The following is a 72,089-nucleotide window of genomic DNA, read 5'->3' as shown; positions in this document are numbered from 1 at the left end:
ACTTGCCGAGCGGTTTGGCCATCTTGAAATCGTCCAAGGGCTTTGTGTCGCTGATTTCGTGTCAATCTTGGCATGTGGTAGCAATTCAATAACGAATGAATGTTATCCGATCTGGGTGGATATCAATTTGCAGGGAAACCACGTGCATCGGGTTACCATGGCCGTTGTCGTTGATGCGTTTGGGCGATCGGTTTTATTGCCATTTGCTTTGTTTTTTTATCATAAAATTTCATTTTTCCGGACAAGGTAATGTTAAATTTTAGAAACTTACCCACATATTAACTGACAACTTTTCATGCAATGTTACTTTGGGTGGCGTTTCTTTTGCGGCTCAGTATATTATGAAGACCGCTTACACGGACAAAGAGATATTTCAGATTTATGTTTTGACAATGTGAATCCCTTGTGCGTACACACAATCAAGCAACATATGCTTGGCGGTGAACCTTTCATCACAAGGGATACACTTAGGAGGTTCGTCCTAATGTGTTTTAAGCAGATATTCGTGGGTAAGCCGACTGTGACCAATGCATCGTAAAACGGCCTTATCATGTCTTGACTGACAACCCAAGTAGGTATTACCGATTTTTGGTTTAAAGTCATGAAGTGTATTGATTTCTACCTGGGTGGCTCCTTTTGGGGATTAGATCCCGAATATAACTTTTTATAGTTGATTTGAAATCGCTGCACGGGATAAGGAAACAACAGTTTGTCAAGAGCTGCTTTAGCTGCACCAGCGGATTTTGACTTACCTTTTATGCCTATATGACTTGGTATCCAGCAAACGACGATGTGACATTGGCCAGTAGAAAGTTCATTGAAAAGTTCTAAAATGTCAAGGAATTTAGTCTCGAAAGGCAAGTAAATGAATCTGAGATGAGGAAACTTTTGAATTGGTTTTGTTGTTTTATATAGGTCAGAGATGTTATGGTAGCTTTGGCCTCAGCAATGAATATTGACCTATTATCTGGGATTCTTGAGGAGACAGTTCCGGATCCAGTGATGGTGACACTTGCAACTTTGCCACCATCCTTGGATTCGTCTGCGAAATGGTTCTGTGAGAATTATATTTTGGTCGCACTTGCTTATATGCCTGTTGATAAACCAAAGGATTTGTTTCAGACTTTTGGAACTGGGTTAAAGTGAGGTCTACCTCTGGCTTCATCATCTGCCAGGAAGGAGAAGACAGAGGACGGTATGGTGATATGATATTTAGATCTAATTTAGCTGCAGTGATGTGTGGTTGAATTCTGATTCCAAGTGGTGGAACCAGGTTTGACAAATTTGAGGGCTGAAAACACAATTGTATGCTGAGTTTGATTTATTTGAATGCAATTTAGTGATGTATTGCAGTGACAGTTTAACGACGTGTTGTTAGAAAGACGGTTCGTCAGCTTCCACATACAAACTGACCTGGAAGAGGTCCTAAAGCTCAAATACAGAGACTTAGGCCTTAGGCAAATGTTCCCCCGTGCAACTGTCCAATTCAGTCTTTTGCGGTATCCATGTGTGACTTGTCAGTCAACAATTTCATGTAGGAGCTGATATTTAATAGAGCATTTGCGATGGATACAATAAAAGCAACAAAACCATTTCAATAATCATAAGAAATCTCAAGTAATGTTTGCGTTATCTAGAGTGCCGATCACGCAACTGGGAAACAGAAAACGATTGTCATCGTATTAGTGTATCAAACTACAAGTCTATCTTTCTATATCAGGACATTAATTTTATTTTCCACGAGGGAAGTAATATATATGTGTATCCTGATCCTGTCGGTAGGGTGTAAAGAATCAAGTATGGACTAGACAATCCAGTGAATGATTTAATGAGCATCGACCCTCGCCATCGATGTTCTAATGTACACAAGAAGTCATGTAGCTGGAATATTACTGAGGGCGGCGTTAACAACGAACGGTTCAGTCGGCCCTGAGGTGCGGAGGACCTTTTCTGTCCATGAATCCCTACAGGGGCGGTACGAAAGGATACACATAACATGACGGTAATAGGACATTCTGGACCAACCTTTCATAATCGGGGAGGGGCTGGTATTTTTTTTAAGACACGGGGGTATTTGCTAGTTCACTGCTCAAAAACGGGCAAAGTTCTGCTATGAAATGAACCACTAAATGTTCGGGCGGCTGGAATAAATTACACACACACACACACACACACACACACACACACACTAAATAGGTAAGTCAGTTCGATAAATATAGCCATAACGCTTTTTAACCGCTTGGACACATATCATACACAGGTCAGTTGTAAGATATACTGTCAGACATATTAGCCATGTTCAATAGTCAACATCTATTTTTCTCCGAGGTTTGATTTAAGAAGGAAGATAATGTACTGTGTGTTGCGGCTACATTGGACTGCACGTTAAAGTCCAATTTGCAACTGTACATGCCCAATAAATCTACTTTTAAAATAGAATGTATTTCTCTTTGTTAGGAACCATGTCTACGTCCCACCCAAAGCATGGGTCGTCGACCCGCTATCTCAAATTCCCGTTTACGTAGCTGTACCCAGCTCGTGTACACACTATCTTCCGCAAATCCGATGTATGGAATTTTCCTTTGGTGAATCCGTATTGTTTTTCACCGCAATTTTGCCTTTTATGGCCGAAGGAATCTATTTCAGCATATAATCGACACCAGATACTCTCTAGCATTGAGGTTTTGTGTATTCTCTTATCGATATGTTAATAATGTATTATCATTGATGGACATCGATTCCAATGGGATGAAGATTACTCCACAGACAATAATCGTGATAATGGCAGCGTGTTGATTTCCTAGATATCCTTCACCCAAAGAAAGTTCATTCAAGAATGTTTTTAAATGGTTTGATTGTAGATGAAGAAACATGTACAAGACACATCTCCTATTTGATGTGCTAATAGTGACCCTTAAGTACTCCTCTCCTGCAGGGATGGACGAGAAAGATGCCCGAGTACCGTTCGGTCCTAAAATGTATGTCGAGTTGTGTCACAGCCTCCGGAAGTGTCACTCTCCCATCTATGTGATGCGTGACTTGTCGTGTCACGCTGGCAAATACAATCATCGACTACTGAATTCTACCGGAACTTACACGCTCAGCGTCAGTAAGGTAAATCTGTGTAGAAAATCACCTGCTTTATTATTGTCACAACGAAAACCTTGATGTGAGGTACCAAAACTGCGCCCAAAATGTTGTATGTTCATTGTTTGATTACGACTGAATCATAAGCATGTGTTTATGAATCACTATCAAATAGTGATGATACCAGGTGTTCACACGTGGGTGTTTTACAAAGCAATTCGGGGGCATAGGATCATAGTTGGCTCAGGTGCCGCAATTCACTGTGTGAACTTGCTTCCCTCTGTCCTGTCAGAAACCTATGATCGAGGATTCGAATTCCGGTTCGCCCTGATCATGTTTCTAGGTTTGTCATCACCATACCCGTGCTCTTTGGTTCCATGAAAATGGAAAAACGTGTAAGACCTGCATCAGTTCCGGCGTTCCTCCCACATGAAGCTAACACGTCGTGACATAATTGGGATACTTTGCAAAGCGGCGTTAAAACGAGCTCACTCACTCAGAAAGCTTACAGAGCAGACAAGGGCGCTGTTCAACAAAGCGACCTCAGCGCTAAGACGATCGTAACTCCATAACTCTAACGACAATCGTAGCGCTAAGATCGCTTTGTGGAACAGCTCCCTGCAATACTTGTTCTTGAGTATTAGAGAGTGAGTATGGTTTTACGCCGCTTTTAGCAATATTCCAGCAATATCACGGCGGGGGACACCAGAAATGGGCTTCACACGATGTACCCATGTCGGGAATCGAACCCGGGTCTTCGGCGTGACGAGCGAACGCTTTAACCATTAGGCTACCCGACCGCCCCTTCTTGAGTATTAACTTCGAGTAGGTATGTATATGATAATGCACCAGACCCCTGAAGCTGAAGACCATACCCATGTACAGAAACAGGCAGGTACGTCACTCGCCATCTTGACCGAAGTTGAAGCTGCTGAATGGTATAAATTACATACCATGTGTTCGATGTCTCGCATAAGCATTATCTACCTGACTGAAAGCCCAGTGAGCATGTCACGGGGTGTTTGAAACCAATGGACCAGTGAAACTGAAACATACTTTATCCCAGGGTGAAACCACAATTAGTTCAAGAGGTGCAAATCCACTCTTCAATATTGCCGCCACGTATCACATATTAATAACTATAACTCAACCATATTTGCTCAGTTGTTTGTTTGTTGGTTCTTTAAATCCACAGACAGGTGTATGACGGTGTTACTAAAATGTACAATGCAATTTGGTACATGTGTTCTTGGAAGTGGGGCTTAACAAATATGTTCCGATTTTTGCAATATTTTAAAATTTGACGCTTATTTGACTATTCTCTCAAAACTATATTCCCTCGCACTCAGAACATCTCAGAAAGAACTTGACCAATGAAACGGAAACTTTCCAGTCTTTGATCCAACATTTGATAACACCCGAATACGTTTCCATGTTTTTTTTCAGATGAACAATTGACTTGCTTTTGCGTGTGTTTTGTTTGTGTTTAATTCGTTGTTGGATTCAACACGCATATTACGTTATTTTGCAAAAAAATATTTTTTGACACTGTTTCGAACATGCTCGAATTATCTCAAAATACATATTTGGCTCTGTGAACTTCTTTTCTCAAATTGCCAGCCTCGGGTAGCTGATTTCTGGCATATATGTGTCTCTTTATAATGTTTTCTTTTTGAGTTTAACAGCTTGATAAATGCCAAATGGAGCATTGACATAGTACTATTAGTTGCCTATTGCCTGTTTGCATCTCAGTTTTTCTTTCTCAGCCATTTCTCGGTATCTGCAGTCGGCAAGTGAAAACAATTAAAACCCGACGTTCAAGATTCGTTACGGTGCCTGGTAAGTGAACTTAACTGCTATAAGCGCTTATGTTACAACCATAAAATATACAATTATTACGACTGACCCAGAATGCCTTACTCCTTTCCAAGATGAAGACGGCTTTGCTTTGTCGATAGTTTTTGACGTTGTATTCTCTATTAGATCTCCTTGATGCAATATGCGTATGTGCAATTGTGTGTGCGTGCGCGTGCTCGCGTGTTTGTGTGTAGAAGGGGATGGGGTGAGAACTGCCAGGCAACAAACAAACAGTTGTCTGTTTATGCAAACTGTGTAAATGGCGTATGATACTGGTAGGTATGTGTGAGTGAGTGTATATGGTTTGACGCCGCTTTTAGCAATATTCCAGCAATATCACGGCGGGGGACACCAGAAAAGGGCTTCACACATTGTACCCATGTCAGGAATCGAACCCAGGTCTTCGGCGTGACGAGCGAACGCCTTTACCACTAGGCTACCCGACCGCCCCCGTTACTGATTTTTAGTGTTCCACACACTATTTCACCGCTGTTTGGGCCTGTTTCGACGGTTGATCAAGACTGATTGGTCTTGGTGTCTGACCTGTTCTACATTTATTTGAACTGGGTCGATGCTTCTGCTGATGGATTGATCATGACGACCCAGAGTTTAATCATACGCTGACCCGTTAAGATTTCGGAGTAGAATATGTCTTCAGCAACCCATGCTTGTCGTAAAAGGCGACTAACGGGATCGGGTTGTCAGGCTCGCTGACTTGGTTGATGCATGTCATCGATCCCAATTGCGTGGCTCGATGCTCATGACATGAATCACTGGATTGTCTGGTCCAGACTCGATTATTTACAGAACGCCGTCATATAGCTGGAATATTGCTGAGTGCGGCGTTAAACAACAAACAAACCAAATCTTAAGCTGGGTAGCGTTTATCATTTTTGTTGAGTGCAAAAAGTATTGCCTGGGCCGAGACATTAAAACTCTCACGACAAGAATGGGGTGCTGGGGACATATTCTTCCGCGGTTCCCACGAGGGAATGAGTCAAAGTTCATTACCAGAATAACATGGCGATGTAGTAGACCAGATAATCAAGGTTGCTGTTTTTGTCAAAAATGAAAGGAAATGCCATCAGAAAACTACCGAGAAAATGATGTGAAATGCTGGACTTCGTCAAATCATCCCCATGAGCTCTAATTGTGCTCCCCTTCTAACGGATCTCTTTCTTTGTGCATATTAATCGGAATGTCTGCTTTGAATGGCAGAGCGAAAACAAGGTAATATGACCAGGACGTTTAACTTAAGCTACAGGTATATCGATGATCTGATATCGTTCAATAACCATCAAAAAGCCCATTCCCTTCCACTGATTTTCCCTCCTGAACTAGACATAAAATAGGCCTGTGAGTCCGCCTCGTCTGCTTCATATTTAAATCTATGCATAAAGATTCAGAGTGATAAAACACTCTCCACAACACTGTTTGATAAGAGGGATGACTTCAACTTTCCAATTGTAAACTTTTCCTTCATGTCGAGCAATATTCCAGCAGCTCTAACCTTTGGAGTTTACGTTTAATAATTCTCTCAAAAATTGCATTACATACAATAGAGCATGCTCTTTTTACCAAGTTTTCACAGAACGTCATACCACTCTTGCTCAGTTGTTTGGTCATTTGAACAGTCAGGGCCTTAGAAAGGCTTTCAAAAGCTTTATGGTAGACATATGGAGGGAATTCCAAATGTGACGCATCAGTTAAAAAGGATGTCTGATGCAATTTCCTATTTTGACTTGTACGATATGTTTCCGTGGTTGTTTTCAGGTGACAAATGACTTTCCCTTGCGTGTGTTTGTGACGGGTGCCACCGGTGGGGCAGGATATGCTCACCTTTTCCCGAACACCTGCCATCATCACTATTTGATAGTGATTCATAAACACATGCTCATTATATAGTCGGATCGACTCTGCTTCTAGCAGAGATTTCTTATGAATATGGAAAGGGTTTTGTCGCTTTTATTTACGATACAAAACCGCCAGAATGCAACACATGCCCACACCCCCACACACTACCCGAAACACATCCATATGATTAACGACGTTTCTCTAATCCAATAATATACCCAAAGGTATTCGATAAGAAGAACCTTTCAATTAAATGAATTAGTATTGTTTGTACCTTTCAGATGGGACCAAGAGTAACACGAAGACGTCCATAATTCTGTTGAACAATGGTAAACTAAATGTGTATGAACAAAGGGTCCATTCATGGAGGCCTATAGGACCTAAGAGACGTTTCCACCAGATAACAGGTGGTGGTACCCAGATGAGAGTCTACTGCCTGTCTACCGATGGTCAGCGCTACAACATTAGCTATTGCAATGTCAACAATCCTAAAGAGGCACCAACGGTCCTCGCTGAAGGAATAATGGGTAATTTAATTGATTATTGTACTTCAAACTGCAAGAAACGAGATATACTGACGATGTCGTGTTTCTGCCTTTTAACACATTTACGGCGATTTCGTATTTTATGAATCAATTTTGCAGTTATGTATGTTTACATAGAGAGAACTGATATGGCATCGGTCTTATTTTATCAGATCAGATACGATACCTCCCTTGATGTCAGCATTGGTATTAAACTATTTTCTGTATAATTACCTAATATTATATGGGAAACAACAGTTCAGCTCCCCCAGTCTGGCAATTACGGAGGAAAAGGAGTATGCAGAGACAAATTTAAGACCATGGTAAAAGCAAAATTTCAAATATCACTACAACAAAAAGGGAACTTGTGTGTCGAGTCCCACACTCTAACTTAATAAGTACCAGTTTGTAGAAAAATGGCCAAGTAAAAAGCTTTTACAATACCACTTCCTTGACAGTCATTAATCGGACTCAAACCTTTTAAAATAAAACATTTCAATTCAGCGTGGTTAAATGTACGGGTAACCTAGCACTACATTGAAAACACAGCATGTTTATCTCCTAAATGATTTCGTAATAGCCATAAATAGGTTTTTAAATATGGCTGCCGTGGCGTAACATAAATAAAACTCAAAAAACATAAATAACAATCCCGAATTATTTATCCACAGCCAGAAAAGACATAACTGCCATTGGCCCATTGGCTATATGACATTGCTCGTTATTGATCCCCGTTAGAATAGCTTAGTGTGGTGTTAAACAACAACAGACAAATTATGCTTTGACGCATCAAAACCAACATGCAGGATCTATATAGCTGAACTGATGTATGAGCCACGATGGCTACTGTGAATGAATTGTAGCTAAATATCTTAAAGATACTTGGTCATACAAACAACATGTTATTTGTCTGGTACGCATCATCAAGTATTATATCTCCATTCTAATATGATAAATAGCATATCGCCTTTCGGATTTTGAATTTTATAGGTATGGAATCTACAAAACTTCTAAATTGAACAGTAGGTTCATCTCGAAGTGAGGTCATCTTATTTGCTGAATTTCTAAAAATTATATTTTAAAAACTGTAGTAATTATTTGTATCCGGTTTGGGGGTTTCTGAAAAGATAGTGGTTGTCCTTGCCTACCTTTGTCTTTTACATAATTATACTACTAAGAAGTTAAAGAACGCCCAATTTTTCATATGACTCTAGTTCTTTAACTTCTTTCGAGTAGTATATATTAAAAACGCTATTATAGTTATGTTTTTATTGGCACTTCTAAGTCAGTTATTACAACATATTCACCCAGAAGCGACAGTGGTCAAGCTTCCGAGATGGCCTGGGTGGGTAATCCAGGGTTAAAAGTAATCTCCAGACTGAAGCTGGTCTCTATCTGATGTCAGATGAAATGTGTGAGATCAGATAGGCACGCGCCCACTTATATAGTCTAACAAACTTCCAGAACTTTCCACACAGTGCGATACCCGACTAGTGACACGAGAACATTACAGAAGATTACACATGTTTATATTACGCTCTATCTTGTCCACGGTATTCCGAATGATTACACATCACACTCGTGTCTAAACATAGTACCTTTCCTGCTTTCATAGTACTGCTGTCGTTAAATAGTTCTACATTCCTGACAACTAATCTCTGTCCAAATACAATGCAAAGAGCGTCTACCGAATCTCAACAGAAACAATGTAATGCAGTTACAATCATCGTTTGACAATAACATACACTGTCATACAACACGAGGCAAAAACAAGTCTTGAAATCACGAGATGTGCTTGTACATAAGACCAGTGTTGATATTTTCTAGGAAGTTGTATATCCCATACAACTATGGCACAAGTACATACGTGGGAGAAGTGGATTACAAAGGACGGGTGTGCAACAAGATAGCCATGCTTGGACAGGAACCGATGGCACTTGCATACGACGATCGAGGTATGTTCAGCTGTAGCACGTCAAGACATTCAGACATCAGTTTTCACTGCAATGTCATGCTCAGTACGTTTGTGGTTTGCAACACCGCGTTTCGCCATCATCCGTAAATACATGCGGCAGCTGTGTAAAGAAATGTGTGCAACTCGAGTCAGCGACAATGGGACATGTTGCACGAGAAATGTAAATGTCGATGTAATCTGACTGTTCATTGGTCCGAATACGCGTTAGTTTCCCTCTCGATGGAACAAGGCCGGTGCTTGATTCTTTGACTGCAGAGCGTCCGTATATATTCACGGGTGATGGATGAACAGGAATATTGGTGATGATGTGACTCTACTCCCTACACATGCGTTCTGATAGCTGAGAAGCTACAGGCTGCGCAAAGTTAAAGTTTATTGTGCATCAACATAAACATTATAATTTAGAATATGGCACTTATACGCTTCCATAGTTGAAGGAGGAACGTTTGTTATTTCTTGTACCATGACTACAAACAAACAAAACAAGACACACACTGAACCTGGCTCTTTGTTTCAATGTCAGTGTCATTTGTGTTTGTATTTTTGGCGGGCGGTTGGGTAGCCTAGTGGTTTAAGTGTTCACTCGTCACACCCAAGACCCCGGTTTGAATCCTCACATGGGTACAATGTGTAAAGCCCATTTGTGGTATCTACCGCCGTGATATTTCTGGAATATTGTTAAAAGCAGCGCAAAACCATACTCACCAACTAGAATTTCCACCATTTTGATAACTTAAAAAATCAATTTAAATTAAGATTTAAATATGTCGCACGAATACATCCAAATGTATTCGGTGACAAAGAGCAGAAACAATTGACAATATTTTATGAAATTCGTGGCTACGTAGAACGAAATGCCACGTTTAACCGTTATACAGAAGAGAGAGCTGTGGGTAGGACGCAAGAAAGAGACGCGCACGCTGCAATTGCAAGGACGTTTCTAGTCACCCGTGTCACCATTACGTATACTAGATTGATGCAACGTTTACAACAGACAAGACAGACACCAGATAGGCGAAGAAGTGGGAGACCACGCCCTCTGAAGAGGACAATTCATCTCCGAAACCACTTTATTGCAGCGACGGCAACGGCAGCGACGGCACGGGTACACAAGCTGAGTCGAGATACAGGGTAAAGGAGATTAAGAGAACGTGGTATCGGAGCACGTCGACCTTACCACGGAGTGATGTTAAGACGTCAACACCGACGTAACTGGTTGACATTGGCCAGACGAGTTCGACGTTGACAAATGCGAGACTGGGTATGCGTCATCTTCCCCGATGTGCGTAGATATGGCTATTACAGAAATGATGGTCGGCAGGGAGTATGTGGGCGATAGGTGAACGTTTAGCATATTTTATATGAGTGACCAGCGGCTCACATCAATCGCCAGGAATTGGAACAATGTCTCCTGTGGAATGGCAGCGTACCCCAAACGTCATCCGATGTTTGACGTCATCGGGTACAATGTGTGAAGCCCATTTCCGGTGTTCCCCGTCTCATCTCACTCACCTTACCTCACCCAGCAAGATATGCCGCTTGAGAGAATGACATACAGCTAAATGACCGCGGCCTGTAAATAATCGAGTCTGCACATGACAAACCAGATTGATATTATGAGCATCGGTCCACATCGACGGGTACGATGTCATCCTCGGGTGATCCTTTCAGTCTCCTCGTGTTGTCCTACCAGGTTGACTCTCTGGTTGCTGGAGACCTGTACTCCTACGGCCTTTTCTGCATCACTATCGTAAACTTTCATTGTGAGTTGAATGGCCGAATGGGTTCATAACGTAGTACACCGATCAGAGTTGCGTCCCTTAGGGGCCGACCATTTGCTATTCTGTGGCGGCCTGGGATTTTACAGAAAAAATACATTGTCCCCGAAAATGCTTGAAAAAGATGATAGTGGTTCAGAGTTATACATTATGAATTATAACTTATAGTCATGTCATTTCTTATTAGGACAATACAAAGTAACACTTATATTTTATATGAGATACTATCGACAACGGCACTGAAATAAGAGTAAAATATCACGAATCTGACTTTTGATCTTCAGAAGCACAATACTGTGTTCATTCGAATTACCAAATTGGAAGCGCTACTTATCTATCACCTGCGTCACATTTTGTGATACTAAGTTGACTCATATTTTTTACTTCACCTTTACTCGGATTTGACCATCTGGGATTCTCGGGCTAGCACACTCAGATGCCAAGGTGCAGTTTACCATGAATTTGGCACTCAGACACAGTATGCTGACTCCGAGCCGACCAGTCCTTGTTTTATCTTCTTAATGCCAACTACCAAGCAGGGTAAAAGTACAGTAAAAATAAGACATTACAGAAATAGAAAAACAAATACAATATTTATATGTATTGAAACCTAGAGTAACGGATCATGTGCATAAAATAGACATACATTGCGTGTGGTTGTCCCCGGATGGCGTGTGGTTGAACCCTGATGGCGTGTCGTCGTAACGCGTCTCGTCGTATCCTGACGGCGTGTCGCTGTACCCTGATTGCGTGTCGATGTACCCTGACGGCGTGTCGCTGTACCCTGATTGCGTGTCGTTGTACCCTGATCGTGTGTCGATGTACCCTGATCGCGTGTCGTTGTACCCTGATCGTGTGTCGTGGTACCTTGATTGCGTGTCCTTGTACCCTGACGGCGTGTGGTTGTACCCTGACGGTGTGTCGTCATAACCTGATTGCTTGGCGTCGTAACCTGATTGCGTGTCGTCGTAACCTGACGGCGTGTCGTCATAACCTGATTGCGTGTCGTCGTAACCTGACGGCGTGTCGCCATAACCTGATTGCGTGTCGTCGTAACCTGACGGCGTGTCGTCATAACCTGATTGCGTGTCGTCGTAACCTGACGGCGTGTCGTCATAACCTGATTGCGTGTCGTCGTAACCTGACGGCGTGTCGCCATAACCAGATTGCGTGTCGTCGTAACCTGACGGCGTGTCGTCATAACCTGATTGCGTGTCGTCGTAACCTGACGGCGTGTCGTCATAACCTGATTGCGTGTCGTCGTACCCTGATTGCGTGTCGTTGTACCTTGACGGCGTATCGTCGTAACCTGATTGCGTATCATCGTAACCTGATTGCGTGTAGTCGTAGCCTGATTGAGTGTCGTCGTAGCCTGATTGCGTGTCGTCGTAACCTGATTGCGTGTCGTCGTAACCTGATTGCGTGTCGTTGTACCCTAATTGCGTATCGTTGTATCCTTATTGCGTGGTACATTTACAGGTCGCATTGGTATAGCTTGTAGATTGCAGAACGTGGTGCAATCCAAGCTTGTCGTAAGAGGCGACTAACGGGATTGGGTGGTCAGGCTCGCTGACGTGGATGATGCATGTTATGTTATCCCAATTGCTTAAAACGCTGCTCATGATATCAATCACTGGATTGTCTGGTCGAGACTCGGTTATTCACACACCACCGTAATACTAAACAGTCATCCCTGGTAGAATGAGATGCGCATGCATTTAGGGATGCTGTCCTTGAGTTGACATCCCAGTATTATTCATTTGACACATTTGTTTCCAATTTACTGTCCAGAAATACGGGAACACAGTTTTATTTTAATTTAAACCTCAGTACGCTGGAGTCATACATCATCATCTGAAACGTCCTACCCATAGTCATAACAGTGTGTTGCTTTGTCCCTTTTCTGGCATAAGGAAATTGTCTTTTGGAGGAATAATATTAAACCTTTAATAATCTGACTTTTACAGATGACGCAGTATACGTGATGGTAACTGACCTCGGCATCAAGGATGTATACACCCTCAACTTTACGGAAGGGTCAAAACGCAAGGAGATGACGATCCCGAGTACATACCAACCCCAAATCATCTTGATCAGTTGCAACACGCTTGTTCTGATTGGACGAACAAAGTAAGATACACAGAGAGAACGTCTTAATGCTTTTATCTTTGCTTGCAGAAATGAAAAACTTATTGAAAATGTTTAAGGCTACAAATAATGCCCCGCCCAAGCGAAGTTTTGCGGGGATATAGAAACGACCCTCATCCGACCGTCACGCTTCGTTTCCCATGCTTAACTGAATAACCGTCCAAAACACCTTCGAGAGACGTTGTATGCAGATCAGGCAATTGCTGATCTGGTGTCTTTAGCTATTCAGACATTTGTGAAATTCATATCTTTCGTATCAAAGGCAACGATTTGGACTTTAGTTTCAAATGCGGGTAGGCTTCGGTCCCGAAACATAACGCAAAAACGTTCAACATTTCTTCGTAAAATTGTGTATACACTTCAAACATGCCCTGCCGTTTACTATTGAGGAGTTTGTGATATTATTACTTTGTATTTCCAAGGTAACAAGTGGGTACAAATGAGGGTTCAAGGTCGTCTCAACTGTTCAATGTGGGGATTTTGCTTTAGAAAAGGTTCCCAGCAACCTATGCTAGTTGTGAGAGTCAACTAAGTGGATTGGATGATCAGGCTCGATGACGTGGGTGATTGCATGATGTCATCGTACCCCGACGGGATGACACACAATCGCGCTGAACACTGAGCCAGACCACCCGATCTATTTCACTCGCTTCTTACAAGTATGGTGCCCAGCCACCTACATATCTCGCACAGAGATTATATTAGTCACAGTTGTGAGAGGGGAGTGGCTTTTAGGACTTGTGAATTTCTTGTTTCTCCTGACACGCGCAGCTCCTGATATTATTTTTTATAGAAACGGGCTCCGTCCGTCCGTACGTCCGTCCGTCACGTTTCGTTTCCGGAGCATAACTCAGAAACCATTCAATATTTTTTCATGAAACTTTGCAGGTTTGTCAGGTACGTGCTGAACGGATGCCTTTTGCTATTTAGAAATTTTAGAAAATTTATTTTTTACGTTTCCATGGCAACAAGATGGATTTAGGTACCAAACTCTTCTTTTTTTTACAATTTTTCCATGACAAGTTCCACCTCGGCTAAAAAAGGTTAGGGCTTGTTTAGATTTAATTATGTCATAAATTCTGCAACAGGGGCGGTGGATATAGCCACGTTAGTGGCAAACTCTTGTTATATTTTTGAACACTGTGAATACTTATGCACACACCATGTCACTTAGAGTGCGTCATATTCGGGTGAGATAAAGCCGTGGTCACCACTGTCTCTTCCCACCATAGGCCATAGGTGGCGTCAGCGAAAAAGGTCGGTAGAATATAAATACACAAGTGTGCTTCTAACCTACTAGAAATAATAAAAGTCCTCCCTCCCTACCCAGTCAGTTTTGAAACAAGTCACGAGACACAACAATGCTTTTTAACAATTATTTCTCAGGTCGTGAACACGGCAAGGTATCGATGATAAAAATGATAATAATAAACCGATATCACGTCCACAGGGGTGAGATACACGACAGAAACAGCCGAGGAAAGGTTACAGAAATCGACGGAAGTAAAGCTGTGTCTGGTGTCATCATTGAACATACTTGACATTCTACACCGACACTGGAATACGGTCACCTCAGACTGCCACCAGCCTCTGTGTTCTGCAACTGTTTATTCCAGAAGGCTATGTTGAAGCTTGTAATGCTTATGAATTTCACCCTACACGCCCCGCTCTAGATATAATATATAGGCCATATATTGGTCACTATTGTGTTTGCGTGGGGGTGGGGGGGGTAGGGGGGAGGGGACGGGTGGCCCAGTCGTCTAAGGCGGCGCGATTCGCTGTGCAGAGTTGCGTCCCTTAGGCACGCCACAAACCTATGATTGTGGGTTCGGATCCCGGTTCGCCCGGATTATATTTCTAGGTTTGTCAGCACCATACCCGTGCTCGTGGGTTTCATCGAGGTGGTAAACGTCTGAGACCTGCATCACTTCGGGCTTTCCTCCCATTCATGTTAAACTGTGACATGGTATCTCAGTGAGCTAGCACTATAAAATCGGCATCAGTCCGGACTAGTACAAGCAACCACACACACGTCGCTATATCAGTGGAATTATCTTGAATGCGACGTTAAAACCCATTTAACTCACTTCACCTACCAGTTGGCGATTGTCGGCAGGTATTCTGATTAAAACCCTGGCAAGAATATAGATCCCCAACAACCTACGGTTGTCGACTTTGTGTCATCGTACCCCGAACTCGTGGGGGATTCTTGGTACAAACATAGCCCCTCAATAACCTATCCTGGCCGTAAGGTAAGGTTCGACGACATGGTTGAATGCGTATCATCGTACCCAGACGGCGTGGATCGTTACTCACAATATCAATCACTTGATTGTCTGGTTCAGACTCGATTATTTACAGGCTGCCGTCATATAGCTAGAATATTGGTGCGAACACACAAATCGACTGATGTATATATTTGAAGAACGCCTCAACATGAAATCCACTGTAAGAAATCTGTGAAGGTGCTAGACGTGCCTTTCATGTGCTTATATCTAAATACTACAGGTGACATGGCTCACAAGCTAATCGCACAAAAATCAAGTCTGGATCAGACAGTCCGGTGATTAACATCATGATCATCGATTCACGCAATTGGGATACGATGACAGGCATCAACCAAGTTGGCGAGCCTGACCCCCCGATTCCGTTAGTCGCCTCTTACGGCAAGCATGGGTTGCTGAAGACCTATGCACTTCAGAATGTCTTTTTCAAGCACCCTGCGCCATCAACAGATATTTTACGCCCGTTTCCTAAGGGTCAAGGAAAGTATGTATGAAACATAAAAATGTTGATAAGTGTTGTTTTAAGTTTATTTTTTTCCAATTTTATGAGTTAGATAAAACATTTACCCTCGAGGTTTTATGAGATTTAAACACTCATTCTCGGTTTTATCCTTTGGATTCGAGTTTTAAATCTTATGAAAAACCCTCTGACGTGTTTAATCCTACACATATCCCCGGGATGTTTAGATCAAAGGATGTTTAGGAATGTGTTAAACTTCAAAATATGACTCCATAATTCCAGCCTAGTTCGGCAAGGGTGAACATTAGACTTTTATAGTTAGTTAACGCCCTTGCCTCGGGAAGGTGATAGTGACTGTAACGAAACTATTTTTATATTAAGATATAATTTTCAACAGTACTACTCAGACAAGTAATGATAGACCTAACTGACTTTGTAGTACCCTTACACAACTCTCAAGCCTAACCACTGAACGCCCAAGTGGTAAACAGTTGGCACCTGGGATGTAAATAGCCAGTGAAGCTTACATCCGCCGAAACCCGACAGATGAAGAGCCAATCCACGTCATCATTTTTTTGTCCAACTCATCGCTAATTAATATAAACGCAGTCTTCAACCCCTAAACGGTATCCCAGACATTATCAAGTAGCGCCCTACATATCTCCAGGGCTCGCATGTCGGTAAACCTACACACACCTGGATCTATTCCGGTGCTTCTCGCCATCTCAAATTACCTGCCCTTGATTTTCATTAGCCAATCAACTTCGGAATGGCCAATAGTCCGAACATGACCATTGAGAATAGATCGAACTACAAGAATATACTTCATATCATTGGAAAGGTTTGGATGAGGTGAATTGATCTTGTTTATCTCCCAAGATGTATGCATTAAACGGTATCATTTTAAATTGTCAAACTATCAGAGCTGAAATAAAAACACAAATTGCAGAATTGTACCTTCAGTGCTTTATAGGACGATGACGAGCTTTGGTTTGATATAGTTTTTATAGTTTGAGTGATTCTCACCCCTTCATTTTTAGCTTTTACCGCTTAACCTAATTTCCGTAATGGAGAAATCATTAGAATGAGTAATTTCACTGGTATTAATCGAGTTATGTTTGATATATAATTTCGCTGAAATATTGTATGATGACCTATAGTTCTTTGTTTGTTTGTAGTTTGGAGAACATTTTGTGCTCTTCTCTTTATTACGGTTGGAAGCGAGTATGCCGAGTGTCATTCTCCAGTAACTTCGACACATTGAAATGAAGATTTACTTAATGAACTGCTTCGATAATACCCCTATAAAGACATGTCAAGGTAGAAAGTCAAACTAATCGGTCATTAAAAAGGTTATATATAACTGACCCTGATTACTCGATAAAATATTGTTACTTCAGTCGATACTTTGATAATATATGATACTTCCTTCTCCGTAGATTATTATGTTATGTACGTAGATGAACGTATCTTCTATTTTCTACGTATATGTGGTCAGTATCATTAACGTAGATGATACTTTTTTTAGACTGTGGCACTAATACGCTTTCATATGATAGTATGACACATTGACAAAATAAACGCGATACCATGACACATTGACAAAACAAACGCGATACTATGACACACTGACAAAACGGGATAGCATGTCACATGGACAACACAAACGCGATACCATGACACATTGACAAAACAAACGCGATACTATGACTCATTGACAAAACAAGCGTGATACCATGATTCATTGACAAAACAAACGTGATACCATGATCAATTGACAAAACAAACGCGATACCATGACACATTGACAAAACAAACGCGATACCATCTATTACATTGACAAAACAAACGTGATACTATGACACATTGACAAAACAAACGTGATACCATGTCACATTGACAACACAAACGCGATACCATGTCACATTGACAAAACAAACGTGATACTATGCCACATTGACAAAACAAACGTGATACCATGTCACATTGACAAATCAAACGTGATACCATGACACATTGACAAAACAAACGTGATACTATGACACATTGACAAAACAAACGTGATACCATGTCACATTGACAAATCAAACGTGATACCATGACACATTGACAAATCAAAGCGATACCATGACTCACTGACAAAACAAACGCGAAGACCCTTTGGTTATTGCGGATGTGAATAGTAATGTGGCATCGGTGGAGCCTAATATTGCAGTAGGTTGAAAGGGCGAATTCAGTGATCAGTGAGGATCACTTTTAATCTGCATGTATGTTTCCTTTACTTTTCAACAAACGACTTAACCACTTTAGTTACCATGCAAGCAATACTTAAACTGACGTCCCTAGCTAGAATGATACGACCTTTGTGATATATTTTTGTAAAGTACGCACCACACTTACGTCATAAAATTCTACATAAAAGTCTAAACATTGTTACGCGGTAGACATGACGTCACAGTGCGTGATGGAGCGTGATGGGTGAGAATAATTACTTCTGAATAAATAATTTCTTTCCCGGTAATACACTGTACAGATTAGCGCTTGTTTTTGACAAGTATTTACACACATTTACGTATAGAGCATAGAGCAATAGAGTCTTATCCCAACATACAATTATTTTTCTAAATGTAGCCATACTTTTATTGCAATATTTAGACAAATTTTAGCTCGTACAAAGATAATTCATTCTATATACATTTGGATCTTAAGTATTTGTGAACAACACATTTCCTATCTTTTTCAAATGATTGACATACAAATAGCTGGTGCACTTCATCTCCGACCTCACTGAGATTGATTGCATTAGTTACATTTCCGATCAATTGGGGGAATATTTTTCCATCTCTCTGTCTCAACCGGCTTAATGTGATTTAATATCTTAAATTTTAGAAGACTTCGCCTGTTTGATTCTTGCAAATAAAATAAATACTACTCAAATTATAAATCTAGAGATTTCACAATATTGAATCTTACCCCTTTCGAAGAATTTTCTGTGTTTGCTCACCATGACTGTTTACATATCTTCCAATATAGAATAAACAAGCATTGTCACCAGATAAATACTTTGAAAGTTCTGTAATGTCCATATATAACTTAATCCTGGCTGGTTCAAAATGCCTTTAATGCAAGTTATCCATTTGTGATTACCATATACAAAAGCTTAAACACTTAGAGAGATAATTTTGAGGATTTTCCAGTTAAGAATTTATTTATCCAAAACGCAAATATTTCTGCTTTAATCCAGATTGACAAGTGGGTATCTACTCAGCGTTCCACAAATCATAAATTTTGAGTGCCTTTCCTAAGTGAACATAAATATTTAAGGGATCGGAAATGTATATTTTCAGCATAAATTACGTTTTCAAAACCCCGTCGCAACCAAAAGAAGAATATCAGCAACTAAAATTATCAAAAAATCAACAGACATTTAGTTTTCTACCTTGGCTTAAAGCGAAAAAGATAACTTTGGCTGCCTTTGCTTTTAGAAATTGCCATGTCTTTGTAATATTGTTAGTATTTATGAAGCTAAGGTATTAAAAAGAATCAACATTATCTATGATAAGAAGAGATCGGCATAATGACTGACAAAGAGAAATAGTCAATGTAGTACATGTAAATTGTTTGAGTAGTTCATCGCAAGTGTATTTGGCCTGTTGAGGCCGTTTGTATATTAGTGACAGCCAGTTGAGCGTGATAGGGGTCCAAATGGACAAACAAATGGAAAAGAACAAGTACCGAATAGTCATCAAGTTTTTAACTTTAGAGAAAAGGATTCCATAAGAAATTCATGTCACAAGTGTATATGGATAAGTGCCCTAGCTATTCCACTTCGAAACGTTGGGCATCCATGCTTATGGCCTTCATGATAACCCTAGAGCTGGACGTCCCTCAACTTCTATCAATAAAGATTCAATCAAGGAGATAGAAAAACTTATACTGTCAGACAGACGAATTACCATTGCTGAACTTGATGAGACACAGGTCTAAGTCATCGATCAACTGAAACTATTATTCATGAACATTTACAGATGAATAAGAAATCTGCTCGTTGGGTGCCAAATTTCTAAATTCTGATTTTAAGGAAAAAAGAACTGACATTACCAGAGAAAATTCAGCTAATTGAGGAGGATTTCGCCAAATTAAAAAAGAGATTAGTAACGGGTGATGAAACATGGGTCTACTTCTATGATTCGGAGTCAAAACGTCAATCCATGGAATGGCACCATTCCACTTCCCCGGTACCAACGAAATTCACGTCTTCAAGATCAGTAAAGAAAGTTATGGCCACTGTATTCTAGGATGCAAAGGGTGTGATCCTTGTTGATTACTTAGAAAGTCAAAGCGCGATTACCGGTGCCTACTATGCTGCTTTGCTTTGTCGCCTGGGAGATTCTATCAAAGAAAAGAGGCGAGGATTGCTGACTGCTGGAGTGCTACTACTTCATGACAATGCTTCTTCTCACACCACTCGACTTGCAAAGGCTGTTGTGCGACAATATGGGTTAGAAGAGCTTCCTAATCCCTCCAAACTCCCTCTTTGATCTGCTGATTAAACAACACAGACATAGAACCTTGATGGTTGGAGGTCTGGATGTTCAAAAGTATTTTTTTCATTTGGCTTCAGGATAAATATAGTATTGAACATATTAAGATTATTCTAGCCCAAGGTAAACACACAAATTGTAGGTCAGTGTCATTTGTATCGCGTTCTCGCATTGCGCCTGTTTTGAATATGTATAACAACAATTGGCAGAAAAACGCAAAAACGCGATATTGAACAAGTGCCTAGATCTCGTGTTATCTAATTCTCACTTTTCCGTAATATATATAAACATATAGACAATTGTCACAAAACGTCGAGATTGCCACATAAGTCAATTGTCGCATTCTCTCGCCTGTTTTGAATATTTAGATATTAATTTACACAGTTACTTAGGAACATGGTAGAAAAACTCATTCTGTTTCAAGTGTCGCCTTCTCGCATTCTAATTCTCACCTTCTTAATATCTACATATAAATGTATGGTCTAAGTTTTATTGGACGATTTCAATATTCAAAGTTCGTAGAATGTAAGGTATTCAGAACGGGCAAATTACATCACCTGATGTTATAACATGAAACTGCGTGCTATCTCTGTGTTGCTCGTTCTACGAAGAAAAGCGTCATCCGACTCTATCTCAAAAGTTGTTTGATCAGAATTACAACGTTCAAGACCTCAGTAAAGCTTAAAAACATTATGGTAGACATGTGGAGGAAATTTTCCAATTTGGCACATTTGACCAAAATGATGTCCGATGCAATTCCTTATTTTGACTTGTACCATATGTTGTATTTGGTCAGATGAACGCTTGTATTTCCTTTGCATGTGTTTGTGGCGGGTGTCACATGTTAGGCAGGATACGCTCACCTTTTCGCGAACACCTGATATCATCACTGTTTGATAATCATTCATGGTCATGATATATAGTTACATGATATGATACAGTCATGATATAGCTACATATGATACGGATCCGTGAAGATCCAGGTTAGAAATGGTCTTCAGCAACCCATGCTTGCCGTAACAGGCGACTATGCTTGTCGTAAGAGACGACTAAAGGGATCGTGTGGTTAGGCTCGCTTATTTGGATGATGCATGTCATCGTATCCCAACTGCGTAGATCGATGCTCATGATATCAATCACTGGATTGTCTGGTCCAGATCCGATTATTTAGAGGTCGCCGTCTTATAGCTGAAATATTACTGAATGTGGCGTTAAACAACAAACAAAAAAACAAAACAAAAATCAAAATGGGATTTCCTGTGGAAGTGCGAATAATGTGGGGGCGTGTGTTCCTGTGCACATCACACGAATCACAAACCAGGCCGAGTTGTCGCATGGGAGTTCGTCACCCGAGGCGTTACTCGCCTGTTGCGGCAAGCATGGGTTGCTGAAGACCCATTCTATCTCGGATCTTCACTGGAGACAAGCATGGGTTGCTGAAGACCCATTCTATCTCGAATGTTCACGGGTCCCACTATGAACAACTAGTTGATCGATCATAGATGACTTATTCATCATGTGTGTACCGTCCTCAACATCTCTCCTGAGAAATTCAACATGGTCAAATACTTGCTCATGTTCACAAACACTTGTTCGTTTTTTCTTCTATACACACTGATATAAGTTCAAGAGGTGCCGGCACTGATAAGAACAAAAACTTATTCTCCTTAATATAAACTGGTTAACGGGAACACGGATCTCATGCGGACACACCTACAGACATAATAGTGAGTGACACATTGTACCCATGTCGGGAATCGAACCCGGGTCTTCGGCGTAACAAGTGAACGCTTAAACCGCTAGGCTACCCGACCGCCCCCAAACATAATAAGGGCGAAGCTGAATTCGGACCCACAATCTTAGGTTTCTGGCATGCATAAGGGACGCAACTCTGCACGGGATACCATGGAAATGATGATTATGCATATTACAACATTATGACAATAATAATACACTTACATGTGCTGTAATCATTCATCAAAAATATAATTCCTGTCTAAAGTGTTCTTTATTATACAAGGTAATAATTCACAGTACACCGTCTACAACATAAACTGCCGGACAAAGAAAGGATACACCATGTTTCACGGTAGCTGGAACGGACACAAGGATGGTTATTCGATGGTGATGTGTTGCAGTGTTTCGGCGAGTGCTTTCAGCCTAGTAACGTTTAGATAACGTTTGTCATTATTGGTCCCCCCTAAAAGGGTATCATAAGACCACATCATTCAAAGCTTGTTATTCCTACCTAGTTTTTAGTCGTAGACTATTTGTGAATTTTAATTGATGGCTAAAATTGACTACACTCACCAGCAGCTGAAGCGATGGTGTAAATCCTGCTGGGGAACCGTGCAGGTAGCTGAAGTATTGTAAGTCCCCACGGCCCCTGGTATGGTGGCCTAACTTTGGTTGCTGGTGATCTACAGCCCGTTTTTATAATGTGTCGTCTGTTGTAATCTGATCATTGTATTGTTCTAAAACTAGTTTTATAATCATAGTCTGTGATATATTGCTAGTTGTTGTACTGTCCTTCGACGACATTTTTTAATTATTTTTTTTATAAATATAATGTATATGTATGACTTGCCCAAGTCACGATATGGCTGAAATATTGCCGATGTGACTTTAAATAATAACTCACTCACTCATTATTTGGTCAAATCCAAGTTTCAAAAGTATACTTTATAGTGCCCGGCAGTATATATCAAGTACATCCTGTCAGATAACAAAATAAATAATTTCATTTATCAGGTAATATTTGTAATAATATTTGTCATTTAATGACCCCATAGTCCAAGAGAAATGTTTTAATATCGAAAAACTCTGTTTATTCCTGTGGCTGGTAAAATGTCCATGGCTATTATCCACATGGGCCTGAAGCCACAATTCTATGTGGACGACCTATCGGAACTGGAAGAATTTCATCACTGATTCAAAGAACAGATGGCATAGTCTGTAGCGCCTCTCAGAGCCACGAAATGACTGCCGGTGGAATCGTGTGGGTGTGTGCTGTTGCCACTCGCTCCACGCATCGCATGCTGGAGAACAAAAATGTCATGATCACCACTGATATTAAGTCGATGTCAGGGGGGAAACACTGATGAGTCACGTTGAGCAACACACCAAGTATCAAAACATCTGACATATGTTATATTGTACTTTTGAAAAATTCTGAAACAAATGGGAAAACAGGTTTTTGGAAAAGGTGGAATGTTTTTTTGTGATTTGACACCGATAACCTGTTAATCTTCCTGGATGTTGAATGTTTATTAGAAGCTTCAGGCAGCTATCGAACTGCAAGCTTCATGTTCTCATGTTGTATCCCCACTCGTCACTATCCCAAACCCACCCGACCTCCTCCACCCCACACTACCCTTACCTACCCCAGCCCAGCCCATACTACCCTTACCTACCCACCCAACACCACTCTTACCTCCTCCACCCCACACTACTCTTACCTCCTCCACCCCACACTACTCTTACCCACCCCACCCAACACTACCCTTACCTACCCACCCAACACCACTCTTACCTCCTCCACCCCACACCACTCTTACCTCCTCGACCCCACACTACCCTTACCTCCTCCACCCCACACTACCCTTACCTACCCACCCAACACCACTCTTACCTCCTCCACCCCACACCACTCTTACCTCCTCGACCCCACACTACCCTTACCTCCTCCACCCCATACTACCCTTACCTACCCACCCAACACCACTCTTACCTCCTCCACCCCACACCACTCTTACCTCCTCGACCCCACACTACCCTTACCTACCCACCCAACACTACCCTTACCTACCCCACCCAACACTACTCTTACCTCCTCCACCCCACACTACCCTTACCTACCCACCCAACACTACTCTTACCTACCCACCCAACACTACCCTTACCTACCCCACCCAACACTACTCTTACCTCCTCCACCCCACACTACCCTTACCTACCCACCCAACACTACTCTTACCTACCCACCCAACACTACCCTTACCTACCCCACCCAACACTACTCTTACCTCCTCCACCCAACACTACCCTTACCTACCCACCCAACACTACTCTTACCTCCTCTACCCAACACTACCCTTACCTACCCCACCCAACACTACTCTTACCTCCTCCACCCCACACTACTCTTACCCACCCCACCCAACACTACTCTTACCTACCCACCCAACACTACCCTTACCTACCCCACCCAACACTACTCTTACCTCCTCCACCCAACACTACCCTTACCTACCCACCCAACACTACTCTTACCTCCTCCACCCAACACTACCCTTACCTACCCCACCCAACACTACTCTTACCTCCTCCACCCCACACTACTCTTACCCACCCCACCCAACACTACTCTTACCTCCTCCACCCCACACTACTCTTACCCACCCCACCCAACACTACTCTTACCTCCTCCACCCCACACTACTCTTACCCACCCCACCCCACACTACTCTTACCTACCCCACCCAACACTACCCTTACATACCCCACCCAACACTACTCTTACCTACCCCACCCAACACTACTCTTACATACCCCACCCCACACTACCCTTACCTACCCCACCAAACACTACTCTTACCTACCCCACACCACACTACACTTACCTACCCCACCACACAATTCCCTTACCTACCCCACCCAACACTACACTTACCTACCCCACCACACAATTCCCTTACCTACCCCACCAAACACTACCCTTACCTACCCCACCCAACACTACAATTACCCACCCACCCCACACTACACTTACCTACCCCACCACACAATTCCCTTACCTAACCCACCCAACACTACAATTACCCACCCACCCCACACTACACTTACCTACCCCACCACACAATTCCCTTACCTAACCCACCCAACACTACAATTACCCACCCACCCCACACTACACTTACCTACCCCACCACACAATTCCCTTACCTAACCCACCCAACACTACAATTACCCACCCACCCCACACTACACTTACCTACCCCGATCCAGCCCATACTACCCTTACCTACTCCACTCCAAATGACCCTTACCTAACCCACCTAAAACTTCCCGGCCCAAACCCATCCCACACTACCCTAACCTACCCACCTTACACTACCTTTACCTACCCCACCCTACACTATCATTACCTACCCCACACTACTTTTACCTATCCCACCCCACACTACTCTTACCTACCCCACACTACCTTTCCCTGCCCTACCCCACTCTACCCTAACCTACCCCAATCCACACTTCCCTTAGCTACCAATGCTAAAATACCTTTATCCGTTCCATCCCACACTACCCTTCCCTACCCCACCACACAATTCCCTTACCTACCCACCCAACACTACAATTACCCACCCACCCCACACTACTCTTACCTACCCCACACTACCTTTCCCTGCCCTACCCCACTCTACCCTAACCTACCCCAATCCACACTTCCCTTAGCTACCAATGCTAAAATACCTTTATCCGTCCCATCCCACACTACCCTTCCCTACCCTACCTCACACTACCCTTACTTACCACACCCTTCACACTACTTTTACCCACCCCACACTACCCTTCCCTACACAAACCTAAAACACCCTAAACTACCCATACCCTCAATACCCTTACCTAACCCACCCCACACTACTCTCACCTACCCTACACTACCCTAAACTACCCCAACCCACACTACTCTTACCTACCCCACAGTACCCTTACCTTCCCCACAACACACTATCCTTACCTACCCCGCCCAACACTACCCTTCTCTACTCCACACTACTCTTACCTACCCCACGCCACCCTTACCTACCCCAACCAACAATACCCTTAAATACCCCAACCTACCCGTCTCTACTCCACACTACCTTTACCTACCTCACACCACCCTTACCTACCCCACCCCACACTACCCTTACATACCCCAACCTACCCTTCTCTACTCCACACTACACTTCTCTACCCCACATTACCCTTACCTGCCCTACCCTATCCTTACATACCCCGCGATACCCTTACCAACCCCACCCAACCCTACACTACCCACTCCTTCCTTGCAGACTCTTCGCTAGTGCGTCCCACCCCACCGCTCCTTCCTACCGCCCCGACCCACCCCACCGCTGCACCCCACCGCTGCACCCCACCGCTGCACTCACGTTTGCAGTAGCCATCACAAGCTACACTCCTCGTTTGCATGCCTTGGTCCCAAGACTGACAGCTCCTGGTACGGGTATCGATTCGGACGCCTTGGCAATTAATCGGATCATGACATTTATCCGCAACCATCCAGTTGCTCCACTCACAACCCGATGTTTCCCCGGGCCCTGAAGCAGCATGTCAACAACATTAAACATATACACATGTATACACAACCAAGTAGGAGTCTAACAGGTACGACGGTCCCCAGATCACACGACAACACTTTCAATAGATTATATATATTCGTTATGTTGCGGGCTAAGTGAGATCACTTTCCCCACTGGGTATACCTTACCATATGTACATGCATCATGGGTTATGATTAGGTACATACAACATGGGTTATGGTTAGGTACATACAACATGGGTTATGGTTAGGTACATACAACATGGGTTATGATTAGGTACATACAATTTGGGTTATGATTAGGTACATACAACATGAGTTCTGATTAGGTGCATGCAACATGGGTTATGATTAGGTACAAGCAACATGGGTTATGATTAGGTACATACAGCATGGGTTATGATTAGGTACATACAACATGGTTGATGATAAGGTGCATACAACATGGGTTATGATTAGGTACATACAACATGGGTTATGATTAGGTACATACAGCATGGGTTATGATTAGGTACATACAGCATGGGTTATGATAAGGTGCATACAACATGGGTTATGATTAGGTGCATGCATCATGGGTTATGATTAGGTACATAAAGCATGGGTTATGATAAGGTGCATACAATTTGGGTTCTGATTAGGTACATACAACATGGGTTATGGTTAGGTACATACAACATGGGTTATGATTAGGTACATGCAACATGGGTTATGATTAGGTAAATGCAACATGGGTTATGAATAGGTACATACAACATGGCTTATGATTAGGTACATACTACATGGGGTATGATTAGGTACATAATACATGGGTTATGATTAGGTACATACAACGTGGGTTATGATTAGGTACATACAACATGGGTTATGATTAGGTACATACAACATGGGTTATGATTTGTTACATACAACATCAGTTATGATTAGGTACATACAACATGGGTTATGATTAGGTAAATGCAACATGGGTTATGAATAGGTACATACAACATGGGTTATGATTAGGTACATACTACATGGGGTATGATTAGGTACATAATACATGGGTTATGATTAGGTACATACAACATGGGTTCTGATTAGGTACATACTACATGGGTTATGATTAGGTACATACTACATGGGTTATGATTGGGTACATACAACATGGGTAATGATTAGGTACATAATACATGGGTTATGATTATGTACATACAACATCTGTTATGATTAGGTACATACAACATGGGTTATGATTAGGTAAATGCAACATGGGTTATGATTAAGTACATACTGCATGGGTTATGATTAGGTACATACTACATGGGGTATGATTAGGTACATACTACATGGGTTATGATTAGGTACATACAACATGGGTTATGATTAGGTACATACTACATGGGTTATGATTTGGAACATGCAACATGGGTTATGATTAGGTACATACAACATGGGTTATGATTAGGTGCATACAACATGGGTTATGATTAGGTACATACAACATGGGTTATGATTAGGTACATACAACATGGGTTATGATTAGGTGCATGCATCATGGGTTATGATTAGGTACAAACTACATGGGTTATGATTAGGTACATAACATGGGTTATGATTAGGTACATACAACATGGGTTATGATTAGGTACATACAACATGAGCTATGATTAGGTACATGCAACATGGGTTATGATTAGGTGAATACAGTTTGGGTTATGATTATGTACATACAACATGGGTTATGATTAGGTACATACAACATGGGTTATGATTAGGTACATACAACTTGAGCTATGATTAGGTATATACAACATGAGCTATGATTAGGTACATGTAACATGGCTTATGATTAGGTGAATACAGTTTGGGTTATGATTAGGTACATACAACATGGGTTATGGTTAGGTACATACAACATGGGTTATGATTAGGTACATACAGCATGGGTTATGATTAGGTACATACAACATGGGTTATGATTAGGTGCATGCAACATGGGTTATGATTAGGTACATACTGCATGGGTTCTGATTAGGTACATACAACATGGGTTATGATTAGGTACATACAACATGGGTTATGATTAGGTACATACAACATGAGCTATGATTAGGTACATGCAACATGGGTTATGATTAGCTCAAAACAGTTTGGGTTATGATTAGGTACATACAACGTGGGTTATGATTAGGTACATACAACATGGGTTATGATTAGGTACATACAACATGGGTTATGATTAGGTGCATACAAAATGGGTTATGGTTAGGTACATACAACATGAGCTATGATTAGGTACATCCAACATTTGTATGATTAGGTACACACAGTGTGCGTATGATTAGGTAAACACAACATGCGTTATAAATAAGTTCATACAACATGCGTAATGATTAGGTACACGCAAAATGTGCATGATTAGGTACATACAAAATGTCTGATTAGGGACATACAACACGCGTTATGATTAGGTACATACAACGTGTTTCATGATTAGGTACATACAACGTGCTGAGTGATTAGGTACACACAACGTGCTTTATGATTTGGGACATATACAAAATAGCTAAGCGACAAATTGCAAAGAACAATGAAGAACGAAGCATGGTTTATTTCTCGATGAAAGATTGTTCTATCAGGAAGTTATTTCTGGAGTTTCCAATATGCGCTCGCAACTTGATGTTAGAATAAGCAGATAAACACTCGCTATGGCCTATCGTTCGCATCCAAAAGTTGGCGAAATACCACAATCGGTATTGGGAGAAAAGGAACGGATAATCGGCGTGAAAATAGTGACAATATCCAGGAAATACCAAAATTAAACCCCTGTTTATAAAATGAACTTGTCCGACATTGACGAAGCCGGGTGGTATTCCCTTATTAAGATACGCGAAAATATTATTGAAGCTTGTACATAATATCAACATCCATAGTGAGAGGTGGGTGTGAGGTGAAATGAGGTTTAACGTCGCGTCCAAGATTATTGCACTTATATAGCGACGTGCATGATCGTGCGTGTGTTTGTGTGGCTGCTTGTACTAGTCCGGACTGATGCCGATTTATAGTGCTAGCTCACTGAGATACCATGCCGCAGTTTAACATGAATACCCCACTCAGACACAGTATACTGACTCCGAGCCGACCAGTCCTTGTTTTAGCCCCTTAATGCCGAGCGCCAGACAGGGTAACAACAAGTACCATCTTTTAACGTCTTTTTGGTATGACGGGGCCGAGGATCGAACCCCGGACCTTTCGCTCTCCGGGCGGACGCCCTACCACAAGACCACGGAGGCGGTTCCATAGTTAGACTGTACAACAAGTTCATATACCATATAAGAAATAAACGACTCGTGGTCGTTGTCTATCGTACAATAAAACACATGGCCCCCTCATGGTTAATTCCCCCTGCAGTGTTAAATTGTACGATAAACAACTCCCACTCGTCATTTATCTCTTAAATAACAAGTCACTAATATTTTTCACTTCAAAAACAAGTGGTAAATGTCCCCTGCCCATAAATATTATTCATAGCTTCACCGGGGTAACATTTAACATCACTGTCAAATTGTCAACCCAGATACCATAAACAATTAAAAAATTTGATTTTGTTCCCCTGGGCTGACTATTCTTACAAAAGCAAAATAACTAATTGAAGAGTCAGTATGTTCTTACCGACAGCAGCCGTGAGCTAAGATAGTCCTAAACTAACTGATAACACAAGAAGGCCCTGCAGTACATATACCTGGGAGTTGTGCCTACGTACCAATAATCCAGCAGCCCATCACCAGACACACCAGTAGAGCTCTATAAGGCATTGTGTGGTAGACGGAAGTCTCCGTCTCTTGTGTTAGTGGAAACGCTGGCGGCTGGAAACAATCCAACATGAAAAAATATCAACCATGACTAGAAAGGCAATTTTGTACATTTTAGTACTGTATGTAGCGATAATCTCACCCTCGAGTCTTTTGATATCAAATATATCAACACGAGTCGATACAGTCTCACTCAGCAATATTCCAGCTATATGACGCCAATCTGTAAATAATCGAGTCGGGACCAGACAATCCATTGATTGACACCATGAGCATTTGATGGGATCGATGACATGAATCAACCAAGTCTTACGACAAGCATAGTCGCCTTTTACGGCAAGCATGGGTTGCTGAAGACCATTCTTCCCGGATCCACTTGTATCGACTAGTGTTTATATTTGTATCATATCAAAAGACATGACGATGAGATATATCATCTTGGAATATAAATGTTAATGCGAAGTAATAGAACAAAGATAAGTGTTGACGACAAAAATCCTATGCAGAAACGTTTATGTCTGAAAAACGTAACAACAAAAAAGATCCTATAGTTTCCACGTGCCACGCAGTAGTGCCAAACACGTGCGGATGGTCTCATTCCTGTTTTTACCCTTTCAAGGAAAGTCGAATAATCTCCGTGGGCCATTATGTCTCTCAATCATATCGATTGTGCTTATTATCCAGTTGTGATTTTCTTGATCTAATGTATTGTTTGTGTATGAACTAGCGACGCGGCGTCTGCAACGCGCGGAGCGTCTATGGGTTTTTGGCATGCTGGAAACTGCCTGAAAGCGTGCAGTGGCCAATACGTTCATTGTTGCACAGTATGTGGTCAGCAGACTCCGGAAGAAGTACCAACAAACCCCACATGATGACTGACGATCGACCCCGTCCAGAGCGGATCAGGTCAACGACACGAGTAGAGGTTCGCTTGATCCGAAACCAGGCTCTCTAAAATCGAGCTCAAACGGCACATCAAATTGCAGTGGACTTTCATCAGGCTACTGAGGTACGAGTTACGGGTTAGATGGTCAGAAATCGTCTACATGCAGCTCATATCATTGCTCGACGTCCACGTTTTGTGCCGCCCCTTACATCGCCATATTGCCAACAGACGCCAATGGTGTACACAACGACGACACTGGGGTAACCGTCGCTGGTCACGTGTCATGTTTTCAGATGCGTCCCGATTCACTTTGCTCTTCTTTGATGCGCATGGTCGCGTCTAGCGACGTCGACATGAACGTCAAGCCAATGTCAGAGCGTCTATGACTGAGCGAACCCCACTCCTTATTCTACAAGGGGGGCGGTCGGGTAGCCTAGTGGTTAAAGCGTTCGCTCGTCACGCCGAAGACCCGGGTTCGATTCCCGACATGGGTACAATGTATGAAGCCCATTTCTGGTGTCCCCCGCCGTGATATTGCTGGAATATTGCTAAAAGCGGCGTAAAACCATACTCACTCACTATTCTACAAGGAAGGGTCACTGGACAGGACTATCGGAACAACATACTGACGCCATTTGTTGTCCCGTTTGCAAGGCGTGCGGGTCGACGTTTTGTCTTTCAGTGCTCACCTTCACCTGCAGCACCACAATATCCACTGAATGCCCTGGCCAGCAATTGCCCAAGCCTTTCCCCCATTGAACACGTGTACACGTACGAAAGGCTCGGAATAGGCATTTCACCTGAATATCATCAGTCCCTTGGAGGACCGCCTCCGTGGTCTAATGGTAGAGCGTCCACCCGTAGAGCAGAAGGTCCGGGATTCGATCCCCAACCGCGTCAAACCAAAAGACGTTAAAAGATGGTACTTGTTGTTACCCTGTCTGGCGCTCAACATTAAGAGGCTAAAACAAGGACTGGTCGGCTCTAAGTCAGAATACTGTGTCTGAGTGGGGTATTCATGTTAAACTGCGGCATGGTATCTCAGTGTGCTAGCACTATAAATCGGCATCAGCCCGGACTAGTACAAGCAGACACACACTCACACACACGTGCATGCCCGTCGCTATATAAGTGCAATAATCTTGGACGCGACGTTAAACCCCATTTCACCTCACCTCACCTCAGTCCCTGCGATGCGTCTCTCCTAGAATGAGCGTCTGTCCGGACAGCGGAAGGTCGGTGGTAGGATCCTCAGCCGCGTCATACCTTAAGCAGTCTCATTAAAATCAGAGCTTAGTTCTCGCTGTCGCTAAACAAAGACCTGAGGACATCCCAGTATAGGTCACGTCAGAACGACCTTTCATCCGACCAATCAGAGCGTCGCTTACCAGATCATGAAAGTGACAGTCGGAATGTGATTTCTATTCATGCATCCTCGAAAACTTTAACACGGGGTATTCCGAACTATAGTTACGGGTTTAGCGACTGAATCCATACAATCTAGACCATCTATTAGCGATTCCATAATGTACTTTTGTTCAGGTTTCAAATTTTTAATCGAGAATTTGTCAACATACGTTTCGAAGCGTTGTCGCCAATTTGAAAATAGTGCCGTAAAGCACGAGAGAGCTGCCTTCTGATTGGTCATTCCATTAGTCGGTCAAAGTTCGCGCAAGGTCGGTCTGACGTGACCCGTAATGGGATTTTCTCAGATCTTTGTTTAGCAGAAGCGAGAACCAAGATCTGATTTTAATGAGGTTGTACCGTAAGAGGTTTAAAGAAGGCGCTTGTTGTAACACTGCCTCTGGATAAAACAATGACTGGCCGGCTCGGAGTGTTTTGTGTCTGAGTTGGTATTCATGCTGCATGGTAGCTCATTGGGCTATCCATATAACCGCCAACAGTCCGGACAAGTACAAGCAGCCCCACACACGCAGAACCTTAACAATTGGTTACCATGACATCACAATCAAATGACATCACTAATGGCTCTGCTACTGAATCTGTTAGCAGTACTTTTTACAATTAAGACACTGCTTTTTACTTTCTACAAACTATAAAAGTTGGAAGAATGATGTTGGATGATAAATAAAATCACACCCTCGTGTCTTGTGATATCAAATATATCAACTCTTGTTGATAAAAGTGGAAAAAACCTCGGCAAGCCTCTGAGTTTTCCCACTTTTATCAGCTCGTGTTGATATATTTGATATCAAAAGACACACGGGTGATATTCTCTTTATGTACGCCTCGTTATCCCTATTTTCGCGATATCACCCATGTTAATCGTATGGTAGACTTCACGTGATTTAAATTTTCCATCTTATCTAGTTTGTTTTATAACATTGTGATATATTAGTGAGTGAGTGATTATGGTTTTACGCCGCTTTTAGCAATATTCCAGCAATATCACGGCGGGGGACACCAGAAATGGGCTTCACACATTGTACCCATGTCGGGAATCGAACCCGGGTCTTCGGCGTGACGAGCGAACGCTTTAACCACTAGGCTACCCGACCGCCCTGTGATATATTAACATTGCCGTTTTTCTGTCCGTTGAAGGCATGTTTGCAGGCATATATACAGTAAACTACGGTTATAACGAACACGCTTATAACGAACTTACGGATATAACGAACTTACTTTTTGGTCCCGACTACTTGCTGTAGTCATGCTGTATATGTACTTATAACGAACTACGGTTATAACGAACTAAAATTAGTACTCCCTTTGAGTTCGTTATAACCGTAGTTTACTGTAGATTGATTTCGTCACATTATGGCTGAGCTGTTGCCGTAGAGTAAAACCGCTCACCGTTATAAGTAAATTCAGAATTTGAAGCCCAATATTTAACATCCATTCACAATAATAACAATAAAAACACTTCTAAAGCATAACATGTTTCCAAATTGTAATAAAGAGATTACATTTAATTACATATACGATATTTAACATAATGAAATGTGTAATTTGAAAAGTTTCACTGATTTTTGAAGTGATGCAAATCATGTGCGCCAAAGGGGTTTTCATAATACATAGTCACTTTTGACAAACCTTATCAAGTATTACCTACCTGTACATGTCTTCACCAACCCATGCTTGCCGTAAGGGCGACTATGCTTGCCGTAAGGGCGACTATGCTTGCCGTAAGGGCGACTATGATTGCCGTAAGGGCGACTATGCTTGCCGTAAGGGTGACTATGCTTGCCGTTAGGGTGACTATGCTTGCCGTAAGGGCGACTATGCTTGCCGTAAGGGCGACTATGCTTGCCGTAAGGGCGACTATGCTTGGCTGAGAGGCGACTAACGGGATCGGATGGTCAGGAACGCTGACTTGGTTGATATATGTCATCGTATCCCAATTGCATGGATCGATGCTCATGACATCATTTACTGGATTGTCTGGTCCAGACTGGATTATTTACAGACCGCCGTCATATAGCTGGAATATTGCTGGGTGCGGCGTTAAACAACAAACAAACAACGTAACTAACTAACTAATTGTACGATGATGAAACTTACCTGTCAACGCCGGCATAGGATTAATAAAAAGGTCACTCTCTTCGGAATGCATTTATATATGGAGGCGACGTTAATGCGATATCTATCGCGCTTTACGCGTGATTGCTCAATGGCGCAAGTAATTCGCAATTTCTCGTTAAACCAGCACATGTAGCCCTTGGTTTATTGCGAACGCATTAGATATTTATGCTTGGTATGTTTGCTACTAAAAAGAATGTTCGCTGTAATCGTTTAAGGTTAAATATTTGCAAAGAGCGGTAATGTTGATGTACGTAAAAATTTGTTTATTCATCATGTTATGAAACTGACAAAATGTATGAACTTGTAATGGACGCGTGAAGATCCGGGGTAGAATGGGTCCACAGGAACCCATGCTTGCTGTAAAAGGTGACTATGCTTGTCGTAAAAGGCGACTAACGGGATCGGGTGGTCAGTCTCGCTGTCTTTGTTGATGCATGTCATCGTATCCCAATGCTCATGGAGTCAATCACTGGATTGTCTAGTCCAGATTCGCTTCTTTACATACCGTCGTCATATTGCTAGAATATTGCTGAGTGCGGCGTTAAACAACAAACAAACAAAACAAAACCTCTCGCCGTGTTACACAGAATACCCACCCCTTATGAAATACACACATTTAATGCAGTCAGTGATAACCTTATTCTTCATGATATGGGCGTGTCCTTAGCTAAAGTCTACATATTAAGAAACACCTAAATATCTCTTTCTGCATGAATGAAATTGGTTTATACTTACTCAAGTACGCGTGATTTACCATACATTAATGTTTTATGGGCAGATGGCCTGCTGCTTACTATATGGCCTGTCTGTCTGTCTGTCTGTCTGTTCATCATCATTTTATCTCCCATACGTATAGGACACACGGCTTTGCGTACAGAAGTTGAGTACAGACAGGTTTCAAACATTCAGTTTCGCATTTCTTACTTCATTTGCATAATATAGATATTTGGCTAGATTTGTAATAATATATGTATCTGGTGATGACAAGCATATTAAATTCATGAACGTTAGGATGACAATAGATCTTCGCTATGAGATATAGCCGCCGTATCTTGACATACGTTCGACAAATAAGCAGGAAGTGGTATTCTGTTTCAACACAGTCTTATTTACAAAGTTTGCATTTTCTTATATTTCTTTGAATTTTATAATGACGTTCAATTTCCAAAGTATAACCACTTAGTCTGAATCTCGAGAGTTTTTTTTCCATATATTGTGAGAATTTAAGAATGACAAATAAGGTTCACATTTAACACAAGTTCTAAAGAAGGAATAAAATGTCATTTTCGAACTTGCAAGAAGTTCGCTATGCCAGATCTGCTGAAAATTGTCTTTGAAACATATTAAGAAAAACCTTTCGGTTTCCATACATTTGAAACATCAATACATCTCTAAACAGAATCTCTGTCTGTTGTATGTTATGCATATCATATCACTGTATGAATCTAGGAATATCTGTATATTTGAATATGTGTATATTCGAGTGAGTGAGTCGAGTTTTACGCCGCTTTTAGCAATTTTCCTGAATGGGTTCACACTTTGTACCCATGTGGGGAATCGAACCCGGATCTTCGGCGTGACGAGCGAACACTTTAACCACTAGGTTACCCCACCGCCCCGATTGTGTGTATGTGTTATGGTATATGTGTTTACATATATTGCCATTATGTGTTATTCTCGAGGTAAGTAGCTGTGCATATGTGTTTGTACTTATGCAAGTTAGGGATTTTGTATCAAGAATAGATATTTTTTTCAGCTACAGCTAAACTATTAGCCTGAATGTGTTTTTTAAGAAGCTCACCTTACAACAATATATTTTTATCTACAACCTGAAGCAGTATTATAAGTTTATGCCCAAAACTGGTAAAATGTGAGCATGTATGTTGAGGTGAAGTCTAGTAAGTGTTTGTGTCAGGATTTGCCCTGTTAGTGGGATGTATATATGCGCGCATACAGATATGTTGTGGGTGGGTACCTGGGCTCCGATAGGATTGTACACCTGTATATTCCTATCTGTCATTTATGTATGTAATTATTACATTATACTTTGTATAAAGGGGCGGTCGGGTAGTCGAGTGGTTAAAGCGTTCGTTCGTCACGCGGAAGACCCGGGTTCGATTCCCGACATGGGTACAATGTGTGAAGTCCATTTCTGGTGTCCCCCACCGTGATATTGCAGGAATATTGCTTAAAAATGGCGTAAAACCATATTCACTCACTTTGTATAAACGTATTTGGAAGTCTCCCTTCGGCCGAACTAACTCAGTGGTCAAAGTCCTCGCGGTGCATGGTTCCACCCATAGCCGCGCATGATTCTAATACCAGATCCGCTATCATACTTGGGGTATCACGATCATCCACCGACTCTGGCCTCCACAGGAGATATCGCTTGTGTGAGGTCAAGTGATATCTCCCAGACGATATCAGTACAATGAAATTGCATCACTGTGACGTCACCGGTTACCGTGATATGTTTGAGTAAACTCGTCTAGGACTCTGGTCTGGGACACTCGCTTGGGACACTCGTCTGAGACACTCGTCTGAGACACTCGTCTGAGAAATTCGTCTCTATTTCTCAACACTGTTCCCAAAGTGGTACAGTTTACATGCCTTTCATCTTAGTAACTTCAGAATGTGCTTCCCTATTAAACTGACGTCATATAACTGAATAAGCAACAAAATCATGTCCATATTCATAAGAAAAGTCAATTGTCAATTCGACTTTTTCCTGTACACATGATTATGACCACTATTAAATAGGTGCGCACATACTGTCCCATGAGTGGCATCCGTCACAAACACATGTATAGGCAGGTCAAGTTTTCAACTGAAAAAAAAAATGGAACATATTCCGGGTATTCTGGGAAAGAATAGTACCCCAACAACCTTTGATGGTAGTAAGGGTCAACTAAATGAATCAGACAATCAGGGGCGATGGTGCCGTGATATAGCTGGAATATTGTTGAGTGTGGCGTACCAACAAACAAACACAACACTGACCGAACAACATCAAAGTCACGGTAAACATCATCGACATAAATCACAACCAGACAGGAATGAAACTGCAAACTGTTTTATTATATATTTTATAACTATTTCCTCCAATACAGGACAAATAAATAATTATCATTCGGGTAAATGTCTGTGAATATGTGTGTATTCAGTCGCCAATGTGTCAACAGTCACTCAATATGGTAATTAATGAGGAAAAATAATTTAGCTGGCTTTGAGTGACATGCCTTTCCAATGCTTACACACTTCGTACAATATACTTAAAACCATTGCTTTCTTTGCGCCATGGTGTTTTCTTCACGATATGACCTCAAACATTACCAGTGTCATATACCAGTGTGTGTATAGCCAGTACAAAGGATAATTCATATCCATGTAATATTCTCCTCTTTAACCATATAGAGCCGTGGCAATCTACAACCACGTCAGAGGTAAATACTGTTCAGGTAAATGAGATCCGTCTCTTAAAGCTGGGTTGGTGTTTTCTGCGAGGAGGGCAATGAGCCTTGCGAAGACACTTTCCTATACAGGGTATATTATTTGCTACGTATAATTGGTCTGAAAATGTATTAACAGACATGGTGGTAACTGTACCGTGAGACAGAAGAAAATCTTTCACACGAGGAGAATAGATATAAACATATTGTTTGTTTGGGTTGTTTCGTTACATATTTCTCTAATGAGCTTGAAAAGGAATTGGGTTTTGTGGCAGGATACAATTAGACGACGAATGAGATTACCACCCTTATCATCTGACCCCGGACCCCTAACACATCCCATTACCCAACTACGGATCAGATATTACCTTAAAAAAACTTCATTTAATAAAAAAGGAGAAATGAAAATCCTTTTAGAAAGAACTGTATTTTTAGCGTGAAGCTAACTGCTCCGTTTGGGTTGTTGTTTTAGGCCCCGTATAAAAAATACAAGACACACCCAAATATTATTACTTATATATTTAAACAAAGTGTTATTAATGTGAGAGAGCTCTAGCTGATTGGGGGGCACAAGTGGCCCAGTCGTCTAAGGCGCTGCGATTCGCTGTGCAGAGTTGCGTCCCTTGGACACGCCAGAAACCTATGATTGTTGGTTCGAATCCCGGTTCATCCCCAATTATGTTTCTAGGTCTGCCAGCACCATACCCATGCCCGTGGGTTTCACCGAAGTGGTAAACGTCTGAGACCTGCATCACTTCGGGCTTTCCTCCCACATTAAGCTGACACGCCGCGATATAACTGGAATACTGTTAAAAGCGGCGTTAAACACTCACTCACTCTCTCTGATTGTGTAAACTAAAGTTTCCCTTTAATAATATAACATTTAGTTGAAGAAATGCGAAGATATTGGAAGTAAAACTTCACTTTATAACGGATCCCAATAACACTGTGTCAACCATCACCATCACCATACCGTTTCTTGTACATATTAAACGAGAGACACCAAATATGACTCCATCACACACACAAAGAATGTATATATAACAGACGTGTTGATTTCAACGCGTGTCGTCTAGTACTCAATACAGAACAATGTTGTCTAGTCCACATTAACAACACAATGTTATGTCGTCAAAAGCTGAGGAATAATGAACACTTGTTCAATCATTGCAGAACAAGGATATCTGGTCAATCATTGCCGAACAGTGTTATCTGGTCAATCATTGCAGATAAATGCAATCTAGCCAACCGCTGGAGCACAATGCAATGTGGTCATTAAATGCAGAGCAACTTAATCTTTAGAACCATTGCAGAACAGTGTTATCTGGTCAATCATTGCAGAGCAGCTTGATCTTTAGAACCATTGCAGAACAGTGTTATCTGGTCAACCCCTGGAGCACAATGCAATTTGGTCAATAAATGCAGAGCAACTTGATCTTTAGAACTATTGCAAAACAGTGTTATCTGGTCAATCGTTGCAGACCAATGCAATCTAGTCAGCCGCTGGAGTACAATGCAATCTGGTCAACCGCTGGAGCACAACGCAATCTGGTCAATAAATGCAGAACAACTTAATCTTTAGAACTCTTTCAGAACAGTGTTACCGGTTTAGCGTCATTGTTCTGATCACTGACGTGCCTTCTTGTATACAGTCACTATGGAGGGGATACATCAGCCGTCAGGAACGTCATTCCCCATGTTTGACGTCACACTTTGTCAATCTAATGGCAGTGAATAATTAATTGCACCACAATGCACTGATAACCATACCACTGTACATAGTCTTGTAATGTTGAGCATGTGCGCCCAATGGAGCAGTAGCATTTTCCATCTGTTCTACCCTGTCAACTAGTTGGGTTTCTCCAGTGTGGTAGAAGAGGGAAGATGTCCCAGAGGGTGTCCTACTGATGGCAGGTAGAGCCCGCTGAGGGGTGGGCGTGGCGTGCCCAGTACCCCCATGTTATGGCGGAGGTAGGCAGACTCGAGACTGGACACGACGCTTGCAGCCTGGGGGTAGAGCTGAGACCAGTAGGGGTTGGTCTGTATGATACGTTGAACTGCAGCGTAGTTGGTAGCCTCTGCTAGTAGTTCTATTCCAACAGCTGTCTGTCGCTTCCATTTTGTTCTGAAACAGAAAAGAGAACAATGAACTGACAAATGATATCATTGAATCATTTTGAATTGTCCTGCGAATCATCGCGAGGGGAGTTGAACTGGAGTTTAATGTCGATTATTGCACTCAGATCATGTAGAGACGCTCGTGTGTGCGTGCATGCGCGTGTGTGTGTGCGTGTGTGTGTATCGCGTTCGTGCGTTTACGCGTACTGGCCAGGTCTAGTGCCGGTTATATAGTGCTAGCCCGCTGAGATACCATGCCGCAGTTTAACATGAATACCCCACTCAGACACAGTATACGGACACCGAGCCGACCAGTCCTTGTTTTATCCCCTTAATGGCGAGCACCATGCAGGGAAACAACAAGTACCATCTATTAACGGATTTTGTTATGACGCGGCCGGGGATCGAACCACCGACCTTCCTCTCTCCGGACAGGCGCTCTACATCAGACACACGCTCCGAACAATAGAATCATCATCATCATCATCCGTCGAAGAAGATTGAACAACAGACTCAAAAACAGATAACGACAATGAAGCATGTGTGCTTCTTTGAATGCTTCATATTCAAACCATGACAGACACATATCATTGCGCATTTCACAAGTGAGTCAGACAAGACATACAGATATCATTGCGCAGTTCACAAGTGAGTCAGATATGAAAAGCAGATATCATTGCGCAGTTCACACGTGGGTCAGATATGACATACAGATATCATTGCGCAGTTCACACGTGTGTCAGACATGACATACAGATATCATTGCGCAGTTCACACGTGTGTCAGACATGATATATAGATATCATTGCGCAGTTCACACGTGTGTCAGACATGACATACAGATATCATTGCGCAGTCCACACGTGTGTCAGACATGACATACAGATATCATTGCGCAGTTCACACGTGTGTCAGACATGACATACAGATATCATTGCGCAGTTCACACGTGTGTCAGACATGACATACAAATATCATTGCGCAGTCCACACGTGAGTCAGACATGATATACAGTGAAGGGAGTTTGTGTGTGTGTGTGTGTGTGTGTGTGTGTGTGCGTTCATGAGTATAGTCAGGAACTTCCATCAGTATCTTGCATCACCACCAACATCATCTCCATCTTCATCCTCTTCATCGTCAAACGAAGAAGAATAAGAAAATGAAGGAGTAGGTGATGACCCTGACTCAGTAACATCCATTATGTTTTGAAATATCGCAAAGTCATCTGAAGGTACATTTATTCCAAAAATCTTATCAAACGTCAAGTACGATAAATCAAACAATTTGACCGGAGGCGAATACAATATTTCAATCTAAAAAGTCAATCTGTGGAAGATTATCGCACGATCTGTTGTGTTAGCTAGTGCAGATCTGTCAACTGTAACCGCGGGCGGTAAATACATAAGCAAACAACGCAATACCATGAAGAAACAAATCGGGCACAGCAACAAATCATGCGAATGGATTTCTGACCCATCACTTGATTGACTGGTTTGTTTACAGGCCTACCTTCGCATGGCAGGGGTACTTCTGTGTGGTGTAAGGCAACAAACACATACTTCTTTAAGCAAGTTTTGTGAATCGCGGGTTCTCCCGGTACGGCAAGAAAAGCTCACCTTTTCTGCCAGAAACACCAGAAATTCATTCATATAATTTTCACCGCCATGTTACCTTTTTCAACAAATAGAATCTGTTTCTTTGGATGAGCGAAACTGGTTGTTCCCATTCGTTGACGATTTCTATTTAGAGACTTGCAGATTTCTTCTATTTAAAACATGACTATTTTCTTTCCAACAAATATTTACTTATTACGATCCTGCCATTTCCACATTTCCTGTGTGCAGTCATCGGTATAATGTCCTTTTAAGCAACATACGTGATCGAACATAAATAAAAATGTAACTCTTTTTATATAATTAACAAAATAATGAGATTTCATTTCGTGATCCTTCTCCTTACAGATGTACAAATGATTGTGGAAATTATACTGAATAGACTACTTGTGATAGAAACCACCCCACCATAGAACCCATGAGCATAATGATTGTATGATTGTCAATTATAATAGCAAAATAACTCGACATCTGTGCAATTCCATACAACCACTGTATGTAGCAATCCATTTAGTTGCCAATGCGTGCAATCGACTGCGCATAACTAGAGTCAACCAATGAAATGAAACTACTGTATTCCGTACAAATATTTCAAACTTTTAATGGTATTCAATTGTATAGTGTAAGCTCGACAAAGGGTCCTTGTAGCAATGTTCCTGAATACAAGTTGTTTCATTTCATAATGAAATATGTCAATTTTCCCAACAATAATGTCAAGTTAGTTGCATATAAAAACACGATAATATGCAATAAATATGGAAATGGGACATATTGCTCATAAATGGGAAAGTCCAGTGAAATGGTAGCGATCAAATTCAGCATGGAAACAATGAAAGCAGTATTGATGACTGAACAAAGGTGTTGTGGCATTCAGGCACTCAGAGGCGCTTAACGGAAATCACTCCAAATGAATTAATGTAATAAAGCAATCTTGTTAGTGGATAGTAAGTCGATATTTGATATATTAGTATGTAAGGTCATTTGTATATTGTAATATACTACTTCAGGTTTTGTGAGACAAAAGTACAGGGTGAAGATATGTCCACCTCAATTTTCCGTATATTGAATTAGTAAATGGAGTTAATGTATATCATATTTTTCTGTATGTTTACATAAGTTCTTGTAACATGTACGTTTTTCACAACAATAAATATGTGAACATGTGTTCTCTAAAAAAAGTTACATTATTTGTGCTACATAATATGTTTATGCATATGTCTATTTTACATCAACGAAACGTTACAGAAATGGCCGTGTTGCCGACACTACCATAACGATTTCGAATAACAAATGTGACCCACCAGGAAAAAAGGGACCTTATGGATGCTAGGATACAATTGTCACGCTTTAAACTTGCTTCAGTGAAGATCGTCATGTGTGCGGACTGTACAAAACTATATTAATTTCTCTCGTTAGTTACTAATGTAATAAACACATTATTTCAAAACCTTTCAGCACACATTTCTACTTTCGATTCATCATACACTATGTTCAAAAACCGTAATTATTGCATCAACAGTTATAAGTCGGAAAATGAATCAAAATGTTTGTTGTCATGTATCTCTATAATTGATATGAATTGAAGTTTGTGAATGATATTTTGTGTGCAGAAGGTACATGTACAGTAGTTTTAGAATATGATTAAAAGTCAAAATGTGATTTTTCACCAATAAGGTCCCTTTTCTCCAAGCGGGTTTGTTGGAATTTTTATCTATTAATTGAAACAATCTTACATAAATATACCGCAGTGAATAACGTCGTCCGCACAGCTCGACACAATAGGAAGGGATCTTACACCGGTCTCTCATGTGTGATGCACATTTTTTACCTCTTCAGATTTCGCTGTTCCTATTTTTAGAGTAACAAGGGCTCGGTTAAAAGTGTAACGGTGCGGTTCGAATAAGTTCTTGGTGTCTGAATGGCACACTTATAAATAAGAATTAGAACATGTTACGACAATTGTTTGGAGACAACGACATGCTCTTTGTCAAAAGTCTAGTGGACGAATATATTACCACACCTGATGGATAGTATGATAAAATACAACGCTAATTCTGGGGATTCAGAAACTGAAAAGGGTATTTTCATTCTCAATGAAAATAAACGAGGCAAACCTTTCTTTGTTATCGAGCTGATGTCAAATGGCGTTCTCCGAAATCTTGAATATGAATCAAAGGTATTTTTCTTCTCCACATATTTGAATTCATCAATAGCACATAAATATATTTATGAGTGCTCTCTGGCACATTTGAAACTAAATATATTATCATCATTACTTTTTGGACTCTTTTTGTCTCATGTATACATGCATACGCGTGTATATGTATGCGCGCGCGCGTGTGTGTAGATATATTCGTTTGTGTGTAATACTGTACATATGTACGTGTGTACGTATGTATGTGTGTGTTATTCTCATTACTTGTATATTATTTCTATGCACTGTAATTTATTCTGCACCATATTATTCACACATCACATCACTTGTCATTGTACATCCTTATAGAAATGCTTTGATTAAATTTAGATGTTCAAACCATAAACTTATGATTGAATACGGACGTACACTTGGTATAAGTGCGAATGAAAGATTCTGTCCATTGTGTATCGTACCTTGTGTCGAAACTGAATACCATTTTTGTATGATATTTCCATTCTATAATGATATAAGAAGTATATTACCGAAATACTATGTACAAAACCCAACCCAACAACTGCTGTCATCACAAAATGCTTACACTGTAAATCTTAGCGAAATATATTTTCCTGTCAATGAAAAGAAGATGTAAACAACTCAATATTAATTAATTGTCACTTAGATTGTGCAAAGTATAATATTGTATGGGGCTCAATTGAAAAAATCAATGAAACATGTATTGTATAATGGGCCGATGGCCACTTTACTGCAATAAACTCTCTCTCCATCACAGTGAAATGAAATGTATGTAGGAGAAGGCCTCGTTCCCAATCTGAATCACTTTGGAGAACAAATATGTTCAAACTACACCAGCACAGGACAAGGTGGGACAGGACAATGTCCTTTTTAATCCACGGGATATGTATGATTCAGGAAATGAACTAATTTCTTAGAAATTATTATGGAAGTTATCAGATGTGTCCATATGAATGATAATTCGACTTTAATCACGTCAACACTTGTAAGGGTTTTGTCGCTTTTAATTCCATGTTTATGACTTTAACAATACGTAAGATTTATGTAAAGCTAAATGATGGCATTGGATATTATGAGGAAGTTTGTTTCTAATATTTGAGCATGAGCGAGCTTTTTACCCAAAATTTCCCAGGAGATAAAAGACAAGCATAGTGTGAACAATTCATCTCGGGTCACCTACTTGCTCATTCTTTAGGTTCGAAAACTCAGCATTTTATATTTGAGCCACACTTATGAACTTGGTCGCATAAGAAGTGTTTGAATTACAATTGCATATGTAAGAAGACAATAGGCTAGTCTTCAGACAGGACCTGTAAAATACTTAGTTATCGAATCTGGGCAAGACACGTCAGGGGTGGGTGTGAAGGAGTAACCACTTCTTGGTATAACGTGAGATTGTTAACCCTGACAGGAGGGCGCATACCGAGCGGGCCGTAGGTCAGTGTGTTTATATTCTCAAGTCAACCCGAGGAGATGTGGTTTGTCAATTTATAAGGCGGCTCGTTACATGTATGAGAAGAAAACATCGCGATACCTTATAGTGAAACAATACAGTGTATCGCTGTATAAAAGGAAGTCGATCAAAGCGTGCGAGAGAAGATCACGTGCAGTATGGACCAACTGGATTCATGACATGTAAACTTGAACAACTTTACATGACCTGCCCCGGTGGCTCCGTGGGAAAACAATGGGTTACGAAACTAAATACGATATGTGAGGCAGCATGTTCGATTCCTGTCATCCATAATAAAAAAACAAAACATTTCTTGATTTCGATTTTAGATTCAGATTTTAAAACACCAATTTCAAATTTATAAGTATAGAAATATTAGTAACTCCTCATGGGAGGGTTTAAAATCAATCAATGTAAGCCCCCAAAGGAGGGTTCACAACCATGGTAACCAAGAATGCAAGGGATTACATTTAAATTCATGCGCTCTATGGGAGAATTCAACAATTTCATAAAGCGTATAACCGAAGAATAAACTAAGTACGACAAATTCATATCCCCTGTCAATGCCAACTACTACTACTACTTATGATAATAATAATAATAATAATAATAATAATAATAATAATAATAACAATAATAATAATAACAATAATAATGTTCTAAGCAGTGAATTATAATAATAATCATAATAATAACACTAATCGACAGCTGCAGTAGTTTAGCTCACCTTCGGTTCTGGTACCATGTCTTGACCTGTGTGTCAGTGAGTCCGAGTTTCGTGGCCAGTTCCATTCTATCCTGGACACTGAGGTATTTCTGGCGGTCGAAACTTTTCTCCAAACACCGTAGTTGGTGCTCGGTAAATGCTGTTCGGGCCTTTCGGGGCTTTTTTGACTTGTAGAGCATCATGGGAGAACCATTAGCATCTTTTTCTCCGTCATCTGAAATCAGAGAATAAACTTGTTCCAAGTTTTTGTTGAAAAATATTTCATGAAATAGAATGCAATACACTTTATGTTTTATATTTTATTTTTCTGCTGTTTACTGTAAAATGAAAACAAAAATACCACGTGTCGATTACCTACATATGAATAACGTTAATAGTAAAATAAAAATATTAAATTAGGAGAAGCTATATAATTTTGACGGGATCTTCGGAGAATATATATTGACAATTTGTTAGATATTGACGTCCTAAAAAGTAATGACAAAACATTGTGCTGAAAATAATTTGTGTTATGAAGTCATTTATTGTAGCATAGTTTATTGTGTTTATTGTGTTTATCTTGACCTCATGAATAATAGTACTTTTTGTGTATATTTTTTATGCAATGCGTATGTCGCACAATAAACGTTCATGGAACATGGTGACCGATAACAGGTGTTATATTCAGACAAAATTAACTAAAATGTGATGTGAACGTCTTAAAACATATGAACAGAAATTGAGAATACATGTAAACCATAACTTAATGACAACATGACAAAATATTTGCCATAGAAGTAATCGCATTGATCATAGATATAAAAATCAATATTAATCGTCTAAATGAATTCTGTAAATCCCGGGAAACTAGATAGATTTGAAAGATCCGTTCTTTATAATTCTTCTGAAAGTAACGCGAAATAGATTATCCCTTCAAGATTTGTTTACATATTATTTATCGAGGCTGTTTGTGAGGAAACCCCAAATTCTTAAAAGTACAAATAATTAATATAGAAACGTAAATGGAAGAGACTTCTTTGATGCTTGATTCACAATGATTTATCGTGGCGGCAATTTTCTTAAGTGATTAAACGCTAACAAAAAGGGGCAAAGACGTATTTCTTCTGTCACGTTTCTCTATAAGACCAACTGCATTGGTATCAAGCCATCTACAACACTCGCGCTCTCTTTGATGTGGATTTGTAGTATATGATCTTTACACTTTCTGAGCAAAGCGAAACACCGCACAATGACCAACACAACACAGTAATGATGGTGTCTATATGCCTGGTCATGAGTAAAACGTTTGTTCTCGTTTTGCCATCGTTTAATATCCATTTGAAAAGACCTTTCCCAAGTATTATTCACAGCAGGGAGTCTCGGGTATAGTTTGTACGTATATTAACTGTTATGCTTTTATAATAGGTTGATATTCCTGAGAGGGTGGCAAGTAGTTCCTTCACTCAGACTCGTACTTAATGAACTCAGAGACATGTACGTTCACTGGACTCAGGGTTATTAAGAGCACAGTTGGGTGCGTGGAATTTTGATACAAAAATAGATTTACTTTCAAAACAAACCCGCTGTTCCTTGACTTATAAGTTAACAAAACGCCTTTTGATCCGAGGACTGGCTACATTCGGTCAACCCCCCTACTTGTTTATTTCTACGCTCATAGCAATAACTCCGGACAAATATTTTCGTGAAAATGATTAAAATGAACGGGTCATAAATATTCATTTATTTATTTTATCCGATGTTGTTGTATTTTACAGATGTACATGGATTGTTCATTATCTTGCTAAGCCTAACGGCGGAAAACTTGCAATGTTCAGAATGTCGCGAAAGTAAAGCTAGCTAACTTAGCATAATCTGGAAATGGTCTTTTAAAATTTATCATTTTTCAAATATTTCTTCGCAATATGTTTCGTAAGCACATGCTTTTAGAATCGTACGATGGACCAACGAGATTTTCTATGATTATCTAAATGCTTTTTGTCACTTTTATCGAATATATCCTTGGTTTTATACATCAAATGAAGCGTTCATAAAGCTTAAAACTTTAAATCAGGGATGTCATGTGAAATATGTTGTCAATAAAGAAGAATTAAGTCGACGACTGATTGACACTGAGAGAGAAGTTGCAAACATTTATAATAAAACAAATTAGATTTATCTGTAGTTGATTCTAAACGTTTAGCGTGGTCACACATGGAGAAGACATCGTATCTAAAGCAGTTATAATTAAAAACGACAAATGTAAATAGCATTGTTCATTGTTAATAATACCTGTATATTTTTTTTAGTATTTTTAATAATTACATTAAATTTGGCGACTTAAATTGGGTGACGCCTGAATAGGGTGCACTTTGTGCATAATGTAAACACTTGTAAATTAATATGTCATGTATGTTCGTAGTTTCATGCGTGTGAGAACAAGCTAATTGTATTTTTAATAATTGTCCTTTCCCGAGTTTTAACACAGTTGTTAAAATAAATACAAAAAAAATAAGTAATGTTATTTATCGCATTTGGAATATTTAATTTGTACTGAACACATTATCCAAGAAGATCATACTGTACATCGACTAGGTATCCTATTCAACACTGTCACAAACAGAATGTGATCTATCCGGTAATTGTCATTTGCTTAATTTCATTCATACCTTAAGAGAAACCTAGAAATGAGGTCAACATATTTTCTGATACATTATAATGATATATCCGATCATGAACATTTTGAAGTAGATATTGTCAAAAGAGTATCAATATAAGTTCATACGAAATTCCATTGCATCAAAAAATGAAACCGCTGGTGTAATAAATGATTAATAACCCACCTTTTCGCGTCTTAAGGGGTGTTAAAATAATATAGTTTTCTCCAAATATATAATCAATACTTCACTCGAAAGAAATAACACTGCGTGCCGGAACTACTTTCAAACGACATTAAAGGCACTATTTCTGAGTACGATCATGAAAATCATGCACCAAAAATACATAATATATAGAACATGTATCTTTTTCTTGTCAAATAACTTGTTTTTTTCCGATCTCGTGACCTGCAAAGTTGTCATTTTCACTCGTGGCTGTGCCATTAATTAAAATCTCGATTTTGCAGGTCCTATGAGTTAAACATGTTATGTGACAAGAAAAGACTAATATCCTCCCTTAACACATTTCTTTAAAACGAAATAAATCACATTGAATTGATGAGTGTTTAAACGTACTGTGAACCAGCGAATCACATCGCGACTTATTCAGCAGCTGAATAAAAATATAAAGATTATATGATGTCACACATTGATATCATAATTAAAGAAACGCTAAGAACCTTTAAATGTTGACCCGTCATCATCCGAGTCATCCGAGTCTTCATGAGGGTAGGTGCTGCTGGATATACTATCTTTTCTGTGGGTAATTTCTGGACACGGACGCTTGACCACTCCAGGAATATCAGCAAGAATGTCTGTGATTAAGAACGAAGGTCTTTGGTAAGCTGGAGCCGTGGACACAGTGGATGACTTCTCTGTTGTTTCTCCAGCACGAACTGAATGAGGTAGATACTGACCATCAAACACACTTGAGGAAGAGTCTCTTGCACAACGATCTCTGCTGTGGGGATATTGATGGATGGGGAACACTGGTTTAGCTGGATAAGTGTCTTCAGATGAACAGGAAGAACTAGAATCCGAATGATAGTGTCTGATGGCACCAGAAACAGCTCCAGGAGTGTGTTCTTCATAAGTCTGTTTTACTGCCTTTGTGTACCCTTCATCATTCTCTGGACGCCTAACGTTTGGTTTGAGGTCTTCTCTGTTGGGATGATGGGTTACAGATTCGACTTCGGAATCTAAGTCTGATACAGGGCTTCCTGGGACCCTTCGTTCTCCCGTAAAAGAGGAATCAGACAACGGGGTGGATGAACGTCCCGTCACTTCCGCCATTGTAACAGCTGGTCAAGACTCCTTATCCAAATGGCGAATCCGTTTTACGAATTAAAAAAAAACTGTAGAACAGTCGTCCGTAAAATCTGACAATTCTCTCACTGATAGACGTAAAGAAATCCCTATAAAATTAATTCTAGGATCAAGACTGAAATTAAATACTTTTAAATAGTTCTTGAATTTCGAATCATCCAATGAAACAGAAACTAATTATTAAGTCAAATGAACATCACGTTACGAGAAAATGATAGCTTCATATCGTCTGCGGCGATAGCCTGTCGCGTGCCTTGTCGTCGACCGTGTGGTCCGAATAACGACGTGGCTATCACTTTTAATGGAATTTAAATCTCAAACGACTGAACCAGTCTAGGAGATGGCATTGTCGCGGGACACAAATGCTGGGACAATGGCATAACAGAGGGCTTGTAACATGTCCCTCTTGCGCGCACTCAAACATATGCTACTCGCTTCAATGATCGTCGATGGATCAATTCTATTCTGTGCGATTACCTCCACCGTCTTTTGACTAGCAAATTGAACGGATCGTTCCTGCATGTTGATTTGAGCTTGCTAGGAGAAGGAAGGGGGTACCAGCACGGCTGAATGCTCGGTGAACGGATTTAAGACTTGTAATGCCCTGAAAGGTCCTCACAGGGCGGGGCTAGGACCTCCTTAACTCATTGCCGCATTCACGTCTGCCGCTGGTAATATTTCCCGCGCTCTCATCGTTAGGAGACGAGAAAGTTTGTAAAGAGAATGGCGTTTATATTGGATATGGTTTGGCACAAGGGACAAGAGGGCAATTATTTCATAGATATCTGTAATTACCACCACGTTTTCATTTCTTTAGATTTGTAGAAATTTCCCGCCATTTCCATGGAGGCAGACGACAACGATGAAGAGATATTAACTGATGACTCGGTGATTGTAGACAAAAAGATCGTCGGACAATACTGGCAAAATGAGTTGATAATTGGTAGATTTGACAAGAAATTTAATAACTTACGATCAAATGGAGGTCTATTTCTGTCGGAGCTTTGGTGTGATTTTTCCCATTGAATTGCGGGATCTTTTATTACCTCCCTTTGCTGTACCAACTGAAAACAAGCTGACAAACCCATGCATGTGCACACGCAGGTGTTTTTCCTTGTCCTTTTATTTTTAAACTTAAATATTAGTATCTGTATCGAATTCATTTCAAGGATTTTAAAAAAAAATGAGCAGTTAAATTAAATATAAAACGTCAAGGCAAGAGAATAACCAGTCTTAATTATCCGCCGAAACAGATTCCATTTGGCGTAGAGGGCAAAATAGCTGTAAAATGTTTATGAATCGACCACCGAAAATCAGTTGTGACACAACTTCGCAAAAAGGGTAAGCATGTCCTGTCCTGTTGTGCAAATCAGATATATACTTGTTTTATTGAATAAAAGGGACAAAACCCTTTCCATATTCAAAGGAAATCTCTGCCGGAATCAGAGTAAGTTGTACGATTCCGACTATGCCGCGAGTATGGGGTCATGAATCACTATCAAGAAATACGCTATTCTTTAATGTTTGCTTCAATCTTCAATTTGGTTTGTTGTTGCGAAAAATATTCCTCTTATATATATCATGGAGTTCAGAATAAAATGTTTTCGTGAATTCTATGATCGCCTGAAAGTTATGAATATTATGAGATAGTTTTGGCTGAGTGTTTCCGTATCGTACTTATCATATATTGGGAATTAAAAGTGTTTTATGCGAACCTTGGGCGAACATAATACAGACATTATATTCTAATATTTGATATTTACGGTGCCGAAACACCAAAGGATAACCTTTAGCGATCATTATTCACACATTTTATTCTAATATTTCATATTTACGGTACTAAAAGACAAAAGGGTAACCTTTGGCGATCATACTACATACTTTTTATTCTAATATTTGATATTTGCGGTACGAAAACGCAAAAGGGTAATAATCTCGTTACCATATTTTGCCATCCTTACAATAATCGATGTTTTAGTTGTAAATTCTCTCAATGAGGGGTGGTCGGGTAGCCTAGTGGTTAAAGCGTTCGCTCGTCACGCCGAAGACCTGGGTTCGATTCCCGACATGGGTACAATGTGTTAAGCCCATTTCTGGTGTCCCCCGCCGTGATATTGCTAGAATATTGCGGCGTAAAACCATACTCACTCACTCACTCACTCACTCTCAATGAAGTAACTTTAGCATCCGTGCACGAACACAGTGATTCTGTGAACCGCTCCCAGTATCATATAGCACCAAATGTTGGGTTATCGCAAAAATAGCACTTTCCATTATGTGAACAATCTAATTATTATTAGACATACATCTGAAGTTCTGATTGAAATAATGACATTGCATATCTTTATGTTATCAAAAAGGGTGTAAAATTGTTTGTTTGTTTTCTTTGTTGTGTTACGTCACACTCATCAATCATCCAGCTGTATTGCAGCGACCTATAATTTATCGAGTAGGGGCCACACAACCAAGCGATTAATATGATGAGCAACGTCATGCGCAATTAGCCAGGTCCGCGAACCTGACTACCCAAACCACTCTGTCGCCCCTTACAACTAGCTTAATTAAGTTGCTAGGGATCTATTTTAACCCCAAATCAGTAAAACGTCCAGCTATGTATTAAACATGTAGCTCATTCCACTGCTGAGCTGCAAAGATTAAGAACAATAAAGCATTAAATTGAAGTCTAAACAAAACACAAAAGAAAACTGCTTCACTTCAGCTTGGTGCTGGCTTAATTACTGGAAATATATTACGGACAAACACTATTAGTTGATAAGTACTTACATTTACAAATATAATTTCACAATTGCTTTTTTTGAGCTTCATTAGACTATCACTAATAGAAATGTATCATTTTGTAATTATCTGTATAATTTTTTTCGGCGGTTCTTATATGTGTTGCATTAAAATTTTACATTTGTTAAAATAAAATATAAAAATTGTGTTCATTGTATTTCATATCCACAAGCCGCTTTCTCACACACAGTCACACACACGCTTCACATTGTTTCTGTAAAACCCGATCTGATTCCATGTCCCCAGTGGCTTTGCTTTTCGTAAGACCCGGCTTGATTAAACATCTGGTTGTAATAATGTGTTACCTACAGCTGCGTGGATTAGTGTGGCGTGCCGCCACGGCATGTAAAGTTGCTCATGTTATCAACCCCTGGTTTGTCTGGCCCAATCTTGAATATTCGCAGGGCGTCGTGATTAACTAGAAAAGTGGTGACTGCCGCGATACTGCATTCACTCGAAGTATTCGCAGTATTTACCCGGGAGAGCTCCATACTAAAACCTCGTATGGAAAGTTGTGTCATACACACGTGCCATATACGAATGTGACAAAACGTCATCTTCGCAAAATGACCCCATCATGTCTTGAACGACAACCCTTATTTGTTGTTGTTTAACGCCGCCCTGAGCAACATTCCAGCTATATGACGGCGGTGTGTAATTAATCAGTCTGGTTCAGTCAAACCTGTGATTGATATTACGAGCAACGTTCTTCGCCGTCGGGGTGTGATGCTACACAATCCACCAAGCCACCCAGTCTGACCATAGATCCATCTGGTCGCCTCCTGTGACCAACATAGGTCACTGGGGACCAAACAAGGAAACACATCGTCGTATGATGTCCACAAAACCATATTCCGAGAAATGATATGTATATATGGACATCAAAAGACGTATACGACATTCATGTTCACATCGAATACACAAATACAAGATTCACAGAAATAAAATAAAATGGGTATACCATTTGAAGTACTAAGCCATGCATGTTCACATCTAATCTACAAATAACATATTCACAAACAGAATAAAATAGACACACCATTTCAACTATAGAGTCATGTATGATCTCATCAAATACACACTAAAATAGTCAGAGTAATAGAAGAAAATAGGCATACTATTTGAAAAATTTAGACATGTATGTTCATGTATTATACACAAATACAATATCTAAAGAAATAGAACATAATAGGAATAAGGTTTGAAGTATTAAGACGTGTATATTCATGTCTAATATATAATAAGATATTCGAAGAAAAAGAAGTACATATACTTAACGTGTAGAGTATTAAGAGATGCATGTTCAGATCTACTACAGACATGACGTTCAAACTCAAGCCAGCTATCAGAGACAGTACAAAAATAGTCGTTATTAGCCGCATATCTCTGTAATTGGCTAAGCGCGTAAAGGGCAGTGTCATCCTAGCGTGTTATTGACATCTATTGGGCATTATCGCCCACTTGAGATCAAACAAATTAAGGAAATTGCTGTTTGACTGGCCGGTGTCAAGAAAATATGCGAAATTAAAAGCTCTTTGAGCGTATTAATACGTTATGAGATGGCTTGATCAAGGCGCAATGTTAAATCAAGGGTAAAGATCCGCGACTGCGGTGGTTGCTGAGCAACGTATTTTTGTGAGGAATTTGATGCAGTGTAGTGTGAATATTTCACTGCGAACATTTACTGATGCTGGGTCGCAGACCTCCAATGACAATAATGAATCATTCCGACCGAGACAAGATTTCGTCAAGTTAAATATAATAAAACCACTCATTTATGAACAAAATATGTTTATCATTACTCTTGTGAGCTGCGTTTTTTCCAGAAAATTCTGTTAAACTCTTTATGGAAATTATTACAAAACATCATTTATTTTTATTTTGAATTAACAGCTATGCTAATCCGATTCGAAAATATGAAACAATAAATAGCTTCAATGTTCCTTAAATGAGAATACAGCGTATGCGTGTCGACATTCTTGTCAAAGCTTTTTTTACATCAAGAATTATTACAAATGTTAACAAATGTTATGTATTTTCTTGTTTAAATAATTGGTATCTGCTGTGAACCTATTCATAAGATCGTGATATGTTACAAAGTGTAGTTATACACATCTAGGTCTAATATGTAAATCTATGTGACTATTTTTCTGACATTTGTGTATATATGTGAAAGCGTTTTAGCAGCAATATGCCGGCAGTCTGTGAGTAATCGAGACTGGACCAGACAATCCAGTGACTAATATTGTGAGCAACGATCACCAACCACGTCACCAAGCCTGACCACACCATCCGCCTCTGTACGACAAGCATGCAGGCTGCTGGAGACAGTTTCAACGTAGAATTCCCACAGGTATGCAAACGCACTGCAAAAGGCATCCATTTCAATTCTTAAATTGAACCAATTTGGTGAGGACATTTCTCTGCTGATTATGCACGTCTAATTTTAATAAAGTAAGTATCGGCAGAAATATTTATTTTAAAATGGTTGATGGTGAGATACAACGATAATTTTCAGACGTTACAGTTAACCTGACGTCAAACTGAATTAGCCGTATGTGTTCGTTTCAACTTTGCGAAATGGAGGAGAACGAATGAGCATTAATCTTCCACCACAACGAAACTGATATCAAATATATTTCTATCTTCTACAGTGACGCAATAACCATGTCTTTAACTTTGACCTCTTTTGCTGAAGTGACATCATGCACAAGTGATAGACTTCTGACGTCATAGTTTGAGTCAAATATTAATTAGAATATTGCTATATTGATTTCGTTTGATGCATTATAATTATAGGATTTATACCAGAGGCAATGACTTTCAATGATTTTTTAAAACTAAAATTCTCCACAATACGTCTTTCATGACGATGACCCACAGCATGTATATTTTAAGATACTAGTATCGTATTTCTCGTTTGATTCGATGGAAAAAGAGAGGGTTTATACAATTAAGCATCGATGCTGAACATTGTGCATAAAGAATACAAAAAAGGAGGATAAAGGCAAATTTTGGCCCACTGATAAAGTCAATTTTTTTCATCACGAGAAGCTTCGTAAAACTGGTAAAAAGTTTTAAGACATGTTCAGATGGTTGATAAATAGCTTTTTGCCTTTCTTACACCCACAAGTTGTATTCTTCCGGCATGTTCAAGTACACAAAAAGGCTAAAACGAGCGTAGAAGGCCAACTTTTCCAACATTTACATGAAATCTAACCGTAAGCAAATCCGTGATCCAAGATGACTTTTAAACAATATGTTTATGCTGTTTTATCTAAATCAAAAAATCTGCTAGCGTCAAAGACTTGTTCGTATGCCGTGCAAGTACACAAGGACGCGCTTGGTGTTGTTAAATATATATCTGTATAAAAAGTAATTGAAGGATTGCTGACCCTCTGAGATGTACATAGGTGATAAGAAACCCTAACAGCTGATGCCTTCGCGATGTAGTCATAATAGATGAGGATGTGCATGTAATTGTATTCTTACAATAAACAAATTGAACTTAAGGATATATGTTTTTTGTAAATAATTATAAAGGGTACTGCCATTTGAACGTTACCAGGTTGTTGGTGTTCCCATTGTCCTTTGCATTAACCTTTTCATGAGAAAGAAAGATTTGAAAAGTAAAAATTCCAAAAACACAATTCCGCCCATCTTAAAAATGTAATACACCATTATAATATTGTTTGAAAGCTAGTATTCTTATCTCACGGCGCCAAACTTCAGTTTCCTTCCATATCTCTTTACAAAGCGACGATTTAAAGATATTTGTATCATATTGCATTTTAAAAAATCACATCTTCCGCCAAAAGATTTGCCTTGTATGGGAACCGCATCGAACCGGTACCGTTGCGCACATTAACCATTTTGTCCGGGCATTGTCGTGATGTAACATTAAAGTTAGAGGTATTAAATGCATCGCTGCGTTTTTTAGTAACACCTCTTGCTAGTAACACACCAAAAGTTATCGTAATGTGAATGCAATGTATCTCTTGCACTGATGAACATTGGGCAATTTCCGAATAAAAAACGCCGGAAATGCGTCTTTTTCAAGCAGAGTGAATGGACAAACGAGTGATGGGAAGCTACATTTACGTCAACGCAATATCAGTTAAAAAACAAAACCTTCTTTTTGACGAGATTTAATACAATTTTAATGAAACGTGTAATTCTAACGAGAAATATGTTCTCCACTTTGTAATGTTTCAATTGATGTTAATAGATCAATACTATTTGAAAAGGTATCAACTGGGTGATTGATGAATCTCGCTCCATCTTTTGTTGTTTGTAATAAAATATGAGGTGTGTATTTCAGGTGTAAAAGTGTGTTTTGTATCTTCTGTTTGTCAGGAAATAGACTTTCCCGATCTCATGTTCGTGTCCACTTCACTGCCTCACATCCACGGTTGTGTAAGCGGAGTTGAAACTTGTAAAGGCGCGATCCAGCTCTGCAACAAATCATGGAATTTGTACCTAATTCACCTAAGTGTTTACTTTGTAACGGGGAAATAGTCGATTTGGAGCTAACTCAACACGTTCTGTAGACTAGCGAGATTCCATGGGCGATAATTGTTTTTTTTAATACCAGTGATTTCTAGGGGGATTCGCAACAGATGTATTCTCGCACCAGGTTTGTTCTGCATTTCTATTCAAACGAAAGTAGGGTGGACAAAAGCTTGGGAATTGATGAATTTAGAAATAGTCCCTTCGTTTAAAGGAAAGTCAGTTATCAAGGGTGATTATGCTAAGGTAGACGCGCATTGAACCCAGATGGTTGTCCCAGCATAACAGCTACACATGGACCATGTCGGATTAAAGACGGTTGAAGAGATTTCCAATGGCATTAATTCAATTTCTAAAATTGACACCAGGACGTGTTAAATATCCAGGTAGCGATTGTTGTATTTTCGCTGTGTGAATTTAACACTGGGAAACGGCAGTCGATAACAAAAGGCAAAGCTGGATGTGTCCAAAACCAGATTTCTTCGTATTGAGTTGAGAGGAATCCGTACGAAACACGATGTCGTTGTGACAAGTCCGCCCGGGGTATTGTCCTAGGGGCGATTATTACAGATTTTGTTTGGCGGTGGGGTCAGGAGACAGCGAGTGCGGACCATTGTGAACGCCCAGGGGCTTTCACTGCCGAATTGACTTCTAGTTAAAATTAATAGACTGAAGAATAAGCGACGAACTGGATGACTTTCGTCCCTTGTCATCCTCTATAGTGTATCTCTCAAGGAGGTGTTATCGCCCTCCGTGGTGCTCGGCTACCCCTTCGGGGTTTTTGTGACTATGTTGAATAGCGGGCTTTACTAATATCTGTTACTAGCCCATGCTGACAATACCCGGGTTGTGTTTAGAGCAAAATATTACGGTTTTGAGGAGACTGTGAATTTATTTTTGAATTTTACCCGAAGGGACTAAGGCCAGGTGTTGTTAATATCGTGAGGTGATTGACAGTAGCTGTTGATGTCCGAGTTAGTCTTGACCTACCGGTCATGTTCAGTAGTACAAGTTCGTTCTCATTTAAAGCGATAATCAAGTGTTCATCTTTACGACCCCCCTACAGATCTCTGGGGTCGTCACGACAATGCTTATTGGGTAATACCTTTGGATCGGCGTTATTAGAAAGAACATTTTCTGATTATTTGTTTGTAATTTCCGATTACAGAAGTATAGAATATACCTGATATGGAATTCAGAAATGCATATTTAAGTTCCGATACGTTGGTATTCGTTTAAGTCAAAGTATCAGTGACACTTCTTGTTAGTTTTGTAACCTCCCATCCCATATATAATTTATCAATTCTGTTATGACAAGTAATCTGGATCCTTTCTTTGTCAAAGCTTCGTTTCGAATCAGATTTGGATGAGGCGGCGCTTCATTGAAACCAGTTGTGTCTAAACAGTGTAAATAGATAAGCACTCGAGGCGACAAAATGGAATGGGTGGTCAGGCTTTCTGGCCATATGAGTCGATTCTCATAATATCAATCACTAGTTTGTTCATGCCACCGTCACAAAGCTGTACTACTAGTGACTGGGGCGTAACACACCACTCACACTTCATGTGCTTGTTATCTTAACACAGATTAACATACTCCTGTCAAATCGTTATGTTTATACTGTTCAGGAAACACGACATTAGGATATCTTTCTCGGGCATTTATTACTTCACTAATGCAAAAACCTACCCTCATGTAATCAATATGATCGCAAAAGACTTTATACGTTCCATGTCACATTGCATATTATTATTATTATCATTATCATTATCATTATTATTATTATTATTATTTAGTATTTATTTTATTTTATTTTTATTTTTTTTATTATTATTATTATTATTATTATTATTATTATTATTATTATTATTATTATTATTATTTTATTCATTTTTTATTTTTTATTTTTTTTCGCAAATAATTTATTCAATCCTTAAATATAATAGTATATGGAATCGGAGGCACTAAGTGACAGTATCATCAATATCCTTCACTGGACAATAACAATTGAAACAATTCGCTCAATTGTGGAGTACTAGTCGTGAATTTGTAAATCATTATTACTTAATGCTATGGACATAATAAAGTTAGGAAATTAATAAAGAAGATGTCAACAATTCCAATGTATACGTCTTATATTTGATTTCTATAGTTTACATTATGAAGGTAAAGGTAAACAAAGTATATTACTGTTTCACTGAAACACAGAGATGCGGAATATTTTGTGACATGTTATATTTTGGCAAGTGCTATATGTTCCCGTGTTTTTCGGGTGATAAATTGGCTTGTCTTTGCATGTGTTTGTGACTGGTATCACCGATGGGGCAGGATACGCTCACATTTTCTCGAACACCTGGTATCATCACTATTTGATAGTGATTCACGGACACATGCTCATGATATAGTCGGAATCGTACATTCGATTCTGATTTTGGCAGCGATTTCTTCTATGTATTGAAAGGGTTTTGTCGCTTTACTTTTATGACCATATTTACTTCACCCGAAGATACATGTGTACAATAGAAATGATATGTAAGTATTATTGCTTTTACTACACACGGTGATACATGTAACATTTTCTTTTCTAAAGAAGGATCAATAGATGTATTAATATGTTTTGTCACAATACACAAGTCTAAACAGAAAAACCGCAATTTAAAAACATATATATTGAGGACTCACTATAAAGCAGGAGTAATGACACCAGGTGTTCGCACAACACTCAGGCTTCAATAGCTTCAATAGCTTCAATAGTGTTGACTGTATCGTTGAACCTTATTTGATTGACGTAAACATATTTTATTCACAAGGAAGGATTTGGGCACACGTTTCCACAACTTGGTAACCCTCTCCCAATCAATTTAAATGATTAGCGTTATTTAACATCACAATGGAGATATGTATAAAAGACAGAGCATATACAAACATAGAGAAGAAACACAAGCGGAGTTTTACATTTACTGTAAGTGCAGTTGAAGTTCATATGGACATTGTGAAACAATTTTTCGTGGTAGGTGAGGTGGGATTCACTCCCTCACTCCCACATTGAAGACATGATAATTCACATCCCATGGACTCTTGTCTTGTTCCGTGTATAGGTGTGTGTGTGTGTGTGTGTGTGTGTGTGCGTGCGTGCGTGCGTGCGTGTGTGTGTGTGTGTTCGTGTGTGTGTGTGCGTGCGTGTGTGTGTGCGTGCGTGCGAGTGTGTGTGCGTGCGTGTGACTGTGTGCGTGTGTGTGTGAGTGTGTGTGCGTGCGTGCATGCGTGCGTGCGTGTGTGTGTGTGTTCGTGCGTGCGTGTGTGTGTGCGTGCGTGCGTGCGTGCGTGCGTGTGTGTGTGAGTGTGTGTCTGTGCGTGCGTGCGTGCGTGCGTGTGTGTGTGTGTGTGTGTGTGTGCGTGTGCGCGTGCGTATGTGTGTGTGTGTGCGTGTGCGTGTGTGTTTCTGCTTGGGCTAGTCCGGACTAATGCCGGATTGTTTTAGTGCTAGCCCACCATGATACCCTACTCACACACACTATACTCATTCCGAGTCGACCAGTCCGAGTGGACCTCCTCCTCTAGTAGCAGAGCGTCTGTCCGAAGAGCGAACGGTCCGGAGTTCGATCCCCTGCTACCTCATACCAAAAGAGGTTAGAAAATGGTAATTCTTGTTACTCTGCCTGGACTAATGGACTAAAACAAGGACTGGTCGGCTCCGAGTCAGCATAGTGCAATGATCTTGAAAGCGACGTTATACTCTATTTCACTTCACCTTACCACCAGTCCGATCGTCAGGCAGGATAACAACAAGTACCATATGTTATCGTATTTGACCCGTCCCGGATCGAACCAGCGACCTTCCGCTCCCCGGGCAGACTCTGTATACACTATACTACGGAGGCGATAAGATGTATTTCATAGTGTGATGGCAAATCCGAATCCTGCACCATGACTGTGAAGCATATTTATGTTATAGAAATAAAACCAGTATCTATCTATCTCTCTATCTCTCTATCTATCTATCTATCTATCTATCTCTCTATAGTCCAAAGATGAGCTGATCTGGATGGATGGATGGGTGATGGGTGGGTGGGTGTTTGGTTGGTTGGATGGATGGATGGATGAATGGATGGATGAGTGGATGGATAGATGGATGGGTGATGGGTGGGTGGGTGTTTGGTTGGTTGGATGGATGGATGGATGAATGGATGGATGAGTGGATGGATAGATGGATGGATGATGGGTGGGTGGGTGTTTGGTTGGTTGGATGGAAGGATGGATGAATGGATGGATGAGTGGATGGATAGATGGATGGGTGATGGGTGGGTGGGTGTTTGGTTGGTTGGATGGATGGATTGATGAATGGATGGATGAGTGGATGGATAGATGGATGGATGATGGGTGGGTGGGTGTTTGGTTGGTTGGATGGATGGATGGATGAATGGATGGATGACTGGATGGATAGATGGATGGATGATGGGTGGGTGGGTGTTTGGTTGGTTGGATGGATGGATGGATGAGTGGATGGATAGATGGATGGATGATGGGTGGGTGGGTGTTTGGTTGGTTGGATGGATGGATGGATGAATGGATGGATGAGTGGATGGATAGATGGATGGATCGACAGACAGACAGACTGACAGACAGACAGACAGGTAGTTAGGCCTTTCAACTTCTTAATAATTTCAAGTCAATCTGTCAAATATATGGACAGACGTGTCCGTTATTTTGTGAAATGACTAAAATATTTGGCGCTTTGTATTGCCTGAAATTATCAGTCACTTTACATATTAACTGTCACATACACATGCATCGAATATATAAAACTTTACCTTGTTACAAATATATCAAGTGCCCTTTGTGATACTTGGAAGTGCGACATATTCTGGAAAGGGTGAGACCGCGCTCCAGCTCCAGGTGCCAATGGAGGCTGCTAATTTGTGTCATGTGTGAAATTGGACAGACAGACAAACAGACAGATGTATTCGGTACTTCAGGCCACCGGCCCATAATACAATGGAAATATACTGTATATGTATTTACATGCTGAGTAGATTTAGTAATGATTTACCGTTCAACACTGTATTTCCGTTCGAATGTTCATGACTTGGAAGAGAAATTTACCTAAGCTTTTTATAATTTGTTCGTTTTCAGCTGACATAAGTCTTATAAAATTCTCAATAGAAGGAGGGGTAACGAGACGCTTGGGAAAAGAGTTTCTTCTTGCTCTAGAATACTGGTCACAAATCATAAGAACATGGAATTCATCTTCAACATGGTTATGTCCCTTCGAAAAACAGAAAGTGCAGACACGTTCATTATATGGGATGGTGTTGTGACGCCCCAGTTCAGAAGCAAGTCTGAAATTATTACACCGGAACATGGCTATAAGTCTACGTTGGTAAAAATACATATCAAGTAATATATGATTCCACATTTAGTAATCACTTGAACTGTGAGTAGTAATTGTGTGAAATTGGGGTGTCAAAGAACCGTTAGATCTATAGTATCGAAAGTAGAAAATGATAGATAGTATTATTTAGATAACAGTCCTTTACGACCCTAATAAACAAGTGCTGAGTTCCAGTTTCCTCGCCCCTTACCCCCTTTAATAATATTATAGGGACATTGGGGTTGTCCCGTAGTGAAGGCGTTCACTCGTATACGTATACAATATGAAGAGGCGAATGAGAAACACGTTCCAAATATGGAAAGTATCCATTTTCAACATTCATCCACGCCTTACAAATTCCATAAACTGACATTTCGAATATTTATTAGACGGCAACTCCAAATGGCCCTCAGCAAGACCATGATTCCACATGGCATAAAAGTCAAAACAGTGATCTAGTCTGTCTGAACGGATAGCTGATAATAAGTGGTTCATCCATAGAACTTGTCTTTCTTCATCACACCAACTTCTAAATGCCACTGAAGGAAGTGACACCGGGTGTTCGCGAAATGTAATAGCATGTCCTGCCGTCCAACTATCACCCGCCACTTACAAGTTTCATTAAAAACGATAGTGCCAGCAGGTGATGAGATGTGAGACTGTATAAAGGTCATAGGGTGCATTGGAGATCATCCCACATCACATTGACAAGGGACGAGTCATATTTAGTGAAACAAACATGAAAACGTCATCACTTGTCACGTTTGTTTCACATGAATCCAGTTTCCCATGTCTACAAGCGCAACAAGAACACCAATCAATGTTAACAGCTCCATAAATTTAATTGTATATGGATATCGTAACGCTCACAATTCTACACCAATTCAAACCTCCATAACGAAATCGTTGACACGGCCTCGCGGTTTCTATTTTCAACAGTTTACTCTAGGCTTCTGTATGTGGCGGTGTCCCATCTCAGAAGTTGGGTCTTTTGTATGCGGCCACTGGCTTACAAAGGATCCTGTAGAATCGCTTATGCCTTCCATCAATTTTCTAACCATTGGAAAAATATATCACATCGTACAGACTATGGTCAATAATATCGGATGTCAAAGGCAAACTATTTGACGAAACAAAAAATCCCTTATTGTTCCCTACGGTTGATGTCTCTCATCGGAAAGAGCTTTTATCTCGTGTCAGAACCTACGAGGATCAGCGCTTGCGCACAAAAGCCTTAAAGTACTGATCGCAGCGCTCACAATGGCGCGTCAACGGAGCAACACTTCATCCTAGGCGCGTTGGTCGTGTTGCTAATTGGTGTCAGAGGCAGAGAATTATGGGAGTTAGTGAGTCAGAAAAAAGAATCTCAGCCTGGAGAACTGTTGAGCTAGTTTTCCCGATGATTTGAGTGTATATGCGGAGGAAATTGTTTGATTTCACGATGTTTGAGTCGGAAGGAGAGATGGCTTGCGCTCAAATGATTGTGTTCAGAACCAGCCGATGAAACCAGTGCATCTCTGGTCAAGCGCACGTAAAGAAACATTACGTGAACAATAGCACTTGCCAAGCTAGTTTCCGAAAAGTTATTTTCCGTAAAATCTATTTATGATAATATTTACGCTCAGTTAACCCTCATGTGGGTTTCCTTGACCACAGATGGGTAAAAATGTTATACATAGCCACGATGGCTTTACATAACAGCAAGTGGAGTAAAACAGATTAAGAATCTTTCTTCTTGTTTGTATTGGTTCTGATATCTTTTAAAAGACCCAAATGAATATTGATTTTAACTGTCGATATATTTATTTCACCTGTGTATTGTCATAGATGTAATTATATATTTGGTGACATGCTATTACCTAATGATAGAATTCATAAAAAATCGGAAGTGCAAATTTTATATGATTTAGAACAGATGGATAATGACCAAAAACGTAAACATGAATAATATAAAACTCTTAATGAATAAAGAAATGAAATACACATAAAAAAAGGTACAATGTACATCGTCACTTAAACAAGTGAGGGACGAGTAAACCAAGGGGTAGGATATATATCGTGTGTGCATATATATAGTATACTTTATTTCTGTTCTTATTCACACACATACAGACACACAGACACACACAGACACAGACACACACACACACACACACACACACACACATATATATATATATATTTAGTGCAGCGAACGAAAAGTATAAATATCAAATTATAATAATACTCAGAGATTTTCTATAATTAAATACATTATTTTTTTATAACTTTAGAAAAGTCAAAACAATATTTTAATATGTATATATATATATATATATATATATATATATATATATATATATATATATATATATATATATATATATATATATATAATGTATACATGTGTGTATGTGTGTGTGTGAAGGAGAACGGCGAACGAAATAAATAAATATCAAATTATAATAATACTCAGAGATTTTCTATGATTAAATACATTATTTTTTATAACTTTAGAAAAGTCAAAACAATATTTTAATATGTATATATATATATATATATATATATAATGTATACATGTGTGTATGTGTGTGTGTGAAGGAGAACGGCGAACGAAATAAATATATATCAAATTTTAATAATACTCAGAGATTTTCTATAATTAGATACATTATTTATTATAACTTTGGAAAAGTCAAACAATATTTTAAGAGTAAATAAATACATAAATAAAAGTGACAGTTCAATACGGTGATTGTAGTATTGCCACACTGTATAAGTCCATACTGTCCGACTGCCCAGCGTATCTCAATAGTGAATGGAACGCTGCCACAAATATGTACGTTATTGCTCCAAACGTATGGCATTAACTACTTAATGCACCCCACACACCTTCAGTGCTTGGGCTCAGGTTAGGAGGGGCGGGTCAATTATGTAGTGAGAGAACAAATTTCACACGGATTGATAAAGTACAGAACAGAAAGGAGAACTATTTTAAATGGAAATTGATATAGCGTTCACTACATGGGGTGTTAGGTCTCATTTAATACCTCGCTTGTTCATTTCATATCAATATGGCGGCGCACAATGGCGTCTTACAGGGGAGATAATTTCTAATTGCCAAAAGAAGAGGACCGCGTTACAACAACGACAAAGGGGTGTTGAAAAGAGACACAAATTTATTGAGTTGCGTTCAATGACTGCTTTTGGGAAAGTGGTCATTCGAAATGAACAGCCCAGGTGATGTGTTCCTGTGAAAGGATTAACTATTTAACGAGCCCTGTCACGACTGGAGGTAGTGTGGTGTCACTCGGTGCAAGACGCGGTCTTTACACGGGGGGAAAATGTGCGGACAAAAAGACAACAAAAAATCCCTACCCCCTGCTTCGTTTAGGCTCGTCACTGGGTCACACGACAGCGGCAATTTCATGCAAAGTTTATCAGAAAAGAAACCTGAGGTCAAGACTTAGAGATAAGCTCTTGCACTCGAGATTTCAGTTCTCTCCCGAGGGAGCGTTCAGTGCAGAAACCCTGATTATTAGATTTATATTATTTTCTTGTTATAAAGGAACACACTTGATTAGGTACAGACTGAAATGTTGGTCCGAAATATTGCCATGCGAGGACTCTAACGTAGCTAGTATGACTGACGCCAGTTTTATATTTTCTTTTCTGTTGTCATTCTGTGCTAGTGAATACACTTAATTTATTTATGTTAATATTTTATGTTTACAATTGGTGAGAATTAATATCACATAAATCTTGTCTATCCCTGTTTATCCTTTTGCCTGAAACGAAGCCTAACCCTTACCCTAACCCTTACATACATGATTTTATGCGGGTTTTTATATTTATATGGTGTATGTCAGTTTATATATATACATTTTATTGGCATGTCAGATTGTCAACGTTTTTCGCTTCGCTTGAAGAAAATGATCTTTGATAGAGTCAGACTTACGGCCTCGGGCAGCGAGCTGAGGTTCACAAAATGATGCTCAGAAAAAGGTTTTGACCACCCAAGACTTCGATGGTTTTATAAAAAATAAATCTACACGGATAGATGATCGGTTTTAAATTGAAAAGCCTCTTCTAGATGAGTAGGACATTGAACATCTGTAAACAGAGTAAAACAATATAAATGTGTGTCAAGTCAAAGATATTTATTGCATTTAAGGTCCCCGGCCCCTATACAAGGAGTCACGTGTGAGAAGTTTTACATGTTCAGATATATACACTAGCGTTTAACGATTCGTTTCTTAGAGAAATTGCCTCTTTACATATATAGCCAGTTTTAATATGACAGCATCATCTTTGAAGAGAGAAGAGAATAAAAAAAGCAGGTACAGGATAATTTGACAAATAGCGTTCTGGTATAAACTTGTTTCTTGGATCACAATAATAGGACATACAAAAGTAAAATCAAGTTCATTTTCTACAGCTGAATGGCATAATGGGCATAACCCCTTCGAATTTTCAGTGGACGTTTTCCTTCCTTCATTCATCATGAGATCTAACAATCCGAGCCTAAATTGAATAAATGGACGTCGAAGGGTTCTTGAGGTAGATAAATCTTTTTCTGGTTGAATTAGACTCTTCACAGTTGTATACAAGTCCTACCTTGAACTATGTTCTCTAGTGGAATGCCATTCTTGGTCAAACACATTAATTAATTTGATAAATTCTTCACGAAATTGTTTCAAAAAGAGTTTAACATCACCAACCCTTTTGTTTAAACATACAAAACCGTAGAAAACAAAGGAAAGGTCTTGTGAAGAGTGTTTTGTCACTCTAAATCTTTATGCATAGATCTAGATATGAAACAGATGGCAAAGTTTCACTGGTCTTCTTTTGCTAGTTCATGTGGGTAAATCAGTGGAATGGAATTGGCTATGTCTTGGTTATTGGTTATCTTGAACACGTTATAACACACAGGCGATAAGCATAGAATGCAGTGTCATGCTGTATCAAGTCAATCAGCATGTAATGGGGTCAAAAGTCACAAACTGAAACTAGATTACATCAGATATCATTTTTGTCACTGAAGCCAGTGTAGTGTAACCAAGTAATGAGCAGACAGATACAGCTATATATAAATCAAGTCTACATTTAACCAAGACCTGCCGATATGAGACCAAAGTTGGGGGTGACTATGGGGGCATTGTCAGTGATGGATAAGTAAATATATAAGAACAAATAACGACTCCTTCAAAGGGTTGGCGATGCATATTCACGAACCCATATCACCCTCCTTCTTCAGAAGAGGGCGCCGGGGTAGTCCAGTGGTTATTCATTCGTGCGATCAAACCGTAGGCTCGGGTTCTATTCTCTACACTGGTAAACTATTCGACGCTCATTAGAGGTGATATTGCTAGAACATTGCTAAGACGTGAAACATTGTGATTCAGTCATCGGGAAGAGGTGGCGGTGGTGGTGGGTAGGATGGTAGAATCAACCACTAAAATCTTAATGTTGCAGGAAGAGTCCGTATCAAATGAAGAATGGTACTTATATTCGATTCCTGATGTATGTTTGATAATAAATGACCGGTCTATTTATTGCATTTGTGTCTATATTCATCTATCATATTTTTTACCTATAATGCTACTTGTCGTTTTGCTGAAAAAATGTTATCTATTGAAGGTTGGGTTCTAATAATAAACACACTGAATCCTGTTATTTTAAGCGGAATGTCCGATAAGACCAATAAGAATGTATACAAAGAGGTGTCCATGATGTGAGGTCAGCATTGACCCCAATGGCCGTGGTTTGGTCTTCGTGGCCTACAAGATAAGATAAGCTCACACCCGACGTTAAATAGAATACCTGAGTGAACGTGTTCTTTGATTCACGACCATGAGGACAGTCCTCTTGTTCCTTGTTTTGGGCAGCCTGTCCTGCTGTGTCCTCTGTTTATGTCCTCATCAGACGCCGGGACTCAGGAGGTGGTCCCACGGGTCCAGCTGGCCGGGTAATAAGGTAAAGTCAAAAAAAGAGAAAAAGAGAATAATGTACGAACTGCAATGAATTAAGGGTTATTTTTACCCAAGGGGCACGGATATAGGTAAACCTATTTCCAGTAACAATCTCTGAGAATTAGCAATTTGTTTGTCGGTTTGTTGTTCAACTCCGCACTCAGCAATATTCCAGCTGTGTGACGGCGGTTTGTAAGTAATCGAGTCTGGATTAGACAATCCAGTGATTGACATCATGAGCATCAATCCACGCAACTGGGATACGATGACATGCATAGACCAAGTCAGCGAGCCTGACCACCCGTTTCCGTTAGTCGCCTCTTGTTTCAAGCATAGTCGCCTTTTACGGCAAGCATGTGTTGCTGAAGACCAATTCTAACCCATATCTTCATGGCACACAACATACACACAAATGCACACAACATACTTATAATGATAAGAAGCAGGAACTAATTTCCGAAAGTTGAATTCATCGATTGATGCGATGACAGCTTGCTCATACATGATGGAATCTCGTCATGACGGTGTTGATTCTCTATCCAGTGAGTGAGTTTGGTTTAACGCCGCTTTTAACAGTATTCCCGTATTATCAAGGCGTAGCAGCTTCATGTGGACGGAAAGCCCAGTATACTTTATCTAATATCCAGTAAATAAGTGAGGTGAGGTGAGGTTGGGGTTTAATGTCGCGTCCAAGATTATTGCGCTCCTATAGCGAAGTGCATGTACGTGTGTGTGTTTGTGTGTCTGCTTGTACTAGTCCGGACTGATACCATGCCGCAGTTTAACATGAATACCCCACTCAGACACAGTATACTGTCTCGGAGCAGACCAGTCCTTGTTTTAGCCCCTTAATGCCCAGCGCCAGACAGGGTAACAACAAGTACCTTTTAACGTTTTTTGGTATGACGCTGTTGGGGATCGAACCCCGGACCTTCCGCTCTCCGGGCGGACGCTCTACCACGGAGGCGGTCTGTAAATAAGTGAAGGCCATACATGTGTACACTTTATGTTTTGATTGATGATAGAATGTGATGAAATAACTTCACATTGACAGAAACCTGGTACACATGCCCGAGTGGTCATCACTGATGCCATCCTGCTGGACGAATCCCCACCGGAACTGTCCAGTGTCACCATAGAAACGGGAGGACGCCTCGTGTGGAGCCCGGATGGAGATTACAATCTGACAACCCAGTATATTTTAATCAAGGGTCGTTTCGACATCGGCAGTGATGACTGCAAGTTTAACAGAAAGGCCAACATCACTCTGACAGGTAACGAGACGATCGTGATTAGTAAGTGAGTTTGATTTTACGCCGCTTTTCGCAATAGTCCAGCAATAGTACGGCGGGGGACACACATTGTATCCATGTAGGGAATCGAAACCGGGCTTTCAGCGTGACGAGCGAACGCTTTAACCACTAGGCTACCTCCCGCCCGCGATAGTGATTAACTGATGATGGCTTCCTATGTCACTTATTTCACCTAATCTGTTCAGAAAGGAAATTCATTATCACAGATCTCATCCTACTTTTTATTGCATCTAAACATAGCCTATTATGGGAAGTATGTACGTGTAGACCTATATTCCAAACTATTGTGTGAAGAGCAACACTGAAGCCTTGTGGCCAAAGCGTTGGCTTATCACGCCGATGGAACCCGGGGTTTAAATTCCCACATTGGGACCATATATAAAGCATGTCTTGATATAGCTGAAATATTCAGCACTCCACTCACTCACTATATGTTTGTTTGTTGTTTAACGCCGCACTCAGTTATATTCCAGCTATATGACGGCGATCTGTAAATAATCGAATCTGGACCACACAATCCAGTGAGTGACATCATGAGCGTCGATACACGCAGTTGGGATACGATGACATTGTCAACCAAATCAGCGAGCCCTGACCACCCGATCCTATCAGGAACTTCTTTTCGTTGCTTAAGACCCATTCTTCCCCGGATTGTCACACTATAGTGCCAATGAATTGTCTGCATGTCCAGCAATGGTGTTTCAGTAGGACCGTTGTCATTACACCCATTCCACTGTCCTCATCCTTTATGTCATCATCATGTTTATATGTGACATCTGAACATCTTCCCGAGGCAATACCGTTAACTGACTATAAATGTCCAGTTTCACCCTTGTCGGACTAGGCTGAAATTCCGCAGTTGCATTTTGGCTAAACAATCAAACTCGCGAAACGAACTCGACACCCTGTTTGTAAATAACATTGATTTCAACGTGCAGATTTCGGTCAACTGAAGGATTTGCAAAGCATGTATACCGCCAACTGGGCGTCAACAGATAGTTTCCAAAACTTTTCATGTCTTTAATCAAGGTGCTCAAGTGATTTGATGCACTTCACGAGGTACGAGAAGGCCGTTTTGTTACAATATAGGTCTTGATAATCGATCAGATCGTCTTGATTGGGCGCCGTCGCAATTTTGTATGATGCAATTGCAAGTGATATGAGAGGTGGAATCTGATTGGTCAATTGGAGGGACATAGAAGTGACATAACTCTTAATGGCCATTGGTGACGCTCCGATCGAGCTTTGAAATTCCAACCTAGTTCAGCAAGGACGGAAACTGGGCTGTTATAGTCAGATATCGCCCTTGCTTCGGGAAGATGTCACTGAATCGTTATACAATCAACGTTATGCTTGTCGCACATCACAGGCATCCGTGGCAAGTACAGGTACGTGATGGGGCCTCACCTGTTCGGGGAGAAGTTTATCGGGGTGGCTCCGGGTGGTACGTTGGAACTTCATGGCAGAGAGAAACTGTCCTGGACTAAACTGACCAGAACTCTGCCCAAACTGACCAGCGCCAATGGACTGCATTACGAACACATAGTGAGTATACGCAATAAGTAGAAGCAGTTATACTTACACTAAATACATCCATTTTAA

The 72,089-nt window shown here is 40.3% G+C and overlaps 2 protein-coding genes across 2 annotated transcripts in view; one reads left to right on the top strand and one right to left on the bottom strand.

Annotated features, from left to right (window-relative positions):
- Positions 1-40,354: 40,354 nt before the first annotated feature.
- Positions 40,355-50,524, bottom strand: LOC139459257 (barH-like 1 homeobox protein). The gene is made up of 3 exons (XM_071240705.1): positions 49,901-50,524; positions 46,588-46,801; positions 40,355-40,631 (listed from the first exon to the last, which is right to left on the bottom strand). The coding sequence occupies exons 1-3, from the start codon at positions 50,511-50,513 to the stop codon at positions 40,355-40,357; spliced, it is 1,104 nt and encodes a 367-aa protein (XP_071096806.1). The 5' UTR covers positions 50,514-50,524.
- Positions 50,525-69,055: 18,531 nt separating this feature from the next.
- The window catches only part of LOC139458647 (cell surface hyaluronidase-like), a 24,489-nt gene continuing 21,455 nt past the window's right edge, over positions 69,056-72,089 (top strand). Inside the window, exons 1-3 of the mRNA XM_071240065.1 lie at positions 69,056-69,178; positions 70,229-70,448; positions 71,857-72,032. Of these exons, the coding sequence (XP_071096166.1) occupies positions 69,056-69,178; positions 70,229-70,448; positions 71,857-72,032 (519 nt within the window). The remainder of the gene's footprint in view (positions 69,179-70,228; positions 70,449-71,856; positions 72,033-72,089) is intronic.

The sequence above is a fragment of the Haliotis cracherodii genome, unplaced genomic scaffold (genome assembly GCF_022045235.1).
Source record: "Haliotis cracherodii isolate W230 unplaced genomic scaffold, xgHalCrac1.p SCAF_13, whole genome shotgun sequence".
In the NCBI taxonomy this organism is placed as follows: Eukaryota; Metazoa; Mollusca; class Gastropoda; order Lepetellida; family Haliotidae; genus Haliotis; species Haliotis cracherodii.
The sequence above is the reverse complement of the archived record's forward strand: the minus strand, read 5'-3'. Positions and strand labels throughout refer to the sequence as shown.

Coding starts and splice junctions, on each gene's coding strand:
- LOC139459257 (XM_071240705.1), bottom strand. CDS start 50,513: ATGGCGGAAGTGACGGGACGTTCATCCACCCCGTTGTCTGATTCCTCT. Junction 46,802..49,900: donor TGACGGGTCAACATTTAAAG/GTTCTTAGCGTT, acceptor CTCTGATTTCAG/ATGACGGAGAAAAAGATGCT. Junction 40,632..46,587: donor ACATGGTACCAGAACCGAAG/GTGAGCTAAACT, acceptor TTTCTGTTTCAG/AACAAAATGGAAGCGACAGA.